The following is a 60,948-nucleotide window of genomic DNA, read 5'->3' as shown; positions in this document are numbered from 1 at the left end:
AAAGCTTTTTAATCTTTCTACTGTTTTGTGCTGCACTGTATTCAGTAACTGAACTCACTTAAGTGAACATTAGGGTTAGATTAAATGTAAGGCACACATAACCAGCACGTGCATTTTGAGCCATTTTAAAAATCTTTGGGCATGACTGTTAGCAAACAATGCAATACTTACAATAGAAAGAATGGCAACACAAAATTGTAAAACACTTTAAAAGTTAAAATGGGCATATGGAAATATAAGCAATGGCGATTCAAAATAAGGAAATTAGATAAGAAAAGCTGTATAAGCACGCTGTTGTCCACGGTAAACCAATTGCATTGCATTTCTTAAAAAAATACACATTTCCGTCTGGCATCAATATATGTGCTATTTCGTATTAAACATTTCATATATCTACATTAATAATGAGCTAGTTTAATGAAATGATAGTCCCAGCACGCCCTTTAGAGTAACCCATCAATGAGCGCTGTGAAGCGATCATGATAATGACAGATGTAGACCCGCCTCAGCGCCTTTCTTAGGGCAGTGAAACCAGCGCCGCGGTCTGTAACACTCGTCGCTTTTTACCTTATTTACTTCTACGGAGTTTTAAGCCATCCGAAACCAACAGGTGGCCATTTCCCTATTCAGTTATTTTGAGTAATTACTATTATTTCTGGAGGCTCGCAGGGGATGAGAGTGATCTAAATGCAGCGCTTTCCAGTTTTACTCAGCGTCTCCGCATCGCTGCTTATTTATACGTGCGCGATGTCAGACCCGCAAGGTAAGGAGTAATTATTATACTGAAATATTTAATTTCATTTTACAGTGCATGCACCTCCAGGTTAAGAGCAGAAAGTCTTCACAAAATTGCCTTTTCGTTCACGTGACTTGGTAGTTGAGGATCGTATTGTTTGCAGAGTTAGATGGTTATGTCATGAAAAAGTTTTTAGGACAAACTGAGAAAAACTCCATTCCTCAAAACGAACCGGTGATTATTATAACCTATTGCACATTGTATCATAATTAAAACCTATTACACATGGCGATCACGAACCCGTACTTTCACTAGGCTATATAAATGTTTAAACATTTTAACTGTAATTCTGTTGTAGTTTGTATATATAAATCAACGAATCAATGAAATCTGTTTTATCCGTTGCATGCAAAACCCAGGAAATCGATCTCCTGATTTCCCACGTGCGCGGCTTTGAAAAATAATTTTTATGTAATTTATACTACATTATACGGCACACTTAAAGAAAGGCTCCTTAAGGTCAGGCGAACAAAAGGTGCTCAGTGTGACGCGACTAATCGGATGCACAGAGACGAGTCAGATCAAAAAGACCGACCGCTGGGCTGCGCGGAGCCCCAAGTGTCCCTGTAGAAAACGGAGGAAGGGGATTTGGCCATGCTGACTAGCCTGAAAGGAAACTAGCCAGCAGAACCTGGAGGCTGGCAGATACGGTGCAAATACTGATCAAAACCCACCTAGCTTTTTTGCTCACCTTTTAATTCAGACTTGCATATCTGGCCTGTAGTTTCAGTTTTGGCTTTTTATTGAGATGTAATTCGTTTTGAGTAACGGCGTTCCCATTTTTTTTGGGATATACGGTCAAGTCTAGTAAGAACCGTGCCCACAGACTGCATAAATATCTCCAGATGGTGCCTGAGTGTCTGTCTTCTAGGAGGGACGTCGTCGAGGCGTTTGACGGGATACTTTGGATAGTCTTCCGGATCACTTTACATCAGAGGCATCTCATTTGCTGTGGAAAAAAATGTTTCTCATTTCTCCAAAGATTAAGACAAAATACCACGGAATAACTCATCCAAATGGTTCCTCTGACAAGTTGGTGAAGCTGCAGACTTTGCAGACGCTCCCTATTGGCTTCTGCCAAAACATGACCATGACAGCCAGTGTGGTTCATGGGTGGAATCAATGCTCCTCAAGTCCAGAGTGTCAGTTTAAGTTTCCTGCTGATTACTGAACAGATGTTGCCTCACGGACTAGATTGGCCCTTTTTGTGTGTAACTATATACTCCTGTTGATTTGAGTATCTTTAGCTGCATCCCAGCTATTTATGGTTGAGAAGTTCAGCCTTCTCGGACAATCCTTCTGTTGCATTTGCTCCCTTGGACTCTCCTGGGTCCCATTGTCTGGTTGGTGTTACTGTGGGGGAGATGGTGTTTTGTGTCGTCTCCGCTCTTCTCCTCTGCTTGTCCGTGCCTGTATGCCTGGGACAGATAGGAGGGGGAGGAGGTGGCCTGGTCATCACAGACCTGTGCTCCGCAAGGAGCCATTGTTGCGTTACCCACCCAGCCCCCACCACATGCCACAGAGCTTTGGGTTTCAGCCACAGGTCAGGGGGTGTAACTGTGAGCAGAGACGGGGCGAGAACGCAGGAGAGAATGAGAGGGGGAGAGGGGGAGTGGGTGATATACAAGGAGGAGTCAGGGAAAGTGCTCAGACATGCTGCCTAAGCCTCCTGGGCAGATGGGGGTTATGGGGGTAACATCACTAATGGAGACAGGGTGCAATGAGTCATACTCCGGAAACGTTTATTTCGGTTCGGCAGAATACATCATAAAAACAAAATCCAGGTTAACCTTTATTTTACTTTCACTTCCACCTACTTAAGATCACTGTTCTGTTCTATTTCAAAACCGGTGGAAACGCAGGCTGGTTCTCAATAGGTGCCAAGCGAGAACCAGCCCAGCACCAGCTCTGTGTTGGTGGAAATGAGGCCTAAGTTGTAGCTGTCTGTTCCCCCCTTCTGCCTGGTGCCACACTGCGAGACTCCCAACATGAGGCTGGGGCAAACCGAGCAGCTGTCTCACTGGACTTATTTTCACTGGACCTTTTTGCTGTTTGGTTCAGGAAGTTCTGCTTCACAGTATTAAAACTGCAAAAGTACCGTAAGGAGTGTTGGTGTTTGCCATGACTATGCTCTTTGCTGTTTCCAGGGAGTAATTAAGAAGGACAGTAAATCATCTTGTATATGTTTTATTTTGTTTGACACAGTTAAAGCAAACCACTCATTGAGCTGTTTATTGAATATCGCACACATGGCTGTTTATCTCAGCCTTTGTTGGTTGTGAGATGGATAAAAAGGTAATGGTCAAGCTATTTTTTGATACCTCAAATTTGATCTAACAGTTTAAAAAAATAATTGATTATTGAAAAAGTTGCTATCTGATGAATGTTGAGACATAAAGTGTTACCACGTATCGGTAATATCCATGGTTATCGGCCCAGTCAAATTTCCCTGGTTCCCAGATAAACCAGGCGCCTGTGGCTGATCCTCTGCTTGGACCCTCCTAGTTGCTCTTGTGATGCCTCCTGGGGGCTTTTCTCTCATCGGCACGGGGTGGTGGGCCATTACCTGCTGACCTCTGCTTATAACAGCAAGGATGAGGGGGTCTTTCCCCTCAAAAAAACAAACAACCCCCATGCTTCTTATGGTGTGTTCCTTTTCAACTGGAAAGTCAGATTTTTTGTTCCTAGTCAGAAATTTTAACTGGAACGCCCCCTGAAGTCAGAACTAAGAAAGTCGGAGGAACCTCTACAATCCCGGCCTCAGAATTCAAGATGGCTGCCCCCTTTGTCAACAGAACCGAAAGCTGTAGTTATATACTGTTTATTAGCACTTTTTTATCATTTGTGTCTTTATAATCGGTCATATACACAGCACTGTCCAACCGCTATCTCTGGACATGCTGCTACGGTGCTGTTATGTGCAAAATACTGCGTAATGCGTGGTTATTAACCGATATTGTTAACAATGAACCTGTATAGAACTGATATTGCTAAATCACGGTTTTCTGGCTTCTTGTACTAGATCACGGTTAACTCGGGTGCGACGTCATTCCCAGCCCCTACCTCTGAGATAAATGGAATGCAGTGTTAAATGTGTCTTCCCCTTCTCGTCTCTGACCCCCCACCCCTGTCCCCTGTGTGCCTTTCTCTTTCCCTTGCCACCCGCAGTGATTGACCTGCTAACGCTGAGCGATGCCAAGCAGAGTGCCGTGGCAGTGGAGAGGCTGCTGAGGGCCCTGGAGACAGCCAGCGACATCTACATCGTGTCCACATTCCGCCTGCCCCCCAAGATGGGGGGCGTCCTGCTGGGCCTTTACGGCAAGCAGGACAACAGGAAGTACCTGGAGTTGGCCGTCATGGGCAAGATCAACAAGGGTGGGCACCTGTAAATCTACACCTCCGTCCTCATGTGTGTCTCTACGAACATACATGCATGCATGTAGGCTTCTGTCGAGATTGATGTAAATGTACTTTACAATCGAACGCTTACAGCACCAAGATTTTTGTACCCATGCAGAAAACCGATTGGTCCTTATCCACTGTGCATGTCTCATTTTGGCATATTGTCCTCCCACGCGTTCTGTGCATGTGTGAATTTAAAAAATAATATATGAACTTAATTGAACCATTGATCTAATATGCGAACAAGACATTTCCAAAGATTTTGATCGCAAAGCTTCTTCGTACATTTTAAAGATGTAAAATAATGGCTCAGTTCTTTATGAATGATGCGACACACGGGTCGTTTTCAAATATTTGGATTTGTGAATTAAGTATTTTCCCAAAATATGCATAATATTAATTAAAAACTCCTCCTCCTTATTTTCAGTTAGAAGTCCACAACATTTATGATCTATTGTAAATTCTTTTTAGATCTTTTTAGAAAATTCTGCAAGCTTCACCACAGCAGTATGAACAGTTCTATGTCTGTCACACATGTGGTCCACATGCAGTGAAGTATTTGACGGCCTGCAAAGGTCAGCAGGGTTACTGGGGAGAGCGCTGTGCCTGCATTAACAAGGCCTGCATTACCAAGGCCTGCATTAACAAGGCAGGTCAGAAGGAGGCTTTGCACCAGAATACATTTAACACTCAAAGTTGTGTTTTTGAGAAAGTGAGTTTTTTTCCCCTTAGACATTCTCCCATAAAAAGTTTTACGTTTATATTACTAGCGTTGTTCTCTGTTACATCTGTGTCCGTACCATCGGCTTTGGCGTGGATGAAAATATTTATCTTGTGTGGCATGGGAGTATGTGGCAGTTTGAAGGAATGAAGAATCTCCTTCTTAGTTGCGTTCTGCCTCTGATGTCCTGCTTACTGTCTTTGTGCTTCATTCTGCATTGTTTTTGCAGCGTAAAATCACCCAAAAAGGAAGATAATGATCAGTAATTAATCGGACACAAATACGAGAGCTGAGCCCCTGCATTCGTCTGCGTTTCTCCGTCCGCCACGCCTGCCCCCTGTCCAGGGACCCTGACTCTCCTCCTTTCCCCCTCCCAGTACTGGTGCGCTACATGCGTGAGGACGGCAAGCAGCACACAGTCAACCTGCAGGGCACCAACCTGGCCGATGGCCGCACCCAGTCCGCCATCCTGCACATCGGCGGCCTCCGGCGGGACAACCTCCAGCTGGGGCTGTACGTCAACTGCAGGCTGGCCGACTCCAGCCACGGGCACCCCTTGCTAATGCCTCTGCCCCCCAGTGGAGAAGCCATGGACATCCGCAACGGCCACAAGGCTTACGCAAGATTACAGGTGACACACAGGGGTGGCCTTGGCACTGGGCTGTGCTGTGTCTGCCAGAGCAGGTGTCACGTGTATCCATACTTGGCCGTCTGATATCATACAAGCCAATAAAAGCACAATTACTGGGCGCAGGGGTCACATGACTCCTGCAGCCCTCAAAATGAGCTCCTATAGGCCAAAATCAGTTTGACAGCTATAGACAGTTTTCCTTTTTCACCAAGTGCTGCAGACAGTTTAAATTCGACTTGCCTCCCCAAGACCCTGTGATCCCAGCAGGCTCCAGTGGACAGTAGGGCTGGACATAGGGGTGCTGATGCTTGCATCGGCACCCTCTCTGGTGGCTGGCGGTAATGCAGTTTAAAGGGCGGCATGCCCATGGTTATAGCTGCCATTGCCCAACACAAGCGATTTTGTCATTTCAAAATATGATGGTTGGCAATCGTTAGCTCTTGTAGGCGTCAGCATCTCTCCGGTTCTAAGCACGGTGCCATGTTTGCTGTCATGGGTTCCCTTGGCAATCAGTATTTCATTATGCACTTCATGTTGCCGGTGCAGTGAATGTTTTCATGCTTGTTATTTTGTTGTTAGCTGTTAATACTGATGACACTAAAGAGCGCTGCTAAAGTCCAGTCATTCTGGCATTTAGCATTTAGCAGATCTGGCTAGCTGTCTCAGCCTGCCGTGTCACGCAGTCTGCTGCTGTCCATGCTGACTCAGAGTGGCTGCTGTGAGCACGTGCTCCATCTGGCATGTCACCTCAGTCCTTTGCTCTCCTTTTGCGATGACAGGGAGCTGCGTTGGTCTGATACGTGTCTTTGTGTGGCTTCATTAAGGGATCCGTGGAGTCTCTGAAAATGGCTCTGGGGGGCTCATTGGTCAAAGCAGGCGTCCTGACGGACTGCCCTTTCCAAGGGGATTCATCGCAGCACAGCTCGGGTGAGTGAGTCTCTCACACGGAGCCGCAGTCCTGCCCCCGGCCACCAGAGACTCTGGTTAACCCCGGGCTCACCGGGGCCGCTGAGGAGTCTCACATTCTCACAGTTAGGCTGCCATGGTGGCCACTCTTTAAACTTATCAATGAGTCAGAATCCTCTAAATTAAACTTTATTTATTAGCGAATGTAAAAAAAAAAAAAAAAAAAAAAAAAAAAGAGGACATTTGCCCCATCTAGTGGTGATAATATGCATTACATGGTGAAATCCTGCAGGGCCCCCTTGACACGCAACATATTGGCTGCCATCTCTGCTGACTTCTCACACAAATTATGTCACTGAAGTTGATTTTACTGTATGGCAGCCCTAGGCTTGTGGCATGCTGGCAGAATATTATGAGCAGAACTGGTGCTGGGGGTGCAAAGGGAGACCCAAACTGATGTAAATGAGGAGGTACAGCAGGGGCACCTGTGAAAGCTGCTCGGTTAAAAATATTGGGTGAGTGAAGTAGGTGAATGAAGATAAAAGGAGTCAATCATGCTCAAAAACTGATGCGATGGCCATTCGTAACGCTGGCTGCCTTACATTTGCCCCTGTGCCATAACATTTCAGATTAGCATGTGCTGCATTAGATGTGCATATGCAGTGAGCAGCTGAGTTAGGAGAGCGTCACACTTCACAAGCAGTGATGAACAAAGCATTATGTAGGCAGGCTTCTTGGTGCACGAGCGTACCAGCATGCTGATGACCTCTATTCTGTTCGCCCTGCAGGGGGCAGTGAGCTGAACTCCATCCTGGGTGAGTATGAGCTGCCTGGCTCTTCTCGCACCACCCAGTGTCTGTACTGCAGTGAGGCAGGTCAAACAGTCCTCTGTCTGCCCATGTCTTTCTTTCCGTACCTTGATCTACCTCTTTGGTCTCACCACTTCGGTCTGTCTGCTTGCTTGATTTTGAAAATGTTCTGGCTAACTGATTGATTAATATCCCTTGAACACACTGCGGACAGTGGCTGCCCTGATGGATACAGAATAGACGTTTAGCTTACTTTTCTGTTTTCCTCTGGCGGTGGATATCTGCTGGTGTTACACTGGGTGCCTTCGCTCTGAGTGCTGTTTAGGTGAGCACACCAAGGTTCTGATTGGCCAGCTGATCATCTTTAACCAGATTCTTGGCGAGCTGAGGCAGGATATCAGGGAACAGGTGAGAGGGGAGTGATCGCTGGCATGGCTCTGGGGTTAGCGGTGTGTGGTTAGCCGTCTGGGTTAGCAGGGAGCAGTTTAGGTATGTGGTTTTAACTTGGTGTTGTTAACTGTCGGACTTTGGGTGTCAGAGTTACCTCGGTGTGGATATTAGCCGTCTGCGTTAGCGGTGCTGAGTCAGTGTGCAGGTGAGTCTAAGGGCCCGGCGGTCCTGGCCTGCTCTGTGTCCTCCGCAGGTGAAGGAGATGTCGCTCATCAGAAACACTATCCTGGAGTGCCAAGTGTGCGGTGAGTCCCCACCTGGGCTCTCTGGCTGCTGCTCTCTTGGCATCAGAGAGGCACAGCAGGGTACTGAGACGGCCCACCGGGGCCTCCAGCACGCCGGACTCTGCTCTCACATGCTCCCCCTCCTTCCAGGCTTCCACGAGCCCCAGTCCCGCTGCCTGCCCAGCCCCTGCTACCAGGGCGTGTCCTGCATGGAGATGCTGGACTATCCAGGGTACCGCTGCGGGCCCTGCCCTGAGGGCATGATGGGTAATGGGACACACTGCCAGGACGCAGACGAGGTATGACAGCAGTGGGCCTGGATTGGTTGCCTCCTCTCCTTACCCCTCCCTAACCCCTTCCTTTACCCTCCCCCCCACTTACTCGAGCCTGTTTCCCTCCCCTCGTCCCCTCGATTACCCCCCCCCCCCATTTACCCAGATCTATCCCCCTCCCCTCTCACACAGTGCTCCCTGGTGCAGCCCTGCTTCTCTGCAGCAGCCTGTGTGAACTCTGCCCCGGGCTTCTCCTGTAAGCTCTGCCCGCCCGGGTTCACGGGCCCCCCCGTCACTGGGGTGGGGCTGGAGTATGCCAAGATCCACAAGCAGGTGAGGCCCCTCCCCTCTGTACTGGGACCCCATTTCAGCCACTTCAGCTCGATCAGCAGGCACATACTGGTTTCTGAGTGTAGGATGGCTGGTGCCCCCTGCTTGGGGGTGGGCGTTAGCAGCCAGGCGGTCAGCAGCTTTTCCCTCCTCTCTTGTCATTTTCCCTCCTCTGTTTTTTTCCAAACATGTATTACTGTATATCATGAATAGGCTGCTTTTTAATTCTTGCTGAATTGTTTTGGGAAATGTGTTTAGAAGGGGAGGGATATTACAGCACCTGTCATTTACACTGTCACATGACATCATCACACGACCTCACCACATGACCTCACCACGTGACTTCACCATGTGACCTCACCACACGACCTCACCACGTGACTTCACCATGTGACCTCACCACATGACCTCACCACGTGACTTCACCATGTGACCTCACCACATGACCTCACCACGTGACTTCACCATGTGACCTCACCACATGACCTCACCACGTGACTTCACCATGTGACCTCACCACATGACCTCACCACGTGACTTCACCATGTGACCTCACCACGTGACTTCCCCATGTGACCTCACCACGTGACCTCACCACGTGACTTCACCATGTGACCTCACCACATGACCTCACCACGTGACTTCACCATGTGACCTCACCACATGACCTCACCACGTGACTTCACCATGTGACCTCACCACATGACCTCACCACGTGACTTCCCCACTTGCCTTCCCCTGGTCTCTGCAGGAGTGCTCAGACGTTGACGAGTGTGTGAATGGCAGCAGCGCATGTGTGCCCAACTCCATTTGCATTAACACTGCGGTGAGTCCCAGTATGAGGCAGCTCGTCCCAACCAGTCCAAAACAACTCGGTTCCACTTCACTTTAATGAACCGGATCTGATGCACAGTGAATGCAGTGCAGCCATTCAGCACTGTAAGACAACCCCTCACAAGCCCCTCCCCCCCCACTCTCTCTCTCCTAGGGATCCTATAAGTGTGGCCCCTGCAAAGCAGGCTTTTCGGGTAACCAGTTAACAGGCTGCTTCCCCCAGAGGTCCTGCTCCACACTCGGCTATGACCCCTGTGATGTCAATGCACACTGCCTCACTGAGCGCAGCGGGGAGGTGTCCTGCATGGTGAGCCCATTGCTCCAGCTGCAGGACCAATCACGTTCCACTTCCGAGTGTAGTACATGAGAGTGGCCAGTAGATGGCAGTCTTGATCGCACTCCTCTTGAAGCTTTGGGCCCATTCTCCCTTTTTTGATTCCCGTTCCAGTGCAATGTAGGCTGGGCAGGAAACGGGAACACCTGTGGGCCTGACACGGACCTGGATGGCTACCCAGATGCCTCTCTGCCCTGCATAGACAATGACAAGCACTGCAAGCCGGTGGGTGACCTCATGGCTCGCTGTCGAACCCAGACCTTCACTGGCGTCCCGCCGACTTTCATGCATATGAGCTCCCTGTTTGCCAGAGCTGTCCTCAAAAGGCTGCATGTTCCTTCCCTCCTGCAGGACAACTGCCCTCACACGCCAAACTCAGGCCAGGAGGACACAGACAACGACGGGGTCGGTGACCAGTGTGACGAGGATGCTGATGGAGACAGCATAAAGAATGTGGAGGTGTGTCTTTCTTAAGGTCTCTCAGGAATAAGTGCTTCCTTTAAAAATGAATGTTGATGCTTATTTGTACGAATGTCCCTGTAATCATGTGCTTTTCTTGTAATGAGATCCCAAATCCTTTTGTCACACCTCTGAGCAATGGCTTTAAGCCCGGTTGCTCCCGGCACCATCTGACCCTGCTCTCTCCATTGTACACTATATAGACTAAAGTACTGGGACGCCTGGCCATTACGCCTACAGGAACTTTTATGACGTCCCACTCTAAATCCATAGGCATCAATACGGGGTTGGTCCCCCTTTTGCAGCTATAAAAGGTGCTATAAGATTTTGTACTGTGTCTGTGGGAATATTTGCATGATTGTACCCCAGTGCACAAAACATGGTCCATACATATATGTTGCTTTGGATAAATGTGGCTGATAAATGTAATGTAAATGTAATGCATTTACTCTGCCTGTTTCTCGTGGAACACCAGCATGCTCCAGGCCGACCGCGCTGTCATTCCCGTGACATCAGCCCTCAGCCCTCTTTCTTTTCCAGGACAACTGCCGCCTGATGCCCAACAAGGACCAGCAGAACTCGGACACCGACTCATTCGGTGACGCTTGTGACAACTGCCCCAACGTTGCTAACGGCGACCAGAAGGACACCGATGGGAATGGGAAAGGCGACATGTGTGACAACGACATCGACGGGGACGGTAAAGCGCATTGGCTGGACCCTCCCCCCCCAGGAGACTGCGGGGGGGCCGTTCCTGATGCTGAGGCTCTTCTCTGCAGGCATCCCCAACGTGCTGGACAACTGCCCCCGCGTACCCAACCCCATGCAGACGGACCGGGATAGTGATGGTGTGGGCGATGCCTGCGACAGCTGCCCCGAGGCCAGCAACCCCACACAGGTCAGAGGTGGGGGCAGGAGGGTGGACAGGGCAGTGTGCGAGAGCATCAGTGTACCGTTGCAGTTAAGGAGAATTCTGGGAAACCACCTGATATAAGCAAAGAAATCACAGAGCAAACACAGTGAAAACAGAGAAAACACAGAGCAAACACAGAGCAAACACAGAGCAAACACAGTGAAAACACAGTGAAAACAGCAAATAGATCAAAAACAGAGAAAACACAGTGTGGAGATACATCAAAAACAGAGCAAACACAGTGAAAACACAGTGTGGAAACACAGAGCAAACACAGCAAAAACAGTGAAAACAGAGCAAATAGAGTAAACAGAGTAAACAAAAAGTAAACTGGATAAATACAAAGGAATCATGGGCAGCTATCGGGCAAACAAAGGCTATTTACACCTAAGTAAACACAGTATGGACACAGAGTGGATACCGGATAAATACATATTAAACGCTGAATAAACACAAAGTCAACAAAAAACTGTCTAAATACCATGAATAACATGGCAAATTTACAGTAAACTCAGGGTTATCATACTGGCAGCTCATACTGTCTCCACCCCTCCAGACGGACATCGACAACGACTTGGTGGGAGATGTGTGTGACACCAACCTGGACAAGTGAGTCTGAGCTGCTGCTGGTGCTGCCCCCTGCTGGTGTATTGTGTATTACACACACACACACACACACACACAGATGACTCTCCATTCATTTCTATGGGCATAACATTACTCCCAGTAATGATAACCTTAACCCAACCCAGCCCTAACCTTAACCATAAGAATTTAGAAATTAGAGATCAGTGATCATTGTTGACACACCACAGCACACAGTGCACAACAGCAAAATGCATCCTCTGCATTTAACCCATATGTGACAGTGTGACATAGCAGGGGGCAGCTAATTCAGCGCCCAGGGATTTCAGCCTCTTATGGTTTTTTTAATTTCAGTCACAGATTTTTATAAAATTGAGTTTCCCCTTGTGGAGATAGAAAAAGTGGTCCCCACAATGTCAAAATAAGAGGTTTTTATCAAATTATGGTGACCAATGTACACAATGTAATATAGACATCACACACACACACACAATGAATTGAATGAATATGTCTTTAATGACTGCAGTGGGATCATGTCATTTCCAGGTGTGTGTACAGTCCCCTCAATTAACAGGTCTATGTTCTTGCTGGAGCTAACAAGGCTTAATTGCATATAATTTAGCTGAATTAGAAAATTACCAGTTACCACTTACACTACTTATTCCAGACACCGGCTTCATGCATATGGACTGCATATTCCTCAGGAACAGGCATATATTTCCTTTCATTCGGCCTCTGCTGTGGCACAGACCTTTATAAGGGATAAAAACCTGTAATGCACAGTTCTGCTCTAACCCATTTACTGCAAAGTAACCCGCCATCTATTGCCAGTAATTACAACTGTAGCAGAAAACAATGAACATTATAAATGTTTGAATACCTATAAGACCAAATGACCGGGGCTGGACACCAGCTCTCTGTTTTAAGTTCAAAATTGTTACGCTGTTCCCTCCAGCGACGGCGACGGGCTCCAGAACTCACGTGACAACTGTCCCGAGGTGCCGAACAGCTCTCAGCTGGACTCCGACAACGACGGCACCGGGGATGAGTGTGATGAGGACGACGACAACGACGGGATCCCCGACTACGGCAGCCCCGGGCCAGATAACTGCCGGCTGATCCCCAACCCCAACCAGAAGGACTCCGACGGTGAGCCTCCGACTCGGCCTTGGCACGAGCTGTAAAGCTCACCCACTTCCACTGTCTTCTGTGCAGTGAACCAGACCACAGTACCTGCTCATGTTAGACTTCATGTTAGGATCAAGCATCGGAAGGTCTTGAAACGAAGGGCTAACGAGTACCTATTTGCGATGTGCTTAAACGTCCTCTGAAATCCCCGCATTGTGAGAGTTTTGGTCTATTCCATTGTCAGACACACGCGCGCACTGTCTTGCTGTCCTGCACAGGTGATGGTGTTGGGGACGTGTGTGAGGAGGACTTTGACAATGACACGGTGCTGGACGTGGTCGACGTGTGTCCCGAGAGCGCTGAGGTCACGGTGACCGATTTCAGGGCCTACCAGACGGTGATCCTGGACCCCGAGGGTGACGCGCAGATCGACCCCAACTGGGTGGTTCTTAACCAGGTGATGTTCCCCGCCTGGGGGCAGTTTGGTTTGACCCCTCAGTTGTGTGCTGGCCTTCCTTTCATTAAAAAACCTACTTTATACCTCATAAGAAAAGTTTCCCTTTGACTCTGTAATATAACAAAGGACTTGTGTCTTGCTGAGATGTATTGCATTGTACCACAGGGCATGGAGATTGTCCAGACCATGAACAGTGATCCTGGCTTGGCCGTGGGTAAGCACGATTTCCCACCCCCAGTTTTTATCCCTACACAGGCTTTCCCCCTCTCTCTCTCCTCCCTTCCCAATGTGTCCCTCGTTCCCCCTTACAAGGCTACACGGCCTTCAACGGAGTCGACTTCGAGGGCACGTTCCACATCAACACGGTGACGGACGACGACTACGTGGGCTTCATCTTCGGCTACCAGGACTCATCCAGCTTCTACGTGGTCATGTGGAAGCAGACAGAGCAGGCCTACTGGCAGCTGCTGCCCTTCCGCGCCACGGCGGAACCCGGCCTGCAGCTCAAGGTACCCATCCTGCTAGATTAACGCTAAAAGTAGCGGGATGATGAGGCTGCCCCTAGCTCTCTACGCTTCCCTTCTGGATGAATCTGCCCGCTGTCATCAGCTGGCCGTGCCCTGTTTCTGTGATCATGCTGACCATGCAGTGCCCACTGATCCTCAAAGCGGCAGGGCGCTGAGCCGGAATGGCCGCCGGGCTTGTTTTCACAGGCAGTGAAGTCCCGCACTGGCCCGGGCGAGTTCCTGCGAAATGCCCTGTGGCATACGGGCGACACCCATGGCGAGGTGAAGCTGCTTTGGAAGGACCCCCGCAACGTGGGTTGGAGGGACAAAACCTCTTACCGTTGGCAGCTGAACCACCGGCCCCAGGTCGGCTACATCAGGTGACCCCTCCCTCCACTCCCTGTGCCCCGCCCACGCCGTGCCTCTGAAATCTACATCCACCCCATTCTCGGTGCTGTTTCAGTCCACTCATAGCAGAACATCTACTACCTGTGTCTCACTTTAAGGACTAAGCATGTCAAAATACTGTTGAGTGTGGTAAATCTGTACATTCCTCAGGGTCAGAATTACCCTCTTTATTTAGCAGTTTACTATATGCAGGACTGGCCATATTCTAATTTATAATTTAGCAAGGGACACCTATTTATTTTTCGAATATGCTCCATGGTTACATTTCTTCTCTCCTTCGTGCCCAGAGGTGGACATTTCCGGTCCAGTAAGTACAAATCCAGACCAAGATTTTGTTTCAACCAACCAGTTGAGCATAAAGAGTCAGAGTCACAGAGTACTCAGCTGGCTGGTTAAAACAAAACCCTGGTCTGGATTTTTACTTTCTGCACCTGAAACCTCCACCTCTGTTCATGCCACACCTCCTGTTGAGGATCATGGTGGCAGCGTACTGAGCAGATCTCACCAGGTCTTTCCAAGACCACCATCTCCAGCTCACTCCAGGATTTCTCCAGATGATTCCAAACCAAAAGGGAGAAAGAATCCCTCCAGCATGTTCTGGTTGTTCCCCAGGGGCTCCGTCCGGTGGGACGTGCCCAGAACAGCTCCCTTGGGAGCTACCAGGTGGCACCTAAATGGCTGAACCACCTCAGCTGACTCCCTTGCATCCGATGGAACAGTGGCCTTATGTAATAATAATTTAATTAATTGACACTTTTTATTGATCCCCGTAGGGAAATTGTCTTTTTACGCCTCCCACAACTTGCTCTTTTTTCATAGAGGAAGTTGTCTGCGAAGGGCTGCCACCTGTAGCGGCGCCCAGGGAGCTGGGGGTTAAGGGCCTTGCTCAAGGACCCACAGGCTGAGGCTGGGTTTGAACCTGCGACCTTCTGATTACAGGCACACAGGTTTAGCCCACTGAGCCACACGCTGCCCACACGCTGCACACGCGGTCCCTCTGGATCTCCAAGCTCCTCACGTGGTCTTAGAGAGTGTTCCTGGCAGCTCTGTGGAGAAATTTTATTTGTCGCCTGATAGGAGTAATCATCCCCAAAGGCCGTGACCTTAGCCTAGTGGCGGGGCTTTTGTGTGTCATCAAAAATGATATTGTCTGGAGTCTAAACTTCTTTGAGATGCAAGCATGAACGGGGACGGCCCGGATCGATCAAACCTTGAGTGATTCTATATTTGCTGAAACAGGTACCTTCTTTGGACCTGTTTACACATGGTTTTAAAATGAGCGTTTGGTAATCGGAACACAAGTGGACAGCTCTAAACACAAGTGTAAACGAGCGTCAAGACGCATCGTGATCTGATCTCTCAGACCACTTGTCGAGGTGGTTTGGGATGCATTTGACCTAATTTCCTTTGCAGTGGAAAGGGACGTTACAATAACTGCATTGGGCAGTAACACAAATGGTCAGCCAGACACCTTGGAGACACAACAAACACATGTAAACGGCGATGTGTCTTGGCTGTCTGCTTATGATCCGATCACCCGAGACGCATTTTAAAATCAGGTGTAAACAGGGTCTTCAAATGAACAATTCTGCTCAGCACTGGTTATAGAGGTGAACTGTTGATTTATTTCTATGGGCCTCTCATTATGAACCCACACCATATGTTCAAAATCTTCTCTTGGGTATCAATTGCACAGCCAGCAACCCAACACTAGAGGACGCTGTAGCTGTTTCACTTGCTGATGTTGTTTTCAGGTGAGCAGATGAGTTATGCTTCGAGAGGAGCCAGTTCCCCCCAGTTCCTCTCCATAGATTTCTTCCCAGACCTCTAAAAATCGACAAAAGACGCCCCCAACTCCCAGCAGGTCATTGTCCTTGTTGCCATGCCGACGGGATCTTCAGCGGGAATTTGCGTGCCGTCTGTTCATATGCAGATCCAGGGTGGGCTGGCACAGAGTGGAGGTGCAGTGCGGGAGTGTGTGATAGGGAGCTGAGCTGGGGGGCATAGTTTGGGTGGGGGGGCATGGATGAATACCCTCATCTGATGGACATGTGATGTAAAAGGCAGGGAAAGGATTTTAGGAATGAGGGAGCATCAAGACGGAGGGAGGAAAAGAATGAAAGGAAGAAACATGGTAAGTGTCTAACTGCTGGGTTATTCAGCTGCCAGAGGGCCATGCGGTTCAGCCTGAACTCCCGTTCTCTCTCTCACACACTCAAACACAAAGACGGCAGATGAGGGGGCCTTATTTGGCCTCACTGGGCTGGGTCTGCTGCTTTGTGCAGTGGCCGTGCTCTGTCAAAGCCCCACAGAGTGGCTCTGCTTGGCATTCGGCTCAGATCCCAGCATTCCCCCGATAACATGGCAAGACCTGGGAGCTGCCCGCTATTAAGGAACCCCACCCCCCTCGAAGCACAAGACAGCTGTCCTGTGTACCTCTGTGACAGATCAAGGGAGGCACGCTCATGTTTTCACGCATTCATTCATTCAGCTGACTCCTGTCCTTTGCCGGGATTCGCTCCTTCTTCTTAATAGAACCTCCCCCTTATTTCTGATTGGATGGCCTGCCTGTCACTGTGCAGGGTGCAGCTGTATGAAGGGATGGCAGTGGTGGCCGATTCGGGCACGGTGATTGACACGACGATGAGGGGTGGCCGGCTAGGGGTCTTCTGCTTCTCCCAGGAAAACATCATCTGGTCCAATCTACGCTACCGCTGCAATGGTAAATCCGTCACTCATGCAGACGCAATGCCGGGGGCTCAGCGGCCGAGTTAAAAAGCAGACTTTTTTCCTGCTTAAAAAGCGAGCTCATTCCTGTTTATTTTCCCTCCACTCAGACACTGTGCCGGACAGCTTTGGCTTGTACCGCACGCAGGCCTAGGCGGCCTCCCTGTGTGAGGAGTGTGACCAAGGGGGCAACAGCTCTCAGGTGCCGCCCTGGAGGCAGTTTCAGCACAACCACCAGCCGGCAGAATATCTGTGTGTAGATTTGTATCGGAGAAGTGTTTGTGTATGTATGGTTTGGGTGTTTATCTGTGTAGTATGACTGCTGGTATATGTGTATGGGGTTAGTGTTTTTTGTATCTGTAAAAAATAAGTGTGTGTGTGTGTAAGGGGATAATATGTGCCTACATGTAGGCGTGAGTATACCTGTCTGTCTATCTGATTCTGTATGGCGTCTGTATGAAAGTGGGGTTTCCATGCCAGTGTGCCACAGAGAGATGAGTTATATGCCTGTGCGTTAATGTGTCGACTTCAGGGATGAATCACACTAACCGCCCCCAACAAACTGCCCCAAGACGCATGTCCCAAACTGGCCTACCCCTGTGCTACCGTCCGAATGCCCTGCGAACACGACTTCACGAGAACATCTACTGCAAAATCCCTATAGAGGAAAATATTTCATTCGGTGTAAACCAACACAGCTAAAGATGCCTTAATCCATTTAGTTAAAAAAAAAAGAAGCTCAAGATACGAATGTCATAGACAATTATCATGTAACATTTTATTCCAGAAAGGGCAATATTTTTAAGCTCTTTTTTTGTAAGCTGGGGCTCATGGAGCGGGATCCGTCCCTTTACGTTGTCTGGAGTGAGGATGTACCTGCATTCTGCAGAGGACGTCATGACGCTTGTAAGTCAACTGTAATAAAGACCCAACTGCTCAGCTTCCGCCATTTTTTAAAATTCCAGTTAAAGGAAGCAAATATGTTTCTGGAGTAACTGGGCAGAAATAGACAAGCAATGCAATAACAGCACCTTCATAATGCTTTTATATTGCATTCATAAAACGCTCAGTACACCTTCATAATGCATTCATTAAGTATTCAGAAAACATTCATAAACATCGTGCATGTACACCTTAACATCCTAACATCCCTTAACAGCTGTAATATACATTAATAACAAACATTATATAATAATAACAAACATTATAATTGTATAACCATGTAATGCTTCTTATTAATGTATATTAAAGCTGTTAAGGGATGTTAGGATGTTAAGGTGAACCTGCATGCTGCTTATGAACATCTGTGGTGACTGTCATGTCTCCAGCACGACCCTGATCAGACACAGAAGATGCTGGCAGAAATATAGTCTCCAGAAATATTTCAGGGATGAGCCCCACTTTTTGGGGACACCCCAAGACCCAGAATCACCTCAGTGCTGAAGCTCTGGTGCCTGATTTAATGTTCTCCAATACAACGGATTTGCCCTGAAAAATCAGCCTATTACCAAAGCTAGATTTGATCTGTGATGAGGATCTTGATGAACTTAAGCCTTGGTAGTGGTGGCTTAATGGTTAACACCGGGCGCTGAATTAGCTGCCCCCTGCTATGTCACATTGTCACATATGGGTTAAATGCAGAGAACACATTTTATTGTTGTGCTGGGGTGTGTCACCACTGATCACTAAATTCTAATTCCTAGATTCTGACAAATGGACATATGACAAAGCTTGTTGTAAGGTAAGTTTTATAATTAAATAACCGGACTGTCAGTAGCAGCACAGCTTCAGAAAACATACTTTGCTCTAGAAAACAACTTTTAGGAAGAGAAGACAGACATCCTACTCTGCGAAATGCTAACTGCGTTTCCTGAAATTGCAGAGATTCGGGCACTAAAATGGTACCAGGAAATGCCCCATAGCTGACTGTGATGGACCCTGATCCCGGGCTGGGTGTCCGTGAGGTCCGGGAGGCCGGGACGAGTGCAATATTGGGGGGAGATGGCACAACTTTGCACTACGTCCCGCACCTGCCTGACCCAGGGAGGGGTCGTGTTCAAGCGAATTTACACTGGGAGTTCTCAGCACACAACATCCACGTGCCTGCAGAGGAGACAAAGCACTGGCCTGGGATCAGTCTGCCTTCAGAAAAATTCCTTCGAAACAGGGACAGACATGGGCACCTTCCTATCTTCATGCAGTTATAAGTTTGTTAAATATCTATTATTTCTTCTAAAATCATCAATTAGTTACTCAAATCAATTTTGTATGGTCAGTTTAACATTTACATATTATATTGGTCGGGTATTTTGATATAGTCGCTCTGTCGTTAAGAATGAATAGATGAGGATAGTACCCATATCAACTAACAAGTGCTTATTTAAAAATAAGTTAACTTTAGGTCATGATCGTATTTCTGAAGCACGATACAAAAATGGCAAATGTCTATAGACACAGTCTATAAGCACACTGTCTCTTGAACAAGGACAAAGTGTAAGAGCGACAAGCGCAAGTTCCAAATTCCGATGTAAAATATACATTACTTGGTGAGACTAGGCTGTGAAGGCTGTATGAAACTTACTACCTGTCCGAACTAGTGTGAGACTGGTGATGCGCTATTTCCCCCATTCTACCAAATGGATAAAAAAATACTTTAGAGCTTAAACTCACCATAAATTGGATTTTCCTTTATTCCCGAAACCCTCGCCTATCGCAGTATTTACAGTAAGTATTTACAGCAGGGACGTGGTGCGATGCGCGTTTCGCGTCTGCGGCTGCGCTGTGTGCCGCGCACATTTGCTGGGTATCAGCCTTTCCGATGTCACTCCTGCAAAGCACAAGGGGCGTAAAAGCCCCCTAAAATGGACCTCTCTGGCCTGAATAGTCTGTGCGGCCCCGCCTCCGCTGCCACTAAATGCACAAAGGCGACCAAAGCGATGCCCCGGGGGCATGCACCGTGAGCGTCTTAAAGGGAGACGACTCCTGGGATGCCTCCTAGTAGATTGAACCCAGGCCTCTCTGGGCCTCTGACTTAAGGAAGCAAAATGGATTAGCACGCCAGTCTATGTTTCTTGACGGTAAGCCTTAAGTACAGCTTTTCCCCAACGTTTTTTCCCTTCCACGTGTTATCTGTCAGTGAACTTATGGTCCTGTAGCGCCCCCACTATCCGGAACCTCACACAGGATATCTCAACATAATGCATTTCGGTTCCATTCATTTATGTTGTTCTCCTATCTATCTATCTATCTATCTATCTATCTATCTATCTATCTATCTATCTATCTATCTATCTATCTGTCTGTCTGTCTGTCTGTCTGTCTGTCTGTCTGTCTGTCTGTCTGTCTGTCTGTCTGTCTGTCATATAGTGTAGTATTGAAACTCTTCGAATAATTATTTTGTTGTATTGGTCAAAGGAACTGTAACTACAAAATAATATCTTAATTACAAGATGTAAATTATTGGCAAATAATCTCAAATGTAAAGTATTTCACTTCAGTATTTCTTATTCTCTTTTTTATACAATTAAAATGTACTGAAATGCATTTAGGAATATTGTATTCTGAAAGGTAATACTACACATGCATGCTTATTGATAAGTCCATCTTATACTGTCACGCCACATGCAGACATGGATACATTTGTTTGTAAGCTTACAATGCTTCAATTCTCCTGAAAAGTGATTTTTAAAGCATTTGAAAGCAATTGTCTAATGCATTCCTGCATACCTTTGGTGTGTGATAGAGTAAACCATTAAAATTGTGAAAAGAAGTGATTTGTTGTTTATTTTACAAATGTATGGTAAAACAGTATGGACAGATTTGTTGGTCTCACTAAAGAGACCGTACTTGTATTAGTCATGCTTCAAAGTGTTTAACCTTAATCACTGGTGCACCGTCAAGCTTTTCATCAGCCATTCAGCCTGTTAAAAGGGAAAGAACATACTACTGTGTTGTTTGGTATTATTGTGCGAACTTGGACCAGAGAAAGCAGAGGACAGAGCTGTCTGAGGAGCTCAGAATTACAGATAACCATCTTAAAGGAAAAGGCTATAAGACCATCTTTAAACAGCTTCATGTTCCTGTGACCACAAATGCCAATATTATTAAAAAGTATAAAAGTTCAAGGGACTGTAGCCAATCTCCAAGGTCATGGTACGTCACTTTCTGATCACACCGTCTTTCACATTTTGAACAATAATGGCCTCCATGGAAGAAGACCCGGGAGGGTTCCACTGAACTCTAATCCCGACATGACGACCATAACCCCCACTCAGCCCTAACCTTAACCATAAGTAACCAAACAAAGTACGAGACTTTTGGCGTTTTTAGTTTTTTGATAGGGATAACTCTAATCCAAAGTATGACAACCTTAATCCTAACCCAGAACTAACTTTAATCATAAGTAACAAAGCAAAAGACTTTTTAGAAAAGTTATTTTCCACTTGTGGGGACTGGAAAAATACCATCATATTGTGGGGGACATTTGGTCCCACACACACACACACACACCATTCATTTCCCCCCAGAAGTTCTTCCTTGGCCCTTGTTGATATATTGTTACATTGTTTTGTTTTTTTTTTACATTAAACTTGAGTGAGAGTTTGGTAAAAGATTTTAAATTAGTAATCAGCAACTTTTACTTTTAAACAGAAGATAAATTCCTTTTTACAAATCTGGCCTACTGATGTTTGTAATAGGTCAAATCAGAGTTAGTATTTTTCGGGACTTCAAAATGACTGACAACAGCTGACCAGCAGATCAAAATCATCTGTGACTGGGAATCCAGTTGTCCACCATCCATTTTAAAACAGCTTGTGATCGTCAGGTCTGCACTCATTATTCTCCTACAGCTCATTTGAAATGCTTCTCGACCCACAATCAGAATGTAGGCAGTTACTACTGCAACTAAGTGACTGGTGTAAATTGGTCATAACCATACTAAGTAAAGGGTCTAAAGATGAACAGATAGCTTAGTTAATTGTTTTTACCACCAGAGGACGCTGTTTGCTTAAATTACACAGGTCAACAAATATTCCATACTTTCTTCGTTCTTAAAATTATATATATCCATCCATCCATCCATCCATTTTCCAAACCGCTTTTTCCTACTGGGTCGCGGGGGGTCCAGAGCCTATCCCGGAAGCAATGGGCACGAGGCAGGGAACAACCCAGGATGGGGGGCCAGCCCATCGCAGGGCACACTCACACACCATTCACTCTCACATGCACACCTACGGGCAATTTAGCAAGTCCAATTAGCCTCAGCATGTCTTTGGACTGTAGGGGGAAGCCAGAGTACCCGGAGGAAACCCCACGACGACATGGGGAGAACATGCAAATTCGGCACACATGTGATCTAGGCAGAGACTTGAACCTGGGACCCAGAGGTGTGAGGCAACAATGCTAACCACTGCACCACCATGCCACCCCTAGTTTTATATAGGTAAAGTTATATATATACATAAAAAACTTTTTTAAATGATTTATTTCCATCTGAAGGTCATCATGAAAACTCAGAGAATCGTTATGCATAATAAATATGGCTTTTTCCACTAAATGGAAGTTAAACATTAAGTTTTATAACTGTAACCAAAGTCCTTGGCCATACCTACAATATTGTTTTCTCCATCTGACTTTTTCAGCCAACTTCAGGGGCTCTTGTCACAATCCAGCAATAGGTTTGCCACTATTGCAGTACTCTGTTTACCTGGGTATCTCCATTCCTTGGCTGAGATGTCTTGGTGGAAACGTTCCCCCTGCTCACCACTGTTTAAAAGCACCCAGTAGATTGAACAAAACTATTCACAAAATGCCTTCTTTGTCTGTTGAATGAGAACAAATGATTTTGAAATGAAAATATTAGGTATATTAATAGATGGGACGATAAAGAAAGACAAGATCCCTGACTTGATTGAGTTACACCACGGGTGTTAAACTTCAGTCCTGGGGGGCCGGTGACTCGCACATTTTTGTGTTTCCTCTCAATTGAGACATCCGATTCAACTCCTTGTGCTAATTACCACAAAGCTCTTGAGCTGAATCATTTGTGGTGGAACACTGAAAGAGCTAAGCTAGACAGGGCTCCAGCCCTCCAGTGGGGTGTCCCACAAAGCAGGATTTCTTGCTTAGCTGGATAACTTGTTGGATTGAAGGTCGTCTGGGTTAAATTGGCTTTACCTTTGTCCACTTACATGTAGCTCAGACTACCTTAAATCCGACAAGGTATCCAGCTAAGCAAGAAATCCCTCTTCGTGGAACACCCCCCAGGACCGGAGTTGTAAACCCCTGGATTCCATACACAAATAGGCACAGGTGCATATTTTAACATGTTGTGACAGATTTCTTCCTCCAGGGGGAGCCAATTGCACTTTGCGATAGTGGAACGTAAAAGCGCAGCTTGATACAAACAAACACAACGATCAAAAATTGATGTCTGTCTTAGACATTTTACCATAAAATTGTATTTTACGAATAAATGTGAATTTTCTGATTATATAAACAAGAACTCACAAGCACACAAAACCACACACTGAGGTGTCTTAGAGTGCTGTAAATAGTTAAATAATAATAATAATTGTGAAAGCTGCATATTTTCAAGATGTTCCTGGGTATGTACCTGGGTGTGTAACTTAATGCAGTCTTAACTTTAAAATCCATTTAATTTCTAAAGCCACAACCATGCAGTTATGCAGTGATGCAATGCAGCCAAAAACGGAATTAAATAGGTTTGTTCAGAAGTCGTCGGAAATATTTTTTTAATTGGAATATCACTTTACAGTACACTCAACCAATCCGGTAAATTCCAGTCAAATCCATGGGGAATCTCTGTATAGCAACACTGTTCGTCCTACAAATCTTACGTGGAAACATGTCAGTACTCAGCAGTTACTTTTGCAAGTAATCTCAGAAGTAATAATTTAATAAATTACCTTGGTTTTTTAATTATTTCTAATTATTTCTGGGCGAAATATTAAAAAACAAAAAATTACGGAAAATTCGAATATCTTATTCATTGTATTTTTCAGCTTTATTTTTTCATTTTTGCATATTATTGTTTGTCTTATTTTAAATAATCATTGGTTTAGGTGTAATTGCGAGTCCCACGGTAATAGATTCTTTTTCATGTGTTATTAAGAATTTGGATATTGTGTTTGTTTCTGTTATTATTACATTCTCATTATATTTATACATTTGTTTTTCATGTTCATTTAAAAACTGTTCCAAACTTTTAGGAAAAAGGCACAGTACTTTTAGGCACAGTAAGGAGATTTATGAACCGGAATAACTAAAATGAAAATGAAATTCTTGCAAAAACTAGCAAAAACCTACGGGTAGGACGAGACGCACGAGGTCTGATAGGGAACATTTGGCCACTCCCCCAGAGGGAAACGTAGAACGAAATGTACTGTTTTTGTGAAAATGGAAAAAATTCACACCACATAAGAGGGAGATGATTGGCTGCTGGGTCAGACACACACTGAAAGCTTTCCGTTTCGATGACACAGACCCTCCAGATGTGCAGTTAGGCCACACCCCCTGCGTGGCGCCGTCTCCCCCATCATCCTGTGCACTCCCTGTCTTGTTTACTAGCACGAGCTGTCCACGCGCCGGTTTTGCTCATTGATTGGATAAAGGCGACGCAAACAACGGATTCTAGCCAATGAGCGGGCAGTGCACGGGGTAAGCCACGCTGCTCACCCCCGCTAGCACATGCACCGCTAGACTGTTATGTGGGGGCGGCCGCTCATTGGTGGAGACAGGGTCATATAAAATACGGTACTTTCCTGTTTGTCTATACCAACACATGATATCGCAGAGGAAGAGTATTACGCGCTGACACGCATGTGCTGGGTATTTAAATTGCATTGTGCTACAAAATTGAAAGCCCTGCGCGTTGGCAAGTGCAGCATTTGGGGGTTTCCTTAAGATACAACTTTTAGCGGATCTCTGAATTAGCTTAGACACCGGATAAAGGGCAGCCATGGTTGCAGTGGGAAAGAAGGTGAAGACTTTCGAGATCGAGTTCAGCGATCCGAGTAAATCTTTCTACATCAGCGGAGACAAGGTGGCCGGCCGGATTGTCGTGGAGGTATCCGAGGTGACCAGGGTGTCGGCCGTGAGGGTGGTCGGAATGGGAACCGCAAAAGTGGAGTACCTGAAAGGGAAGGAGCGCTGCCGAGAGGAGATCCCGTATCTGAGTTACGAAGAAGTCCTTCGGCTGGACGACCAGCCCTCTGGTAAGGACGAGGCGACCATCGGTTTCCCACAAAAATACGGCTCGGATGCTTTGATAGCTGCTTAGCGAGTTAACGAGTCACGGTGTACAATGGTCTGAAATCTGAGAACCGCTTCAGTGATATAAGATGCAATGTGTGTATATTGCCCTGGTGCAAAGTCATCATGATATTCGTAATCAAGGTGCAAATTAACGAAGTAGAATTTTTCATATATTGTAGAACTGTAGATTTTTTTTCTGTACATTCGCCCTTATTTCAATTGTGAGCTATAAAAGGCCTTAAGTCTGCAGTATCTTTTAATTGTGCAGAACCAGTTGGCCATTAGAACCTCTGATCCTTTTGTGTATTTTTATCGTGCATCCGTGTCTTTGCATATTTGTTCAATGCTGAGGTGTTTTTGTATTCTTTCAGATAAAGACGGGTCAGTCATCCTCAGACCTGGCAACAAATATGAATACACGTTTGGATTTGAGCTTCCCCAGCAAGGGTAGGTGTCATTGATTGTGTTTATCACCATAGCAGTGCCTGAGCATGTGGGCATTGTACCATTAGCCAGCCTGGGCTCTGACCCCGCTCTCTCTGCCCATTAGGCAGCTGGTGTCTTCCTACACGGGAAAGTTTGGCTCCGTGCATTACTTTGTGAAAGCCTTGTTGGACCGGCCATCCCAACCTGCCTTGGAGTGCAGGAAACTGTTTGAGGTGGAGGAGCCTCTGGATGTCAACACCCCGGACTTGATGGTGAGTTTGGCAGCCATTTTTGTGCTCTAATGACCGTCCCAGTTTCTGCTGAATGTCTCAGGCCTGGAGGGCTCAGCTGCTAGACTGTCTAAAACCTCTGGGTTGAGTCCAGCTTTTTAAGCAGTGTTGCACTTGGGATGTCCTGAGGTAGCAATCTCTCATAGCTTTAGAACAGGGGTAGGGAACCTGGTCCATGGAGAGCCTGTGTGGGTTTTTGGGATGACCTCTCAGTCAGCCAATAACAGTGGATTTGAAGGACTGGAGTTGAGAATCGCTGCTTTATAATTGGCTGACTGAGAGGTCATCCCAAAAACCTGCACCCACACCGGATCATGGATCAGGTTCCCTACCCCTGCTTTAGAAGATTATACCCCTGAGATGTCATAGCTGTCCTTCTTAGAGAGGTACATGCATGCAGATCACAGCAAATAATGTGCCTGTATTCCTCATAAAATAAATATTTCCTGATTTTAAGTGATTAACCTGAACATCTAGTTGGGTGGTCAATAAGCTCTTGAGGTGCTAATGACCAATGTTAATCTCTCTTCCTGTTTTAGTCTCCCTCTGGTGGCATGCGTGAGAAGAAGGTCACCTGCATGTTCATCCCCGATGGCCAGGTGTCCCTCAACGCCAAAATCGACCGGAAGGGCTTCTGTGAGGGCGAAGAGATCTGCATCGATGCTCGCTTTGAGAACACCTGCTCGCGCATCGTGATCCCCAAGGCGGCCATCATCGCCAAGCACACCTACCAGGCTAAGGGGCGCACCAAGGTCTTCCAGCAGAAGCTCTCCTCTGTGCGAGGGAACCACATCATCTCGGGCATGTGCGACGCCTGGCAGGGCAAGACCATACGTGTGCCCAAGATCAAACCTTCCATCTTGGGTTGCAAAATCCTTCGCATGGAGTACTTCCTCTTGGTGAGTTTCACTGCTCGTTCACCCCCCCCGCCCCCCCAGGTCTCCACGACCTCAGCTAACATAATCCTTCAACATAGATACCACAAGAGGCTTACCCATACCACAAACACAGACATAGGTTTCCATGAATCCCAACAGCAATTGACATTTGATTCTCTGCCCCCCTTCCAGATCTACGTGAGCATCCCCGGCAGTGAGAAGTTGGTGCTGGAGCTGCCTCTGGTCATTGGAAGTGGCTCTTCCAGTGGCTTCAGCAGCCGCACCAACAGCATGAGCAGCCAAGACGGGGGCAGCAGCACTGCCTCCAACAGCTGGGTGTCTCTGCGCATGCCCTCAGCTCCGCCCAGCTACTGCGAGCTGCCCCGCGACTGCCGCCTGGACACCCCGCTGCTGGACGATTACGACGGCGGGGATAGCCCCATCTTCATGAACTCCCATTTCCAGTTCCCGTCATCCCCACCAGTGTACGGCGAGGTAAATGCCACGCGGGATTCTCCGTATGCGCCGTAAATTCCACTATAGGAGTTTTTTATTTAAGCCAGAATGTGTCTAATCGCAACGTTGCCCCTCCCCCCCCCCCCCCCCAGGTGGAAGGGGAGTACAATGGTAACTCAAGGATGCTGCCCGTCTGCTGAACAAGTAAAGATCTCCAGGACTTTAGTGCATCTATATCTAGGCCTGTTTCTACTTCAGCACTTTGCTGCAGAGTTCGGGGAGAGTTGGGGAAGGACTGGCATGCTGTGAAGAACGTATGCAGTAGGTGATGGACAGAACCAAGGAGATATGTCTTTGTGTGTGGGGGGGGGGGGGTGGCGCGGCCATGCACATGGTCCCACCCGTGAAGCAGGGAGGAAGATAGTGGGGAAAGCAGGAGTCTGAAGCTGGAAGTTTAATCCTGTGCTATGATCCATCTTTTTCTTGTGATCCTATACCAAGCTGTGCTTCTCCACCACTGGTGCTCTTCCAGGATCAGCCCCCCCCAAGTTGTGGTGGGCTATTCCAGTTTCCCAAAGAGGCTCCTTTTTATACAGAGCTGTTCTGGATGCAAGTATTTTGCTAGCTGTTATTCAGCGACCTTTGGTATTCTGCTATCCGTACACCAAGCATGCATACCACGTTGACTCGTTGACACCCTTTGAAGTGTAAGGAGTTTGGGACCCCTGTACTCGTCTCAAAGCATTTACTCCTTCTCTTTAACACATTGCTTTGAAGATATATCCATCAACGTAATGTCATTCCATAAAATGTCTTTTTTTTTTTGAAAGGGGAACCGTTTGTCAGTTTTGTTTTCAATCGTGATTGAGGTGTTCTAGGGACCTTGTGCTGAAAGATGTGATGTTAAGAAGGAATTGAGCAGATTGTCATTGCCTGTGTTTCAGTGTTTGACTTAAATAGATATGATATTGCACTTCTGAATGCATATTACTTTGTTACTGTCAAACTTTGTCTTCCACTTGAAGCGAACTTTGTGTTAGGGCATGTATTGGGCTCAGGCCTGAAAAAACAATGACTGTCATCTCCGTCCCACTGCACTGAAGCGGTCTGACACGCTGAGTGCCAGACCAGAGATTGCTTCTACACTGTGGTCCCGATACATGTTCCGGAAAATCAGGGGAACCCCCGACATTATTATAGATACACCTGGGGTTCCTCCCAGGATGCATTTCACTGTGGGGAGTCGGGGGGGGGGCTGCTTTTCAGCACACGCCTTTTATTTCCTTATCGAAACGCAGTAATTGTATTGCTGAACTGATATTTGTGAAATATGCAACTTTGTTTATATTTTGTATGAACATTTGAATTGTTTTTTGTAAGAGACCCTGTGGGTTATTTTTTAAAAATAAAAATAAATAAATTATAACTAAATACTTTTCTGTTCCTTTTTATAAGTGAATATCCTATGGTCAAAAGTTTTTTTTTTTTTTTTTTTTTTTTTTTTTAGTATAAACAAATAACTGTTGCAGACGGTTACAGCCAGTCTAGTGATTCTATCCCTAAGTCTTGCAGTTATCTCTCCTCTTAGCCATTAACTTAACCCGGATGTAATTTGCTTTAGCCTGATCTACTTTGGGCTCAGAGCTCATTCTGTTTTGCTGATATTCAGTAAATGGAAATACAGTGAATGTTCTTGTATCCAGCAACATTGATACTGAGGCACTGCTGGATAGCTTAGTGTTACTCTTGAAAAAAACCGAATTCTCAAGGCTAGTCAAGTGGGTCTTTATTGTCATACTATTTGTATACAATCCTCAGCACACAGTGGCTCAGAATAAGGTTCCCTGGGACCACCATGCAGTATATATACATACAGTGCAGGAAGAGAGGAAGAAAAGGAGAATAATAGCTAATAAATAAAAATAAATTATATACAAACGCTGACACACAGGGCAACAAAGGGTACCCACACAATATAACGGATATGGTGGCTACTGTAAAAATAATAAATACAACACATGTAACAATGCAACAGATTTGGCACAGATGCAGGAAAGGTGCAGTGTTGGCCACTGTCCACTGGATACAGTGGCTAGTGCTGATGGTAAGTCGGATTTATAACAGAGCTGGTAAAGAGTTCAGTATTCTAACAGCTTTAAGGGAGAAACTGGCAGGGGAGCTTGCATGCTCCGGCACCTTCTGCCAGATGGAGTGGGGGACAAAGAGGGAGTGTGAAGGATGGGAAGGGTCCTCCACAGTGCTGGAGGCCTTGCGGATGCAGTGCATGAGGAAGATGTCCATAATGGAGGTTAGAGGAGACCTGGTATTTTTTTCCAGCCACATTCACTGGCGTTGTTGGGTCTTGAGATCAGAGACGTTGCACTTCCCAAACCGGCCAGTGATGCAGCTGCTCAGGACACTCTCTGTGGTTCCCCTGTAGAACATGGTCAGGATGGGGGGAGGTACATTTACTCTCCTCAGCTGCTGAAGGAAATGGAGGCGCTGCTGCGCCTTCTTGGCTACGGAGGTGGTGTTGAGGGTCCAGCAGAGGTCAGCTACGAGATGGACTCTTAAGGAATTTGATGCTCCAGACCAGCTCCACCGGAGAGTGCAGTAGAAGATGGACAGCATGGGCCTTCCTGAAGTCAACAATCATCTCTATTCTTTTGTCCACATTAAGAGACAGATTGTTGCACTTGCACAGTGTGCCAGTCGTTGTGTCCCGGTTCTGGATGGCGACTTATCACCGTCACTGATGAGACCCATCCCTGTTGAAACTTGATGATGGTGTTGGTGCTGCATGTGGCCGTGCAGTCAGGAGTCAGCAAGGTGAACAGAAGTGGACTGAGCACACAGCCCTGGGGAACGCCGGTGCTCAGTGTGATGGTGCTAGAGACCCTGCTGCTGATGCAGACTGTCTGGGGTTTCTCTCTCTCAGGACGCCCAGGATCCAGTTGCACAGGGAAGTGTTGACACTTGGCAGGCTCAGCTTCCCTATGAGTTTCTGGGGGGTGAAGGTGTTGAATGCTGAGCTGAAATCCATGAAAAGCATTCTTGCATAGGTGTTCTTCTTTTCCAGATGGGGTCAGGTGGGTAGCTGTGGAGATGGCATCATCCTGGTCATGTGATGCAGCTGCCCCATGACTGGCCTCTCAGAGCACTTAATGATGCATATCCTAGCAGGTTTGGGGTAGGCCTGATGAGGTGAGAATGCTGTGCCCTTCTGATTATATTTTGCAGTGTCATTCTGGCTACTGGGGGCTACAGACTTCCTGATTCCATATGCCTGGATGAAGATGATATCTGCATGTTAAATAGTGGTTGCATATTATTTTGTTGCACTATTTTGCCGCATTATATTTGCATTAGTACTTTGGCAGCTTCCTTCCATTAGCAAAAAAAAACGTTTAAGCACCAAAAGTGTTTTATATGTTCTAACAATCTCTGGATTAAATCTTTGAAACCAAGTCATTGTTAGGATTAGGAACAAGGTTATAAACTGTCATCACCTTGTGTGACACATTTTTATAAACAAACTTCGCTTTAGCAATTGCTGCCTAAGGCACATTTTTCACCTGAACTGCATGCAAACAACAATGATCGTACTGCTGAGAGGAAAAACAGAGGAATCAGATTTCAGGCTGAGATTCCTTCAGCTTGTTGAATGCAGTGGGAATGTCAGCGAAATCCTGTTTCGGTCCTTCGGAAAATATCTGCCGTCGTGAAAAGTGCAGTCAGTTGAGAGCTTACTGCCGATACGGTGAAACAGTGATCGTAGGAATCGGCGTCAGGCCCGGGCAAGTCCTGCATGCGAGCAGAACGCAGGCCGAGCCTAACCAGCGGGCCGTTTTTTTTCATGTTGGTGGACGTGCTACTCTTCAGGCCCTCGCAGGCGTGGTGGAGAAGATAAGGCGGGGGATTGTTTATCTCCACTCGCCTCTCCACCCCCCCAGCCCTCGATTGGCCCTTCTGCTCTTGTGAGGGCTTGTGCTCAGTGTCAGGGCCTGGCGTATACAACCCCCCCCCCACCCCCCTCGGGCAGTGGATCGTGACAGTTCACCTCAACCTTACATGTTTTTTTTCTGTTACCTTTCAGAACGAAGCAACCTCTACAATTCTGTTAGGAGATCAGAGCCATTCTCCAGAGATCCTACTCACGTTGCACTGCTATGCTGTACTTAGTAAAGAAAGCATTTCATTTCAGCGTGTTTTCCTGTCATAATATATATGCAAATTACCTTCTGCTTCATGCTCTAACTCAAACAGTGTACTGGGCACCTTCTAGAATTGTAATAATTGCGAGGCTGTTGGGTTGACATCACCGTTGAAAACCCTCCGTATGAAACAGAAGAGTTTAGGCGTTTCTTGTTGTATCAGATTTGAGCGTCGTTTCACTTTCGAATTCCTTCCTGTATTTCTGTGTATGCTGTTATCTAATAGGAATGTGTTTAAAAACACAGCTCTTACTCACTGCCAGCGCGGTCCCTGTAGCAGACCTGGCCCAGACCGTACACAAGCCAGTCGGACTGTCCATAGGTCTTTGGGTGTGTGTATTTCTGGTCACGCTGACCATTAACAGGAAAACATGATCAGATTATTAAATTGTTATCTAAAGGCGTAGTGCATGGTGCACCTGACCACCTGAAGGAGTGTTCCAGTGTGTGCACGTGTGTGTTTCTGTGTGTGTGTGCGTGCACATGTGTGTATGTTTCTGTGTACGTGTGTTTGTACATGTGTGCTTCTGTGTGTGCACGTGTGTGCGTGTTGTTGCATGTGTGTGTATACATGTGCCCTTCTGTTAACAAGGTTGCTAACCTGCAATTTTCCAGTAATACAAATGGCCCAAAGTAGCATTTGCATTTTGAGCTATTGGATGAAATGCAAGCAGGGTGTCAATTTGATTCACATTTCACAAACTGTTTGCGGTCTCTTGGCGATGAGGTGCAGAATATTTCAAGAAGTACAATGAGCCAGCATATTGAGTATGGAGTAACCGTAGCATTTTGCAATATAGTGTCAGGTAGCTAAAAAAATTTAAAAACTAATTATGCAGATGAGAAGACAGGAGTCAGAGCAGATGTTTGTTCATGGTTGGTTCATTAGCTATGGCCTCTCATTGCTGAATTTCTGTTAACTCCCTTTATGGAGGTATCTGGCAACCCATCCTGATATTTGTCTGAAACAGGATAATGTCTGTAAAGGCTGTAAAGTCTAAGCAATCTCATGATGTTATGAAATCCTTCATATTGGACGGAAAAACAAACTGGGTGGCTCAGTGTTTTGCAATGGGACCAGCACCTCCAGAAGGTCGTGTCTTTTATTCAGCCTCTTCATGTGATTCGCCTTCTGTTTACGTGGATCTTCTCTGGCTACCACAGATCTCCTCTTACAGTTCAAAAGCATGTAGCTTGGTAAACAAGTGTCTCTGAAACTGACCATAATGAATGTGTGTCCTGAGATGAACAGGCATGCTGTGACTCAGAATCGGGTATGGGGTTAGGGAGAAGGGGCTAACTGTATATGGGCTAACGCTCATGTTGCAAGAGTTTGAGAAGGCAGCACATTTTCCTGAAGATGCGATCAAGCTCATGTGAATGCGACTAGATGGTGAAATCTACTTTGAGAAGACCATGAACTTTTAACATCTTCTGAAGAGAGACCGCGCATCAGTGTTTTTCATGTCAAAATACCTAGTTACAGTAACAGCTTGTTATGGTCTGGCATGACACATATGAGGAAAAGATGATGTTCCACAGAGCGGCTCTGAGACGAAGGAGTTTAAACTGAACAAACCAGGGAAAAGCACAAAATACGAGAGATCGGTGCAAACCGAAATCAAATTCACCGATCAAAAGGATTCGCCTAAATCCAGCCACCCTGCAGTCTGTCCTCCACATTGCATCACATCCCAATTAAACCTGCTTCCCTCAACTAACATCTCAGCACGACTGACACTAGTTTTTTAAAAGTTCTAAATATAAAGTCATGAGCCAGCATGCACCTATATATTGAATCAAGGTCAAAGGATAGTCAGGAACTCCATCCACACATTTTTTATAATCTCTTACATGGGGGGGGGTGTTTTGGATGCTTGCAGATAGACTCTTGGTGCAAACATCACAAACAATGATAGTTAAAAATATAAACAACATACCATGAACAATGTTGTCGAATTTGGCCTCCCAGTACAGAAACCCAGACACCTTCCATATGATCAGTCCTTCATATCTAAAATAACACAACGGTTGTTAAACAATAACTTGTATAAGGTCATTCTAAGGGATGGGGCAGGGGGTGGTTAGGGCATGTGGATGTTTGGGCTGCTGACTACTCAGCTTTAGTTACCCACTTCCTCTAAGGCTTCTTACATGTAATATTATGTCTCAAACAAGCCTCACTTCTTTATTGTGGTCATTGCAAAAGGAGAAAGTTAATAGTTCCCAAAGCGCTGCAAAAGACACACAAGACAAGACATGTAATATGTGAACAATACCAACCAACTAGCTAATATATTTGTGGAAAAGTACAAATATGATGAATAGGATGTGGTGGTGGGGTGCATGGGGGTTAGAGTCCTTTAGTGCCTGGTACAGACTGGTTACTGCTTTGGGTTAAAAGCTGTTCTAGTGTGGACTCGGACTGCCCTGTGCCTTCTGCCTGACAGTGGCAGTTCAAACAATGGAAAAGTAACAAAGTACCAGTGATCTTCATTGCCTTAATGAAGTAGCGCTGCATAGCAGTATTGTATCTAATAATGCTGTATCCAAAGCAGGTGGTGATGTTGTACGTTGAAATTCTTTCAGTTGAGCAAAGCTAGGACACTCGTAGCTCCTCTTCCATGTCGACTTTCCTTAATGTGCACTGGAAGTACAGCCTCTGTTGGGCTTTCTTTAGTCAGTGCTCTGGTGCTGTTGGACCTTGAGCGATCTTCTGTGATACGGGTCGCCAGGAGTTTGAAGCTGGAGATCCTTTCTACCGTGGCACTGTTGATATGGATGGGTGTAGGTTCAGTGCATCTTCTCCTGAAGCTGATCATGAGTTCTATGGTCTTGTCTAGGTTTAGTGCCAGATTGTTCTCTCAACACCATGTCAACAGCCCGTGGACCTCGTCTCTGTAGGCTGATGTGTTGGCATCTGTGATCAGCCCCACCATCGTTGTGTCACAGTGAAGTTGTGGATGTGGAGGGTAGAGAAGAACGGGCTGGGCACACAGCCTGTGGTGAACTGGGGCTGAACGTAAGCAGGGATGAAAGATGGGGACCCACTCTTACTGACTGGAGGGCGGTTGGTTCATGCACACATCCATGCCTGGATGGGTTGGCTAAGACTCAGCTTATACAGCTTTCTGTAGATCCGATTGGGTATGATGCTGTTAAATGCAAACTACAATCAATGAAAAGCATCCGTACGTATGCTCAAGGTGTTCATGGCAGGTGAGAGCACTGTGTACTATGGTTATGATGGCATCGTCTATGGGTCCGTTTGGTTTATAGGCATACTGCTGTTTATCTTGAGCAGTGTTTCCCAATCTGTTCCTTGAGGACCCACAGAAAGTCCACGTTTTTGCTACCAGGAGCTAGGAGGGAGCAAAAACTGTGGACTGTCTGGTAGAGAGCTCTTATGGAGCAAAAACATGAACCAACATTGGCTCCCCAAGGATCAGACTGGGAAATACTGGTGTTGACTGTTTGGACGTGTGGATTTGATTGAAAAATACGAGCCTCTTAAAATGTCAGCTGTTCGCTCATTCCTGGCAGCCTAGGAACACTTCACACTTTTGGGAGCGCCGAGCTGATGTCTTGATTTGATATTTTGAACACATTGTTCACCAATGTTCTCCTACTCCCTACCATTAACAGAGCAAACATGTTTAAACATGTTTAAAACCTGAGTTTTCTCTTGAAACACATGTGCCATTCTAAGTGAGTTTAGGGAATGTTCTCTTAACCATACCTTTTGGAAATGCACAGAAAACTGGACAGGGAAAACTATCCATCCGTCCATCCATTTTCCAAACCGCTTATCCTACTGGGTCGCGGGGGGTCCGGAGCCTATCCCGGAAGCAATGGGCACGAGGCAGGGAACAACCCAGGATGGGGGGCCAGCCCATCGCAGGGCACATTCACACACCATTCACTCACACATGCACACCTACGGGCAATTTTAGCAAGTCCAGTTAGCCTCAGCATGTTTTTGGACTGTGGGGGGAAACCGGAGTACCCGGAGGAAACCCCACGACGACATGGGGAGAACATGCAAACTCCACACACATATGACCCAGGCGGAGACTCGAACCTGGGTCCCAGAGGTGTGAGGCAACAGTGCTAACCACTGCACCACCATGCCGCCCACAGGGAAAACTATTCCTTTGTATTTGTGTAACTTTTTATTTGTTTATTTATATCTAGATTTATCTAAAACAATAATTTACATTTCATTTTGCTCACGAGGGAACCATTCTGCTGAATCTTTGAAAGTTGTTGAGTGAGTTGCTTGTTTGGCTTAAATGTATTGATAGGATTATGGCTTCCATGTAAATTATTGCGCATTGTTTTAGATAAAGCAGAAATAAATCTTACGCAATCCTGCAAAGATTGCTGAGCAAGCTGCCATTTTCCCTCCTCTCTCCCTGGTTGCTGGGATAAGAAAGGGAAGTCAGGGGCATGTCAGCTGATAAAACTGCATTCTTTGTCATACCATAGAGTAGTTCCATAAAAATATAGTGAAGAGAATGGTTAAAGATTGACTGAGAGAATGAGCCTGAGGCACCTGTTGTTTTGAAGGTATCAGCTTACAGTTTTCTGTCCATTTGGTGGCTTATTTTTACAGTGTGTGTCTTGAACACTCAGTGACATGGAGCCTGAAAATGCGAGGGGGTCACTGGCATCCCCCTCCCCTCCCCTCCCCCCCAGGGACACAGGATCAGTACAGAACGATCATGATCATGAAGGAAGGATTCTCTGACCACACTGTCACAGGGATCCAAGGTAGTGCATTGCCTAGGCTAAGGGGCATGCTCAGGTAACTGAGAATAATACAGCTAATACTAGGAACGACACCAATCTGACCACTATCGGTATTGGGCCCATACCAGCAAAAAATGCTGGAACAGATATTTGGGGGGAGGGGGGGGGTAAGGGGTAGGAAGGTGATCTGATTTTGGGTCTAGCCTGAAAAATCATGAAAATCCTTGTAGCCTTAGTGTGACATACTGTAAACAGAAGTGAGGGTCACGGCTAGTTGAAAAAAAGATACTTTGCCGTCCCTAACTACTACTAGTACTACCGTTATTACTAAGCGGTAGGAAAGCTAGTGGAGCCCACAGATATATTTGGGTGCATTGCAGACGTTTTGAATCAAAGTTAAAGTTGAATCAAAGTTAAAGTTAGAAGTGTACCTGACTTGCTGAGAGAAAAAAGACATTGTTTACTGAAGGCACAGGCCTTAGCAGTCTCCATTGGCTTCACCACCCGTCCATCTTGTTACTTTACTGGTTGCCACTGGTCTATACCAATCTGTGCTCTTACTTAAATAACTCCCTCCTCCCTACCTGCTGACATTATCTGTAGAGATCATCCGTCAGTGGAGGTACTAACACTGCATTTTAAATAAGCCATTGATTGCACTCAATAATCATTTCGAATATTTCACTGGTCATTGAACACTGTGTCCAAAGAATCCTTTACAAACTATTATTGTACATGACAGTTTTACAAGACACATGTTCTTATCCTGGAATCTACTCCAGAAACATGTGACTCTGTGGGTTAGGACCTAACTTTCTGATCAGAAGGTTGTTGGTTTAGATCCCACGGATGTGACCATATTACAAGGCCTTTGAGCAAGGGCCTTTAAATGTGACATAAAGGGTCATGGGTCCTTGCTTTACTCATGTCCATTATGACTATGAGGATATGTCACATTTAATGATGAAACATATTTCACACTAAAGTACAGATTGTAATAGAAATAATGTTAAGGATTTGACTGTAGATGCTACTAAAGTGCCACCCGGTTCACCTGCTTATTCACTGATCGCTCTGAAACCTCACCTTCTCACGAAATTCCCATGTTTTTAGGCCTGGATCCCTGGGACATCTTCTGATGTGGGTCGTGTGCCAAACATAACTAAGAAATTTCCCGCATATGAATCTGGAGGGATTTAGGGTAGCCAGTTCTGGGAATCTGAACAGGAACCTCCTGTCGGGGCTGCAGCTGCTTTGCGGCTTTAATCTGTGCTCTCTCCATGTTGATCTTCAGAGCTGCCTGGCCCAGGCACGCCTTCCATTGCTGTGGATACACACGTACACCCCAATTACATCCTGCTACGTGCAATTAGACCCCCCCCCAAGACATGCTCACATTGTAAAGAGTCACAGCCTATCATCCAGCCATTCAGTGACCAGCATTACAGTCTCACAGCTATGGTGCTGATCATCTACAGGATCTGGCTGAATCTGGATTAATTGAATCTCTGCTAGAATTACAGCTTCAGCAATGTTGCTAAAGGCATATTAGATAATGAAAGTTATCAACTACCCATACCTAGTCCATCACAAGCATCTCTGCACTGAATCCTATGAGATTTTCTTCTCCACAAGCTCAGCCAGAATACCTCGAATATGTTTTTATTTCCAGTTAACCAAACTGATCCCCCACATTGATTGGCGCAGTAATGCAGTGGTTAGCACTGCAGCCTCATAGCAAAAGTGTGTGCGGTGGGTTAATTGGCGAATTTAAGTCGGCCCTGTGAGCGTGTTTGTGCCCTGCAGTGTGTTGGTTCCTGCCTGTGCTCATTGTTCCTGGTATAGACTCCAGTCCCTCCCATGACCCCGGTTGGAATTAAGCAGTTACAGTGATGGATGGATGGATTCCTCACATGTATCATTTATTATGGCTCCCAGCTTTGAGCAGAGCCATCTTCTGCCAATCCCCCACCCTCCCAGGTGCTGTATGGCTCAGTGGGTAAGAACAAAACACCTATAACCAGGAAGTCTCTGGTTCAAATCCCCAGCACCAGCAGAGAGATTCTGCCTTTGGGCCCTTGAGCAAAAATGTAGTTTGCTTTGTAAAAAGCATCTGCTAAATAAATAATATAAAAGCATGTAGCTTGGTAAACCAGTGTCTCTGAAATATTTCCCACTGTGTGCATGGAGTGGTTATGGTCAGGGTGAATTTGGTCATTATTCCAGGTTGCCAGAGTGGGTCCTCAGTGGAGGAACAGAAAGGCTGTTCTGGTGTAGCCCTATCAGTGTCAGCTATGCACTGTAGGTGCCTTATTGTGGCCGTAACCCCCGGACTCCCACTCACAGCATGAAACTGTGACCTTCATGACAAAGTCGTGAGAAGTGGTTGCATCCCTTTAGTGGGTTCCAGTGCCAGTGAGAGCTACTTAATGGTCATTACAGTCAGTGTCGTTAGCATTTTGATATTTTGGCTTGCGCACATTTTGTTCACCGTAGTGCTCTAACTGTAGATTGTTGATGACCTTTTGTCTGAAGTTTGAAGCATGTTGCTACATGGAAGGTGTGAAAAACATTATACCTGTTAGATCCCTAAATCCACCCTGCAAGGGTTATGGATAATATAATATTACCGTGGGCAGAAATGTTACAGTTAAAATTGTATCATGATTTTTTTTCAGGAAAGTCCTTCAGATGTCCTTCAAGAAGTAATAGTTTGTTTGAAGGTTAAAATGAAATTGTAATTCCTTCTTCTCCTTTTCCTTCTTCTTAGTAGTAGTAGCAGTATTAGTAATAGTGATAGTAGAAGTAGCAGTAGTAGTTATATTATTATTAGTAGTAATAGTAGCAGCAGTAGTGATAGTAGTAATAGCAGTAGTAGTTATATTATTATTATTAGTAGTAGTAGTAGTAGTTGTAGTAGTGATAGTAGTAGTAGTAGTAGTAGTAGTGATAGTAGTAGTAGCAGTAGTAGTTGTATTATTATTATTTTTATTATTATTAGTAGTAGTAGTAGTAGTGTCATTCCCTGTGACCTTGACCGGGATGAGCCACTGCAAGACAAGATGGAAGGACTGCATGGTGTTTGTAACTGCTCTATACATGCTGGTATATAAAATTACTCCCTGGACACTACCATGCTTTGCCATAATCTCACATGGAGTAGTACAGAACTCTGCTCCCATCACCAGAATGGGGGATCGCAGTTCTTCTTCTCCAAGTTACATAAACTACATGTATTTCATCCTGATTTTATGGCAGTGGGGGGGAGGTCTCATGTTACAGTTGGATCATCATGAATAGTTTCTCATGCGATGTTTGTTCGCCACCCTACCGCTGAAACAATGACAGGCAGAGCCACTGACATTTGTTCTCCATTTATAGCTATCCTACCAACATCTCTTCAACTGTGTTGAAGAGCCAAGTGCTATTAAGAGTCTGATGTAGAGAGCACGTCCCTTTTTGGGTCACTTCTGCTCTGCTTGGGGCTCTGCTCTGGCCTTAATCTTTTAGGCCCTTAAATGTCTCTTTTGAACTACAGTTCAAACCCTAGCATGGTGAAGTTACGCTGCTTTTCTACTGTTGTGTCACGCAAAGATGAGACCTTAGCAAGTTGAATATAGTTTCATTTTTCCCATGCAAGCAGGGACCTGGACCCAGGCTATGCCATCCATCCATCCATTTTCCAAACCGCTTATCCTACTGGGTCGCGGGGGGTGCGGAGCCTATCCCGGAAGCAATGGGCATGAGGCAGGGAACAACCGAGGATGGGGGGCCAGCCCATCGCAGGGCACACTCACACACCAGTCACTCACGCATACACTCCTACGGACAATTTAGCAACTCCAATTAGCCTCAGCATGTTTTTGGACTGTGGGGGTAAACCGGAGTACCTGGAGGAAACCCCACGACGACATGGGGAGAACATGCAAACTCAACACACATGTGACCCAGGCAGAGACTCGAACCTGGGACCCAGAGGTGTGAGGCAACAGTGCTAACCACTGCACCACCATGCCGCCCCCTAATGATAATTATTATCTATTTATTAATTAATTAAACACATAACAATATTTTCTATCAGCATCTGCTAATCAACCTTTTTATCTGTGTTGCATTTCTTTTACTCATTTTTTGCCATCCTTCTCATTACCATTAGCATTAGCATCCAGAAATGTTGCTCCTCTCCTCACTGTCTTTGCATGTTCTCATTAGCATTAGCATCCACAAACTCTGCTCCTGTACTCGCTGTCTCTGCTAGTTCTCATTAGCATTAGCATGCACAAACGCTGCTCCTATACTCACTTTTTCTGCTCGTTCTCATTAACATTAGCATCCACAGCCACTGCTCCTGTACTCACTGTCTCTGCTAGTTTTCATTAGCATTAGCATCCACAGTCACTACTCCTGTACTCGCTGTCTCTGCTAGTTTTCATTAGCATTAGCATCCACAGTCACTGCTCCTGTACTCGCTGTCTCTGCTAGTTCTCATTAACATTAGCATCCACAGCCATTGCTCCTGTACTCGCTGTCTCTGCTAGTTTTCATTAGCATCCACAGCCATTGCTCCTGTACTCGCTGTCTCTACTAGTTTTCATTAGCATTAGCATGCACAAACGCTGCTCCTATCCTTGCTGTTTCTGCTCGTTCTCATTAGCATGACCATCCACAAACACTACTCCTCTGCTCACTGTCTCTGCTTGTTTTTCACTGGGTTTCCAGTTCATTTCTGCTCTGCTTGGGGTCCGATGGCTTTGTTGCTTGTCAAAAGAATTCTACATTTTTTTTTTATTATTTTGCTGTAACAACCAGGGGTGTAACCTCATCTGTTTTAGTGGCGTGCTTGGTGTGGTATTTCCCTTTCAAATCAAAAATCAGATAAGCAAAACATATGTACATAGACGGATGTATGTCAAAAAAAAGTCATACAACACAAACTATTTAATTAAATATCCATTTTGTACATTGTTTAACTTGCATTTAGTCTGAAGTTTAAACTCAAAATTAATTTCACGCTTAATTAAGGACTATGGAAATGTCATGCTGAAGTTAATTTCAAGCAAGATAATGTGCAATTAACAACAGAATTGATTACAAACCATTATGACGCCGCTAATGGAACATTATCGATCAGGGAGATAAGCGATAACAATGCAAAGTACTGTGTACGTAAGAATCTGGATTCTGGGAGGAACCCTATGAGGGAAATTCAGGCAAAATGAATGATGGTGTATCAATGGCCATTAAATTGGCTAATTTATCAAGAACACAACAATCAGAATAACAGGTTGGCATAAGTAATGCCTGTGAGAAGGAAGCAGCTGATTTGGCGGAGGCAGGTACAATAGAATACTTTAATATTGCCTGTGGGGAAATTCTCTTAACCCCATCCTGCTCTGCATCCCACGGGGATCAATAAAGTATAAATTATTATTATTATTATTGTACAAGTGAGAACAAGCTTGCGGGTCAAAGTGAAGTGGTTGCCTCCTTGCAGCACCCAGGGAGCTGGGGGTTAAGGGATTTGCTCAAAGGCCCACGAACATGTGCCTATTCTGCAGAGCCTGGGGCCCTAACTGAGCCACACATCGTCCCTGAATACTTACAATACTGCTGGTCCAGTCAGCAAGGAGACAGTCAGTGCAGGCCGAGAGCAGAAAAGGCTACTGGGTGTGGCATTACTCCAAAGCTACGGACAGTAGCAGGGAATAGCATTGGCCATAACAGTAGTGACATGGTTAGGGAGCATGGCCTGGATTTGTGGGAAGACCAAATGGAAGCAGAATGACATGAGCAGGAAATGAAAACATCAATGGGAGCATGATAAAATATTGTAGCACAAATGGTCCATCCTGGGTATTTCTTGCTAATATTATGCCTCTGATCCTCTAATCCACTAACTGGAATAAAAGCCCCTATTAGCTGCACCACACCCACAGCTGAATTCAAATAATGATTTGAATGCCACTGGCATTAAAATTGCTTCAGTCCTACATCATTAGCACCTTCTCAAATTCAGAACCAGATTCACATTTTGCACCTGTTTCCTGGACAGTTCAATGGATGTAGGTCAAAGGTGCTGGCCAAAGGAGTGTAATAGCATTATCGTATCTATTTGGCGCAGAGCTGCTGTCCTTCTTTTTCTGTGTGGTTAGATTTATGAGTCCTGCGCTGACAAAGACATAGTGGTGCATTGTGGGAGAATGTCAGTACCAGAGATAACCAAGATCAGTTATGGTCCAGGGTGTGAGGAGCAGCCAGTAAATGTACACTTAGGATGGGAAGCAGGCCTGCGGGGACTCTAGCCCCTACCTCACTGGGGACTCTAGCCCCTACCTCACAGGGGACTCCAGCCCCTACCTCACAGGGGACTCCAGCCCCTACCTCACAGGGGACTGCAGCCCCTACCTGACAGGGGACTCCAGACCCTACCTCACAGGGGACTCCAGCCCCTACCTCACAGGGGACTGCAGCCCCTACCTGACAGGGGACTCCAGACCCTACCTCACAGGGGACTCCAGCCCCTACCTCACAGGGGACTGCAGCCCCTACCTGACAGGGGACTCCAGACCCTACCTCACAGGGGACTCTAGTCCCTACCTGACAGGGGACTCCAGCCCCTACCTCACCGGGGACTCTACCTCCTACCTCACAGGGAACTCCAGCCCCTACCTCACTGGGGACTCTAGCTTCTACCTCACAGGGGACTCTAGCCCCTACCACACAGGGGACTGCAGCCCCTACCTGACAGGGGACTCCAGACCCTACCTCACAGGGGATTCCAGACCCTACCTCACAGGGGACTCCAGCCCCTAACAGTGATAGCAGTGAAACTGGCTCACACTGCTGTACATGGCAGATTACAGTCAACACAAGCTGTGTATTATGTGTATTGCCCCCAGGTACTCTGGTTTCTTGCTATGGTCTGATGTGTCCTGTGATGAACTACCATCCCATTTACAGTTTATGCCCCACGCTGCCTGGGATTGGCTCTGGGCCTCCTACAACCCTGACCAGGTTCGGTGGTGGAAAGCTGAATGGATGTAGTGAAATAGAAATACCTGATTGTCGTTTTGGCCCTGATTTCCAAACATAAATGAGTTTCAGCTGCTGCCATATTTCCCAAATCACTCACATTCACAAAAGGGGAGAATCGCTCGAGGGCTTTGCAGCATTTCCTGTGTGACAGTGCAGGTGGGGCACCAGTGGAGCCGCCCTGCTGTTAAAGCCTGTCTCTGCAGGGAGGTATGAGCACAGCCCTGGGCCATCAGCTTTAAGTTGAGGAAATGGGGAATCCACCTTACTTTTCTCTTCAGAAGGCGGAATTTCCGAGCCTTCAGTGCCCTGTCACTTTGCTCTGTCATCAACTTTGTCTTCGGGCAACTTTTCACTATTTCTTTGTCACAGTATTTGTAATTTATACTGCACAATATATGTCCGACACATTTTCTTCCTAAAAAGCTTATGTTATAAACAGATATAATACACAGAATAATTATTATTTCAAGGTATTGTATTCTCTGTTATGATTCCAGCTGAGGTAATGTACTTATCTAATAGGAACAGGAGACTTAGTCTTAATGAAAAAAACATGTATATATTATGACCTATGTATGATGAAATTTCTGTCAAGCACTGGAGTCAGAGAGTGAAATTACTAAAGATTCCAGGATGAGGTACTCATATTCCTGGCATTGAAAGTTAAGACGCGGAAGCTCTGTGCACAGAGGCATTACCATGATTCATCGTGTCTACTGAGACAATGCATGTGCAGGGATGGTGGCTGCGCATGTGAACACGGCTCCTAGCCAATCAAATTGCGAGTGATTATGAGGAGGCAGCCAATCAGAAATGACCTGAGCCACCACTTATAGGGGAAGCTGAAATACAGAAACTGCAGTGCACTTGCTAAAACAGGCATCTCCTTCTAAATGAATGTGCTTAAACCAGTTAAAATCAGATTCAGGTGCTCAGGCCCTGGGCATTATTTCACAACCTGGATATCATGTGTCGTCATATTTTAATTCTGCTCAGGAACGGAATAAGCAAACATTAATCATGAAGCCTGTTCTTTAAAAAGGGAGTTATATTATTGAAGCAAAAAAGTTCAAAACTGGAATCAAAATGCAGTGCTCACAGTGCAGCTGTATCAAAAACTCTTAGCGAGTTTCCGTAATTGTTTATGTATAACAGACAAGTTTGTTTCCAGCCTTTTGGAAATCCAAACGTAATTTTTAATGAGAAAAACAATTATTCTAGAAACGGATGAATTCGAGTAGGGCAAGCTATGAAGACATTATTGAACAGGGAGGCATTAGTTTTGTCGTACAAAACGCAGACACAGTACAGGAGAAATCCCAGCCTTGTATGGTACGGTACTTCAGGGCTGTACACGGCGACCAAACATGGGCAGTTTGGAGCAGGTCAACGGCACACAGAGTCCTGGTATGTAAATAAAAGTGGAATCAGGGGCAACGAATGCCGAGGACTGCTGTCCTGAAGCATGAAGACAGAGAGGAATAAGGGAGCCAGTGAGGCTGAATCAGGCTTTCAGCATGAAGCTTCAGTGTGGGGCTTAAGCATGCCTGTCTTTCTGGAAATTCCTTTCCCTGATAACATAATTGGAAATCTTTTAAAAAGTTCATAATTTCTCATCATTTTGTTCACAAAGCTTCAGACTGAGAAGTTTGTAAAAGGCAGCACCTGACTTCTCAAACCCTGTGGCTCGAGCACGTTTTAAAAATCCCCTGTTGCTATGATAATATATACTTTTTTTAAACTACATTTAGATAATGTCATCTTCTGGCTGGCTGCCTGAAGTAAGGTGACTTCCCATTGGCCGAAGCCTGTGATCACTTGCTGTGATTGGCCTAGCCTGATATTCACGTGCGCGGCCATTCAGGAAGTGCATGCTCGGTCTTCCCCCGCCCCTGCTTCTCCCACTGATTTGCGCTTGCTTTAGAGCAACTGCCAAATAGGCCAGTTTCCTCTGGTTGCTGCCAACGGGAAGGCAAGAGAAAAGCGAGACATACAGGATCACGGCTTTTTCTGGCCAGGACAGCTAGTCTTACATACCCTCAATCTGTGTGTGTGGGCATGTGTGTGTGTGGCTTTGTATTCACTACATACCACACATTAATGTCTGCACAATGTGGTAAAAACCTGTTACTTTCTAGCTTGTGGGAACATTTTTCAGGAGCCCACAATATAAACCTCAATTTTATAAAAAAAAATCTGTGATTGCGATAAAAACAATAACTAAAATTGTCAAAAGTCTGGAATGTTTGGTTATGGTTAGGGCTGGAAATTTGGCCAATAGAAATAAATAGAAAGTCCCCACAACAATATAAATACAAACGAGTGTGTGTGTGTGTGTGTGTGTGTATTAGGTTTGTTCCCCACAATGTAATAAAACCTGTTATTTTGACATTGTGGGGACCATTTTTCAGGTCCCCACATAGATCTGTGATGCAATCCAAAAACTAAAAAATTCCCAAAGTCTTGTATTTTGTTTAGTTAAGGTTAGGGCTGGGGGGGGGGGGGGTAAGGTTGCCATGTTGGGATTAGAGTTTTCCCCATAGAAATGAATGGAGAGTCCCCGCAAAGATAAAATTACAAACCTGTGTATGTGTGTGTGAGAAACACCCTGAACTTTTGGTGTAATTTCTACATCAGTTAATCATGTGACTCATTGTATGAATTAAGAATGGACAGAGAAATCTGGAGTTTTAGGCTGCATTTTGCAGGTAGAATTTTATATATTTTTTTAAATAACTCTGATTAGTGTCACTGCAGCTCAGACTCTCACTCTTATTTCCAGGTACAAATTATGACTCGGGACTCAGCATTTCCCCCTACAGGTTACTAACTGTAATCCTGAGTGGGGGGGGGGGGTCTCTATGCCTACATGGAAGCAGGCTGACTGCACTGAGAACGGCTGGGATGCCCTGAGATGCCCTGGGTGTTGCTCTGCCCTTGACCACTGTTACTTGGTGACAAATCGTGTGACACTGTGCCAGTTAGGCTCTGGGTTACAGTTCCACAGAAAGACATGCACTGCAGCTCAGATCTTATAAAGCTGTTTGCACTGAAAAGTATCCCTGTTGTTGGGCACATTCACCATTTCTGGCATCTCAAAGAGAGTCTGAATGTTTGGGAAAGTCCACTCAACTCTCTCTGTATTTCCTGTGTTTGTTTGTTATTGTATATAAAACATTTTGTTATCTAGCAGCTGCTTGTCCCGACTCTCCTTGTCTCACAGGCCTCATTCACCATGTTAAATGAACCCTTGGAGGGGTTCAGCCTGACTACAAAGGCTCTGCGTCGCCGTGGGAACGTCGCACTGCCAGCCCAGCGCCACGGAGGATGAAGAGGAGGAAGAGGTTGCATTTCTCATTGCGCTGCTTCCCGTTTGACTGGGAGACAAGCAGACGACTCTCTGCCATGTTCCTGCAGAGTCAGCTGATTACCGTGACTTCGCCTCTGAGCTTCTCACGCAGAACACATAATGATTTAATGACACTGATAATAGACATGACACCATTCAAATCCATGAGCTCACTTTTATTGTTCAGTCTGTAGACTCACATTCGTGTTCTACAGGGGATCTTTTCATAGGGCACGGTGTAACTGAACCTTATTTATCTGGGAAGAACTCTCTGCCACGCCTCTGTCTTGGGACCCACACACACTCATAAGCCTCTGGTTGCTCCACATCCTGTATCTCGTTCTCACAGTCATGGGCCGTTCCCATTGGTTCACTGGAGTGATCATGCGTCCTCTGATTGGTTAGAAGGTCTGTTCACGCGCTCCTCATTCAGGCAGCGCATGGGACCTCCCCTGGCAGTTGGGTGCATTGTCTTCAGCCGCAGGCAGGCCCTCTTAAAGGCTCAGTTAGGGTTACACCCTCTCGTCTTATAAATAGATACTTGCGGCCCACTGGCTGAGCTTCACCAAATCTGATAAGATTAAAGGGACAAGTTCACCGACTCATTCAGCTCACTTCAGGGGTGGAAGGGTAAACAACCCCAGGCCCTGCACTCTAGGGGGCCCCCTGCTGTTCGTGACTTGTTTTTGTAACTAAGCACATAAATCAAATGTCCAATCGTATAACAATTTTGGTTAAAACACTAAATTTTAAAATAATATAATACTAAATGCTAAATGTGCCCGATCAATCCACTAGCGTGATTCCCCCCCCTCCCCCTGACCGGTTAATTTAATCAACATCACTCCGACCCCCATCCTGATTGGTAAGTGTTGCTGCTGGCACCCCACACTTTGATTAACGTGTTTTTCATATTCCATCATTTTTAATTTCTTTCGTTTCTCATTGGGCTCCAAATAATAGCTCAAGTGGCCCCTTGGCAGCCCCCTACCCATGTTAGCTTAGGGCCCCCAGGGAACTTAGTTTGCCCCTGGCTGAGCCTTTCTCTCCACAGAGACAAGATCTATGGGTAGGGCAACACAGTAGGGCTATTTTAACAGCCTCTGGAAACACCCCCAGACCCCACTGGGGAATGGCAGGCTTAAGCTGCTTGCATGATGGTCACATGCTTTCCAAATGTCACAATTAGTCCTTCTAAGGAGAGAAAGCCCATTCAGTTTTGGGTTTCAATCCACTGTTCTCTTTATCAGCTCTGGGTCTTTTACTAATGGCTGTTTCATCTGAGAAGGATCCTTGAGGAGGTTGCGTTTGCCTGACGTCAGCAGGCAGTCTGGTGCTTATTAATCATGTGAATAATGCAAGAGGAACCGATGCAAGCGATGCGTCGGTGTTTCCATTCACGAAGACGACTTACTCTTCCATCCACCAGCTGCTCATTTATAATCATGGGCACTGAGGTTGGGTTTTTTAAGAACAGAATTCCTTTATTGTCAAATAGTGAAATCCAGTCTCAAGACACCCCACCTTGGTCTCCTGTGAGACACTCAGATATACAATATACTAGTGTGGGGGCAGCCTGGGGGCTGAGCACAGGGTCAATAATTTTTCTGGCATCTCCACAGCAGTTGTTGGAGTTAAGGTCCTTGTGAACAGTGATACTGGTACTCAGTCAGTCATGGGATTCAAACCGGCAACCTTCCAATCTCAGGCACAAACTCCTAACCCATGTTTTTTGCCTTTGTCTCTGCTGTTAGACTGGAGCGAGCCGAACTGGAAACAGCATGGAAGGGTCGGCCTCAGTCACACCTCACTGCACCTCTTACTTATTTGATTAGTTCCACAGAAATTACATTATGATTTTCTTATATATTTAAATACTTGCTTCACAGTAATTGTATTCATTAAAAATCTCAGACATATCAGCTTGCTTTGACTGAACAGTTTCCGGAACGTTTTCCCGGCAGACACTTGTGCGTCAGATTGCACTGAACTGCAAAGTGAATCATAAGTTGCCCCTCCCCCCGCAGCAATGCACCCCTGGCATCCTAAATCCCAAGAGAAGCTCAGTAAATCCCCATCAGGATGTGCCTCACTGCAGAGGTGAGCTCTTCCTTCCTGTTTTGACCCAGGTGAGCAATTAAAATTCTAACTAGCACTGTGTGTGTTGCCCGGGAGTCCGTCCGTCCATCCGTCCATCCATCCATCCGTCCATCCATCCATCCATCCATCCATCCATCCATCCATCCATCCATCCATCCATCCATCAATCCCCCAGTCGCTTATCTAGTACTGTGTTGCAGGAGGGGCCTGTAGCCTCTCCTAGGTAGCTAAGGACACCAGCGCAAGATGCCAGTCCTTCAGGGGACACGCAAGTGCGTCTTTGATTTGGGGGGGGACAGACACAGCCCAGCTGCAGTAAGCTGCAGACAGCCTCGGGGGGGGGGGGGGGGTGTGAGGCGACAGTGCCGCCCACTGAGCTGCCATCCTCTTTCACAAGCATAATTATTGCTGTTGCTTTTCTGACTCGTATCAGTAATTCAGTCCCGTTCACTGACTTCACTGCATTGACACTCCAGTGATGTTCCCTTTCTGTGTTAACACATAAGAATACAGACTGTCCCCGACTTACAGCTTATACAACTTACAGCCCCTTGCACATATAATCATCATTTCTTTTACGTAAGTAAGTTGTTTGTAAGAATGAATTTTGGGAGGCCTTCTGTCCGGCAGTGCTGCACTACCCAGTGCTGTGCATGCCGTGTGATAGATGCCGTGGGAGAGTACAGTATATAGTATAACTGATAAATGGTAATAAAAATGATAAAAGTGAAACTACAGAATCATGCACCAAAATGTAACAAGTCTGTCAAGTATGTAGGATATGCACAGTGCCGAGCAAAAACAGGTGGTTAAGCCAATGGAGAAAGGTGTGTATTCATGTACACCTTCCCACCTCGGAACACCAACCAGACCCAAAGTGACAGGCAGAAACCATAAAGAATCTGAGCAATATGAAAGAAAACGGCCGTGTAGGTTAGTAATGTACTGGAGATTAAGACTTTTGGATTCTAATGCAATTCTAATTTCAGTTACGTTAAAGATTTAAACATGATGTTTTAAATACTTTTCAATAACAAAATTATCGTATATATTATATATAAATGACTACGTTTTTTGAAGCCTGAGAACCTATTTTTTCATGTCAGTTGAAGTTGGTCAATGAACTGTATATAATAATTCTGAAATACATCCATTTCAACATACCACATGGCTGTCGTAACAGAACCCAGTCGTAAGTCGGGGACAATCTGTACGAGTAAATGACTACATGAAAAGGTGAGAGAATCAGTAAATAAGGAAATGAATATTGGTGTTGATGGCAGACTGCAGTCTCAGAAAGAGCTCAGCGCCTGAGTCCTTGAACTCCTATTAACATAGCAAGCTATTTGCAAGCAGAACATCTTTAGACACATTTACACAGACGGCACGCTAGGCTAGAGTTCTCCCTGCTATCATATTTAGTTGCTGACTCTTTTCAGTTTCAGTAAAGAAACTCTCTTTGAGAGTTTGTCACACAGCTTCACACACACATACGACGAGACAAAACAGTCCGTGTCAACAGACTGTGAGATTGTGAGGTACAATATCAATAAAAACGGCCGCAGCGGCAAAAGGACACTCACACATCCTGAATTAGGGACACAAACAACCACTCACAGAGGGTCAAGGCCCCAGTCCGCTGTAAAGATATTCTTTGCTGCAAATGCTAATGACATGGCTGCCAGCAAGCTGTGCTAAGCTAAGCTAGGCTAAGATAAGCTAGGCTAAGCTAAGCACTTTCAACCACGGACAACTTTGACAGCTGCTGTTCTTAGACACACTGCGGCTTCCCTTGATATTTAAAGCATTTGCAGTTAAGCGTGGCCATAAATCATGCCTTGCTTTCCACTTATGTTACACCTGCCACCTAACCCCTTCCCTGCACCTCATCGGGGCATGCATGCCACGGGTCAGGGGCTGGGCTAGCTCTTCAGAAAGAATAGCAGGAATGAGAACATCCCTGGTGGTTTGCCCTTGGGCGCCTTTCTAGGTCGGTTGTCGGTTTGTTTTTCACCTGGCTATTATTGTTTGGGAGTCTGAGCCTTCTGGGGAAGGTTGTTTAGCAGCTGGTTCTTGACTTGTCAACAAGGAGCGAGTTGGGCGTGTTTCACTTGGCAGCGCCACGTCTGGGTTAATGCTTGTGTGTGCAGGCTGTAATTATTCTGTAAATAATTCTTGTTAGTCAGGCCACCCCTGACAAGAAAGTGTATAATAAACAGCGACATATAACCCATAAACCAGGACCTAAGGAAGCTAAGTATGATAGATTTTCACACTCTCCGCACTATTTGTGCAACTAATTCCTACCTGGAGGAAAAATCTTGGAAGAGAGTCTGCAGGATGATTCTGGAAATTTTAGTTTTGTCGTCTGGAAGGTGAGAGCCAAAGGGCGCTGCAACAGCAGTGAGTCTCTGTGCCGGGGAACGTGTCTGCCGGCCTGCTGGAGCCGCCCGCCTGGGTGCGTCTTCCTGTTAGGCTCTTAATTACTCACCTGCCTTTCAGTGACACGCTGTTCAAATAACAAATTAATCTGAACTTTCAATTTTATACAGTCATTCCTTTGTGTTGGCCTAATGACATCCTCCCTCGGCTTGAAAGCAAGAAAACTGGAACATGTTCCTCAAAATAAAGTACTGGTGCTTATTTCAATTATAAATCATATAGCCCGTACACCTGGGCCGCCCCGGCATCATATAGCCCGTATACCGGGGCCTCCCCGGCATCATATAGCCCGTATACCGGGGCCTCCCCGGCATCATATAGCCCGTATACCGGGGCCTCGCCGGCATCATATAGCCCGTATACCGGGGCCTCGCCGGCATCATATAGCCCGTATACCGGGGCCTCGCTGGCATCATATAGCCCGTATACCGGGGCCTCCCTGGCATCATATAGCCCGTATACCGGGGCCTCGCCGGCATCATATAGCCCGTATACCGGGGCCTCCCCGACATCATATAGCCCGTATACCGGGGCCTCGCCGGCATCATATAGCCCGTATACCGGGGCCTCCCTGGCATCATATAGCCCGTATACCGGGGCCTCGCCGGCATCATATAGCCCGTATACCGGGGCCTCCCCGACATCATATAGCCCGTATACCGGGGCCGCCCCAGCATCATATAGCCCGTATACCGGGGCCTCCCCGACATCATATAGCCCGTATACCGGGGCCTCGCCGGCATCATATAGCCCGTATACCGGGGCCGCCCCGGCATCATATAGCGCGTATACCGGGGCCTCCCCGGCATCATATAGCCCGTATACCTGGGCTGCCCCGGCATCATATAGCCCGTATACCGGGGCCTCCCCGGCATCATATAGCCCGTATACCGGGGCCTCCCCGGTATCATATAGCCCGTATACCTGGGCCTCGCCGGCATCATATAGCCCGTATACCGGGGCCTCCCCGGCATCATATAGCCCGTATACCGGGGCCTCGCCGGCATCATATAGCCCGTATACCGGGGGCCTCGCCGGCATCATATAGCCCGTATACAGGGGCCTCCCTGGCATCATATAGCCCGTATACCGGGGCCGCCCCGGCATCATATAGCCCGTATACCGGGGCCGCCCCGGCATCATATAGCCCGTATACCGGGGCCTCCCCGACATCATATAGCCCGTATACCGGGGCCTCCCCGGCATCATATAGCCCGTATACCGGGGCCGCCCCGGCATCATATAGCCCGTATACCGGGGCCGCCCCGGCATCATATAGCCCGTATACCGGGGCCTCCCCGGCATCATATAGCCCGTATACCGGGGCCTCCCCGACATCATATAGCCCGTATACCGGGGCCTCCCCGACATCATATAGCCCGTATACCGGGGCCTCCCCGGAATCATATAGCCCGTATACCGGGGCCTCCCCGGCATCATATAGCCCGTATACCTGGGCCTCGCCGGCATCATATAGCCCGTATACCGGGGCCTCCCCGGCATCATATAGCCCGTATACCGGGGCCTCGCCGGCATCATATAGCCCGTATACCGGGGCCTCGCCGGCATCATATAGCCCGTATACAGGGCCTCCCCGGCATCATATAGCCCGTATACCGGGGCCTCCCCGACATCATATAGCCCGTATACCGGGGCCTCGCCGGCATCATATAGCCCGTATACCGGGGCCGCCCCGGCATCATATAGCGCGTATACCGGGGCCTCCCCGGCATCATATAGCCCGTATACCTGGGCTGCCCCGGCATCATATAGCCCGTATACCGGGGCCTCGCCGGCATCATATAGCCCGTATACCGGGGCCTCGCCGGCATCATATAGCCCGTATACAGGGGCCTCCCCGGCATCATATAGCCCGTATACCGGGGCCGCCCCGGCATCATATAGCCCGTATACCGGGGCCGCCCCAGCATCATATAGCCCGTATACCGGGGCCTCCCCGACATCATATAGCCCGTATACCGGGGCCTCCCGGCATCATATAGCCCGTATACCGGGGCCTCCCCGGCATCATATAGCCCGTATACCGGGGCCTCCCCGACATCATATAGCCCGTATACCGGGGCCTCCCCGGAATCATATAGCCCGTATACCGGGGCCTCCCCGGCATCATATAGCCCGTATACCTGGGCCTCCCCGGCATCATATAGCCCGTATACCGGGGCCTCGCCGGCATCATATAGCCCGTATACCGGGGCCTCGCCGGCATCATATAGCCCGTATACAGGGGCCTCCCCGGCATCATATAGCCCGTATACCGGGGCCTCCCCGGCATCATATAGCCCGTATACCGGGGCCGCCCCGGCATCATATAGCCCGTATACCGGGGCCTCGCCGGCATCATATAGCCCGTATACCGGGGCCTCCCCGGCATCATATAGCCCGTATACCGGGGCCTCGCCGGCATCATATAGCCCGTATACCGGGGCCTCGCCGGCATCATATAGCCCGTATACCGGGGCCTCCCCGGCATCATATAGCCCGTATACCGGGGCCTCCCCGGCATCATATAGCACGTATACCGGGGCCGCCCCGGCATCATATAGCCCGTATACCTGGGCCTCGCCGGCATCATATAGCCCGTATACCGGGGCCTCGCCGTCATCATATAGCCCGTATACCGGGGCCTCCCCGGCATCATATAGCCCGTATACCGGGGCCTCGCCGTCATCATATAGCCCGTATACCGGGGCCTCCCCGGCATCATATAGCCCGTATACCTGGGCCTCCCCGGCATCATATAGCCCGTATACCTGGGCCTCCCCGGCATCATATAGCCCGTATACCTGGGCCTCCCCGGCATCATATAGCCCGTATACCGGGGCCTCCCCGGCATCATATAGCCCGTATACCGGGGCGTCGCCGGCATCATATAAGCCCGTATACCGGGGCCTCGCCGGCATCATATAGCCCGTATACCGGGGCGTCGCCGGCATCATATAGCCCGTATACCGGGGCCTCGCCGGCATCATATAGCCCGTATACCGGGGCCTCGCCGTCATCATATAGCCCGTATACCGGGGCCTCGCCGTCATCATATAGCCCGTATACCGGGGCCGCCCCGGCATCATATAGCCCGTATACCGGGGCCGCCCCGGCATCATATAGCCCGTATACCGGGGCCTCCCCGGCATCATATAGCCCGTATACCGGGGCCTCCCCGACATCATATAGCCCGTATACCGGGGCCTCCCCGGAATCATATAGCCCGTATACCGGGGCCTCCCCGGCATCATATAGCCCGTATACCTGGGCCTCGCCGGCATCATATAGCCCGTATACCGGGGCCGCCCCGGCATCATATAGCCCGTATACCGGGGCCTCGCCGGCATCATATAGCCCGTATACCGGGGCCTCCCCGGCATCATATAGCCCGTATACCGGGGCCTCCCCGGCATCATATAGCCCGTATACCGGGGCCTCGCCGGCATCATATAGCCCGTATACCGGGGCCTCGCCGGCATCATATAGCCCGTATACCGGGGCCTCCCCGGCATCATATAGCCCGTATACCGGGGCCTCCCCGGCATCATATAGCACGTATACCGGGGCCGCCCCGGCATCATATAGCCCGTATACCTGGGCCTCGCCGGCATCATATAGCCCGTATACCGGGGCCTCGCCGTCATCATATAGCCCGTATACCGGGGCCTCCCCGGCATTATATAGCCCGTATACCGGGGCCTCGCCGTCATCATATAGCCCGTATACCGGGGCCTCCCCGGCATCATATAGCCCGTATACCTGGGCCTCCCCGGCATCATATAGCCCGTATACCTGGGCCTCCCCGGCATCATATAGCCCGTATACCTGGGCCTCCCCGGCATCATATAGCCCGTATACCGGGGCCTCCCCGGCATCATATAGCCCGTATACCGGGGCGTCGCCGGCATCATATAGCCCGTATACCGGGGCCTCGCCGGCATCATATAGCCCGTATACCGGGGCGTCGCCGGCATCATATAGCCCGTATACCGGGGCCTCGCCGGCATCATATAGCCCGTATACCGGGGCCTCGCCGTCATCATATAGCCCGTTATACCGGGGCCTCGCCGTCATCATATAGCCCGTATACCGAGGCCTCCCCGGCATCATATAGCCCGTATACCGGGGCCTCCCAGGCATCATATAGCCCGTATACCTGGGCCGCCCCAGCATCATATAGCCCGTATACCGGGGCCTCCCCAGCATCATATAGCCCGTATACCGGGGCCTCCCCGACATCATATAGCCCGTATACCGGGGCCGCCCCAGCATCATATAGCCCGGTATACCGGGGCCTCCCCGACATCATATAGCCCGTATACCGGGGCCGCCCCAGCATCATATAGCCCGTATACCGGGGCCGCCCCAGCATCATATAGCCCGTATACCGGGGCCTCGCCGGCATCATATAGCCCGTATACCGGGGCCTCCCCGACATCATATAGCCCGTATACCGGGGCCTCCCCGGCATCATATAGCCCGTATACCGGGGCCGCCCCGGCATCATATAGCCCGTATACCGGGGGCCGCGCCAGCATCATATAGCCCGTATACCGGGGCCTCGCCGGCATCATATAGCCCGTATACCGGGGCCTCCCCGACATCATATAGCCCGTATACCGGGGCCTCCCCGACATCATATAGCCCGTATACCGGGGCCTCCCCGACATCATATAGCCCGTATACCGGGGCCGCCCCAGCATCATATAGCCCGTATACCGGGGCCGCCCCAGTATCATATAGCCCGTATACCGGGGCCTCCCTGACATCATATAGCCCGTATACCGGGGCCTCCCCGACATCATATAGCCCGTATACCGGGGCCGCCCCAGTATCATATAGCCCGTATACCGGGGCCGCCCCGGCATCATATAGCCCGTATACCGGGGCCGCCCCGGCATCATATAGCCCGTATACCGGGGCCTCCCCGGCATCATATAGCCCGTATACCGGGGCCTCGCCGGCATCATATAACCCGTATACCGGGGCCTCCCCGACATCATATAGCCCGTATACCGGGGCCTCCCCGGCATCATATAGCCCGTATACCGGGGCCTCCCCGACATCATATAGCCCGTATACCGGGGCCTCGCCGGCATCATATAGCCCGTATACCGGGGCCTCCCCGGCATCATATAGCCCGTATACCGGGGCCTCGCCGGCATCATATAGCCCGTATACCGGGGCCTCGCCGGCATCATATAGCCCGTATACCGGGGCCTCCCTGGCATCATATAGCCCGTATACCGGGGCCTCCCTGGCATCATATAGCCCGTATACCGGGGCCTCCCTGACATCATATAGCCCGTATACCGGGGCCTCGCCGGCATCATATAGCCCGTATACCGGGGCCTCCCTGACATCATATAGCCCGTATACCGGGGCCTCGCCGGCATCATATAGCCCGTATACCGGGGCCTCCCTGGCATCATATAGCCCGTATACCAGGGCCTCCCTGACATCATATACAGTAGCCTGTATACCTGGGCTGGCCAAACCATCAGGCAGTCTCTGGGTGTTTCCAGGTTGATCTCATAAGATGATACCCAAATATACTACAAGGGATTTCCCCCCCCCCAGTCACATGCAAAAGCACCAAAGGACCTATTCCCCCAAACACCCCCCACCCCTCCTGTGGGATACTAATTGGTTATAAGTCTGGACTAACAGATACGTATAAGAACAAATACACAGCCTGAACCCTGGAGACAGTAGAAGTCTTTGGATCAGTTCAAAGTTGCTCTGTTTATTGAAGCAGGAATTAATACTTCATAGAAACAGAAAATGTGCCAGAGGAAGTGAAAGCTGCAAAATGGACAAAGAGAGCCTCCCACACCAAGGAGAAGCAGGAGATGATCTTGCTGTCTTTTGGGGGCTGAGGGTGGGTGTCAAGAAGGGAAGCTCCGTATCAGCAAAAAGGTCATACAACGAATAAATATGAGATGAATTAATCAAACGTGGTGCAGAACCTGGAAAGGTGTGACAGTGATGGGATTCGGGAGTCACCCTAACGTGACCGGAGGAGCACTCCGCTGATCCTGGGTGCCTCTAGGGGTCACCCTAACGTGACCGGCGGAGCACTCCGCTGATCCTGGGTGCCTCTAGGGGTCACCCTAACGTGACCGGCGGAGCACTCCGCTGATCCTGGGTGCCTCTAGGGGTCACCCTAACGTGACCGGCGGAGCACTCCGCTGATCCTGGGTGCCTCTAGGAGCACTCCTCCTCGCTGCTCCTATGATACCTTTTCAGTTGCTTGTTTGTTTTTGTTACATCATCCAGCTCAGAAAGCCCCATTATTCTTACCACTGCGTGGTGAATGTTCACTGCATGCCAGAGGAGACATTCACTGGCATGTTTCACTCAAACACTGATAGTCTTTACAGCACTCAATTTGTTTTTATCATTCCCCATTTGAGAAAATTATCAACCGCATATAAAATTTGTTTATGCAAAACATAATAAAAAATAATTAAAAAATGTTAAAACTATGCAATTTCCAGATAGGTGTCTAAGATCCATTAATAAAATTTCTTCCTTACATTTCTACCAGATACATACCATCCCCTGCCCTCAGCCGTCAGGAACTCGGGGTTTCCATCGTGGACTCTGGGCTTGGTACAGGCAGGAAAGGAAGTGGCAAAACAAACACACCACGAAGGGTCAAAACTGAACAGGAGAACAATGTAACTAACAGAACAAAAACGATCTACAAATGGAAACTGGTTACACAGAGAAAAGGCAGAGAAGCAAATATATCATACAGCAAATAAGAGTGACCAACATAAGAGAAACACAGTTAATGACTCCATGGGGAACAGAGCAGAATCGGGTATTTAAATACAGAGGGTTAACAAGGAAACACAGGACAGGGACTCAGGGAAACAGCACACAGGTGAATCTAATAAACTAAATCATGGAACTCAGAAAGTAGGAAACAGTGTCCAACACTAGGAAAATAAAGACAGGTAAAACAACCAGGACACAAAGCAAAAACCGAAACAGAATGCAAATCGCAAAACTCAGGAACTAGAAAAACTAATACTAAGGAAACATTATGGAACAAAATCTACTAAATACAAAAATAGAGGCAGGTAGACTTGAACGTACAACTGAGAGGCTAGTAGGTGCACACTCAGCCCATAGCGCCACACAGCAATCTGGAAAAGGAAGGAAACACTTGAAGGACTAGCGCACAGGGAGAACAGAATCAGGGAGGAGATGGGTGCTGACCCTGACAGACAGCGGCTATCGCTGTATCAGTCCGTACTTATGGTTATTAACGAAGTCGCATCTGCGCCTGAGGTCCCTGGTCATTGTAGCATGTGGGGAGAAGGTGGGGAGAAGATGGGGAGAAGCCCACTGCTGATCAGGCTTCCGTAGCCCGTGGTCTGCTGAATCTGCCATATGCTGATGTCAGACTCGATGCAGAAGCACAAAAATCAATACATTCCATTCATTTAATTCATTTCTTCCATTGTAAATTCAACGAGATCAGCTCTTCCACAGCGTGCGGTCTGCTGAATCTGCCTTATGCTGATGTCAGACTCATTGCAGAAGCGAACGATCAATATGGTTCGTTTGTTTAACTTATGTTTTTTTGCTGCAGTAAATTAGACATTTCCAGCTTTTATGTTTTTAGGCAAGAGGTTGCAGTGGTTGCATAGACTAGGGTCCTAACAGATCTATGGCTCGGTGGTTCAGTGCAAAGCAGTGCTATTGCATTTTGGTGTGATGTGTGTGAGATGCGATATTTTTAACGAGAAGCAGCATAAGATACTGCCTCACCGAACCTCAGAACTAAAAGTTATCACATATTTCAGCTCAGAGCCGGAAAACATCACCCATTCCAACAGTGGTGGCTTGATGTATTAGTCTGACATGTTGGGTCATCATAAAATCCCATTAGCAATGAAACTAATGAAACCTCCCAAAGAATACTCATTTTTCTACTCTTTTATACACGTAACTGATCAATGCACTCATTGCAGAGTTCTGATTGTGTAATACTTTTACTAACAGCATTTGCAAATAGTAATACAATGAATACGACGATTTTTCTCCCTATACGGGGAATTTTTGGTTCCTCTACTCCATTGTTTTCTTGCTTTATTTTTTCATTTCGGTGTCTTCCATTTTCCTTGTTTTAGAATTATTCTGCGTATATGATTTAGGAATGTATTACAACACATCCAAGTAAAGCGCTTTGTTGTGAAAGGTGCTATATTAAAATGAATTGAACCGAGCGCATTACAATACAATTACACTTGAGACTGGGGACGATTAGTACTAAAAAGAACGGTTAACTGACCCCTTGTGGCCGACAGATGAACTGTGCTCTTGAACAATACGCGGAAGACACGTAGCTAAAGGTACGAATGCGTGCATGTGTTTTGCAAACATCTCTTCATATCTGTCGTATGAAATTCAACGTGCCCTAGAAGGGTGGATACTGTTTGCTTTGGTGGGTGGTTAAGGAACAGTGTAATTCTGCACAAGTTCCTAACAACATGTTCTTGCGTAAACCGCGCAATACAGTTAAAACCAGAACACTCGATAAACCAAAAACCTTCGGCTTTATTTAGGTAACTTTCATATTGCAGTTTTACCACCACCAACCCGCGTTTGTTTCCATAACACAACAGATGCCGCATCCAAACCTAACATTCTTATATACAAATGTGCAAGGATTAAAGTGGCCTAATCGACTGTGCATTTAACACGTATAAAATGCAATATTGTTATAAAGGTATTCATTATGAAACAGTGCATTTCTGCAAATGCAATTGCGAAGCCCACCCTCCCCTGACAAACCTTCCCTGTTAGTGTATGTAGGTACAGGGCCCCTGTCACAGACCTCAGCACGTGCAAGTTTGTCATAAACTCACAGGCTGCGGTTGTTCCTCAGGACTCCGTGTTCTCGCGAACAAAAGAGGCACGTAAACTCAGGCACTGTTTTCGCAATCATTTCCGTAAAACACAGACATACACTCGTGCATATGCTGTGCCATAAGCTCGACTGTTTTAAAATTGCACCTTCGACGTAAAAATTACATGAATAAATACGTCACTATATGTCTTCGGTTGCGGATTTTCTCTCTTTTGCTCTTCGGGGGCAGACGGAGTGAAATATCACTTTAGCTGTTAAACATATTAGATTTTAGTAAATAAGTAAGTTTCTCTGCTTACGTAGGATAGTGATGCACTTAAACATTACACAGTTAAGATTGCGGGGACACTACGAACTATGTGGGTTTTCTTTACATAGGTGTGTTCTGTCTCGTGGTTTTAGTAATCTGAACCTGATCGAAACACCATAAACGTGGTTGTGCGGCAATAAGAACCCTTGCCAAATGGATTTGGGGTTTTCTCCCATACATACAGACCCGGCCACAGCGTATTTTGACTTCGACCGAAACTGGTGAAGAAAGGGTCCAGCTCTGGACCAAGGAATAAAATGAGATAGGAGTTGAGGTAAACATAATTATGAATTTATACCTGCTTAGAGCTGTGTCTCGTCCACATTTTCATTCATTTATTAAGAACACAGAGTTCCCTTAAGAGTTTATACAGGTTCAACAAAATAATACACAATCAAGCATATAGTCACTGCATGACTATCCAGTCACACCTTATTCTCATGACTTATTAAATGAAAGTTATTCCATTGTTGTAAAATGCTATTGTAAACTTTGGGGTGGTTGTTGAAAAGTTCATGTGCAATCACTGCCTTCACATGTTTTCTTTGCGCTGTCCTATTTTTCATCATTGTTGATGTGTATGTTTGCATGAGCCTGTAGCGCAGTGGTTTTCAAAGTTTTGGCACCAAGTATCACT

The 60,948-nt window shown here is 47.1% G+C and overlaps 2 protein-coding genes across 4 annotated transcripts; both read left to right on the top strand.

Annotated features, from left to right (window-relative positions):
- Window positions 1-527: 527 nt before the first annotated feature.
- Window positions 528-18,807, top strand: LOC125719348 (thrombospondin-3a-like). Of its 3 annotated transcripts, XR_007385065.1 has the most exons (24): window positions 528-763; window positions 3,965-4,171; window positions 5,297-5,550; window positions 6,375-6,477; window positions 7,245-7,271; window positions 7,591-7,673; window positions 7,909-7,960; window positions 8,090-8,238; window positions 8,404-8,544; window positions 9,293-9,367; window positions 9,530-9,682; window positions 9,824-10,168; window positions 10,709-10,868; window positions 10,948-11,066; window positions 11,638-11,690; window positions 12,622-12,815; window positions 13,073-13,251; window positions 13,417-13,465; window positions 13,564-13,760; window positions 13,965-14,137; window positions 16,748-16,887; window positions 17,003-17,798; window positions 18,596-18,633; window positions 18,775-18,807. XR_007385065.1 is itself a non-coding variant. In XM_048994032.1 (23 exons), exons 1-23 carry the CDS (start codon window positions 688-690, stop codon window positions 17,044-17,046), a joined length of 2,847 nt encoding a protein of 948 aa, XP_048849989.1. In that variant the 5' UTR covers window positions 528-687; the 3' UTR covers window positions 17,047-17,831. The 3 variants fall into 3 exon arrangements, 2 of the variants coding, with proteins under 2 accessions (XP_048849989.1, XP_048849987.1); XM_048994032.1 differs by lacking the exons at window positions 18,596-18,633; window positions 18,775-18,807 and having other exon boundaries at window positions 9,824-9,934; window positions 10,061-10,168; window positions 17,003-17,831; XM_048994030.1 differs by lacking the exons at window positions 18,596-18,633; window positions 18,775-18,807 and having other exon boundaries at window positions 17,003-17,831.
- A 5,862-nt stretch (window positions 18,808-24,669) lies between these two features.
- On the top strand, window positions 24,670-28,650 carry txnipa (thioredoxin interacting protein a). The gene is made up of 6 exons (XM_048994049.1): window positions 24,670-25,129; window positions 25,541-25,616; window positions 25,720-25,867; window positions 26,425-26,784; window positions 26,956-27,258; window positions 27,372-28,650. Exons 1-6 carry the CDS (start codon window positions 24,874-24,876, stop codon window positions 27,417-27,419), a joined length of 1,191 nt encoding a protein of 396 aa, XP_048850006.1. The 5' UTR covers window positions 24,670-24,873; the 3' UTR covers window positions 27,420-28,650.
- The last annotated feature ends 32,298 nt before the right edge of the window (window positions 28,651-60,948 follow it).

Source organism: Brienomyrus brachyistius, chromosome 23, assembly GCF_023856365.1.
Source record: "Brienomyrus brachyistius isolate T26 chromosome 23, BBRACH_0.4, whole genome shotgun sequence".
NCBI lineage: Eukaryota > Metazoa > Chordata > Actinopteri > Osteoglossiformes > Mormyridae > Brienomyrus > Brienomyrus brachyistius.
Note: the sequence above shows the minus strand (reverse complement) of the source record. Positions and strands in the feature narration are given on the sequence as shown.

Coding starts and splice junctions, on each gene's coding strand:
- LOC125719348 (XM_048994030.1), top strand. CDS start 688: ATGCAGCGCTTTCCAGTTTTACTCAGCGTCTCCGCATCGCTGCTTATT. Junction 7,272..7,590: donor TGAGCTGAACTCCATCCTGG/GTGAGTATGAGC, acceptor AGTGCTGTTTAG/GTGAGCACACCAAGGTTCTG. Junction 11,691..12,621: donor TGTGACACCAACCTGGACAA/GTGAGTCTGAGC, acceptor TGTTCCCTCCAG/CGACGGCGACGGGCTCCAGA.
- txnipa (XM_048994049.1), top strand. CDS start 24,874: ATGGTTGCAGTGGGAAAGAAGGTGAAGACTTTCGAGATCGAGTTCAGC. Junction 25,617..25,719: donor TTTGAGCTTCCCCAGCAAGG/GTAGGTGTCATT, acceptor TCTGCCCATTAG/GCAGCTGGTGTCTTCCTACA. Junction 26,785..26,955: donor GCATGGAGTACTTCCTCTTG/GTGAGTTTCACT, acceptor CCCCCCTTCCAG/ATCTACGTGAGCATCCCCGG.